The sequence below is a fragment of the Heptranchias perlo genome, unplaced genomic scaffold (assembly GCF_035084215.1).
Source record: "Heptranchias perlo isolate sHepPer1 unplaced genomic scaffold, sHepPer1.hap1 HAP1_SCAFFOLD_332, whole genome shotgun sequence".
Taxonomy (NCBI): domain Eukaryota; kingdom Metazoa; phylum Chordata; class Chondrichthyes; order Hexanchiformes; family Hexanchidae; genus Heptranchias; species Heptranchias perlo.
Window position 1 is genome coordinate 181,825 of NW_027139344.1, and position 52,423 is coordinate 234,247.

General features: G+C 47.6%; 1 protein-coding gene across 1 annotated transcript; it reads left to right on the forward strand.

Moving 5' to 3' along the window:
- Window positions 1-3,036: 3,036 nt before the first annotated feature.
- Window positions 3,037-23,496, forward strand: LOC137311391 (E3 ubiquitin/ISG15 ligase TRIM25-like). The gene is made up of 7 exons (XM_067978632.1): window positions 3,037-3,737; window positions 4,341-4,436; window positions 5,511-5,741; window positions 6,326-6,348; window positions 14,523-14,656; window positions 15,927-16,061; window positions 17,100-23,496. Exons 1-7 carry the CDS (start codon window positions 3,177-3,179, stop codon window positions 17,618-17,620), a joined length of 1,701 nt encoding a protein of 566 aa, XP_067834733.1. The 5' UTR covers window positions 3,037-3,176; the 3' UTR covers window positions 17,621-23,496.
- The last annotated feature ends 28,927 nt before the right edge of the window (window positions 23,497-52,423 follow it).

Sequence of the window (52,423 nt, forward strand, 5' to 3'; positions counted from 1 at the left end):
ACTTTTTAAAGATTCAGTAATATTCACACAGGCTTTTTAAAGAGACAGTAATATTCACACGGGCTTTTTAAAGAGACAGTAATATTCACACAGACACTGTGCTCACGTTCTCCCAGCCCCAATGGAGGGGATTCACCGGCACACAACACATCCCACAGACTCACAGTTCCAGCCCCACAATCTCAGCACCGGCTGTCCTGGGAACACACAGCTCACAGGAGGGAGGATTCAGTGGGGAATTGAGGGGAATCTGATCTCCCTTCTGTCCATTAAACTGTTTCTCCCTGTTCACTCTGAATTCACCAACACTCCCTCCGGACCCGGGTCTGAGACTCGGACCAATTCCGAGCTGTGAGGAGGGAACAGGAGCAGGAACTCGACCCTCGAATCCCTCACACTGAACCCGGACTGAAGAAACAGCACCGGGAAATAAAGGGTCAAATCATCAAATAAAGGGTCAAATCATCAAATAAAGGGTCAAATCATCAAATAAAGGGTCAAATCATCAAATAAAGGGTCAAATCAACAAATAAAGGGTCAAATCATCAAATAAAGGGTCAAATCATCAAATAAAGGGTCAAATCAACAAATAAAGGGTCAAATAGAAATTCCTGATCCCGGTTTAAGATAAAAACAAACCTGGGAATATTCCCGCTCTCCCCCTGATCACAGTCCGCTGCTCGATGGCGGCGCGCGCGGGGAGCGGGAGCGCGCGGGGGGCGGGGGAGCGCGCGGGGGGCGGGAGGGTGAGCGGGGGCGGGAGGGTGAGCGGGAGCGCGCGGGGGCGGGGTGAGCGGGAGCGCGCGGGGGCGGGGTGAGCGGGAGCGCGCGGGGCGGGGAGCGGGAGCGCGCGGGGGTGGGGTGAGCGGGGGCGGGGTGAGCGGGAGCGCGCGGGGAGCGGGAGCGCGCGGGGAGCGGGGGCGGGGGTGAGCGGGAGCGCGCGGGGGTGAGCGGGAGCGCGCGGGGGTGAGCGGGAGGGGGCGGGGGGTGAGCGGGAGCGCGCGGGGGCGGGGTGAGCGGGAGCGCGCGGGGGCGGTGACCGGGAGCGCGCGGGGCGGGGTGAGCGGGAGCGCGCGGGGCGGGCCCGCGCTGCGAGTTGTGAGCTGAGAGTCAATGCCGTTGATTGTGAGTAAATTGTAATCGGCTTCTGATCAGATCCCCCGACATGGAGCGCGGTCAATCCCCCGCTCACTGGGGCAGTGACCCGAATAGACCGCGAATGGCCCAGATTTGATCCCGGGCTTCTGATCAGTTCCCTTGAGGTTTTGGGCTTTTGGTGTGAGGAGGGGAGGGGAGGGGAGCGGGAGAAATGATCCCGGGCCTTGCTCCTGATCACTCTCATTATCCAGGGACTCCTGCCGGAAACCAGGCCTGTCTGGATGTTCCCCGAGGCCGGCAATGATGCCTCGCCCCCCTCCCCCAGACATCCTGCTCAAGTCTCCTGTCTCCACTCCCCGTCGAGGCTCATCCATCAGCGCTCATTTGGATGAGGTGGGGTCGGACTGCCGGGGCCTCGGGAACCAAACCCCAGCCTCTGTCCACCTTGTCTTCAGGGAGAAAGGATTAGGAGAGAAATCCCATTCTCTTTCCTCACATAACAAACCCCAATCCTGGCCCAGTATTATAGTCCAGGGACTGTCATTACACACAGGACTCATGCAGCAAACCAAAGGCACTTTCACCAACACCACCTTTTATTAAACAACCGTCTCACAGGATTTAGAACCACATTTTGTACAAAGGATCATAAATAAAACAGCACAAACTGAATCTGTTGAAGTGTTTCCCTCAGTAATGAATGTGGGTGTGAGCCGGGGCTCAGTGTGAGCACTCTCGCCTCGGGAGTCACAATGTGATGGTTCAAGTCCCACTCCAGGGACTTGAGCACTAAATCTAGGCTGACACTCCAGTGCAGGACTGAATACTATTTATCCCTCAATCAACACCAGCAAAACACATTATCTGCTCATTATCACATTGCTGTTTGTGGGATCTTGCTGTGCACAAATTGGCTGCTGTGTTTCCAGCTCACAACATTGACTGCACTTCAAAACATACCACGGGTTAGATGATGAGGAGAGATTACATAAACTAGGCTTGAATTCCCTGGAATATTGAAGGTTGAGGGGTGATTTGATTTCGGATTTTGAAAGGAATTGATCGGGTAGATAGAGAGAAACTTTTTCCGCTGGTGGGGGAGTCGAGGACAAGGGGACATAACCTGAAAATCAGAGCCAGGCCATTCAGGAGAGAAGTTAGGAAACACTTCTTCACACAAAGGGTGGTGGAAGTGTGGAACTCTCTCCCACTAAAAGCAGGAGATACTCGCTCAATGAATAATTAAGGGATATGGAGCCAAGGTGGGGAAATGGAGTTAGGATACAGATCAGCCATGATCTGATTGAATGGCGGAACAGGCTCGAGGGGCTGAATGGCCTACTCCTGTTCCTATGAGAGACAGAGCACGAGTGAGAGAGAGAAATAAAAAACAGGCTTGGGCTGAGCTGTGATTCTCTCCACGGCCAAATACCCTGTCAGTACTCGATGTCCAAGCTGTCATATGAATGCTGGCCACGTGAGGGTGAGGTACTGGAGGCAAACACTGCCTGTTGGGCTGGAACTGGACTTTGGGTTATTGCCTCCTGAGGAGGAAGAGGGTGGAAATTAATCATTAAAAATTGGGGGGGGGGGAAGAGAGAGAGGAAAGATGATAAACACGTGGACTTCATTATGAGAAGATGGAGTTCATGATCTCTCTTTGCCCCTCTGATGAACCTTTTAACTTTTTCTGTATATTTTTCTATTCCTCCCAGAAATCTCCTTCACCTTCCTCTCTGCAGGATTTGTAAAGGTTATTTTTTCCTCTTTATATCAGTTTTAATTTGCTTCTTAAACCATTTTGGGTCTGGTCTGAGCTGATTAGTTTTTGGTTTGTGTTTACTGAGCCCAGTTTGCTGTATTCTGGATCCATTTTGTAAAATTGTAATCTTGTGTTTCTGATTTTGTTTCTGAACTGCTGCTGCAGGCCTGAAAGGGTTAATCTTCAGACAGAGTCAATCAGGAAATGAAACTCACATTGTCACTCCCCAGACCGAGTGTTTATAAGAATTTCACTTCCTGCTCTGGTTCGTCGCTCTCTCTTGTGCTGTGTGAAAGCTGCTTCAGGTGCTGTCGGAATGGAGCCCGGAGCTTTCGAGGATGAATTAACCTGTGCTGTGTGTCTCCAGGTGTACCAGGACCCGGTGATGTTGTCCTGTCAGCACAGTTTCTGTTTGAAATGTATTGAGGGAGTTTGGGCCCAGACACCAGGCCCAGAAGGGTTTGAGTGTCCTCAGTGTCGCCAGAAATTCAACCCCAGGCCCAGTCTGAAGAGAAGCTTCACGCTGTGTAATATTGTGGAAAAATATAACCAGTCACAGCCTCTTGCTAAATCATCCCGTGTCGCGTGTGAGTACTGCACTGAGAATCCATCCCCAGCTGTCAAGACGTGTCTGAAATGTGAAGCTTCCTTTTGCTCCCTTCATTTAAAACCACATTCACTGAAAGAGGCCTACAAAGATCACACCCTAATCGAACCTGTGGCTGATCTTACAGACAGGCAGTGCGTTGACCATAAGAAGGTTCTTGAATTCTACTGTAAAGATGATGCAGAGTGTGTGTGTGTTTCCTGTATAATAATAGGGAAACATAAATCCCACACACTGCTGAGCCTGGATCAGGCACAAGCTGTAATTAAGGTGAGTGACACAATTCCTGATATTAAATACAGTGAGGGAGAGTTTTCCTGTAGAGCTCAGTAATTCACTGTGTGGGCACCTGTGAGAACTGGCACTCCATGGCATAGGGCTGTGGAGCAGAGCATGTTGTAGCCCTGTGTAACACTGGGGTATTCTGCCATCTGACCAGCAGGGAGAGGACCATCACCAGTGGGGGGAGTGAGGGACACCCACGGGGGGTGACTCAGGGGCTGGGGGGAGAAACTGTTTCTCACAACAAGAGGGAATTGGTGTTTGAGAAATGCTGGTGTGACTGAGTCTGTCTCCCTTTCCCCTCGGCTGATTCCTGGAAATGGAGGAGCTGAGTCCATGTGAAAATGCAGCACACGGTGAGTCAGTGTGAAAAGAAGCCGGTGTGTGTGTGGTTCCTCAGTTTATACAGGGCAGGGAGCGTCTCTTTACTGAGAGCCACAGAAGGGAATATTTCTGCTCAGGGCTCAGACACTGAGAATCCCCCAAACCACTTTCTATCCACACCCAGTGGGGTCACTCCTGGAACGGAATCATTTCCCTTTTACATTCCAGTTTGAATCCCTTTCAAACACTTTCCAATTGCCTTTACAGGAAGAATTGGAGAGAGAAATCGAGAGTCTTCAGGGAGTCCAGCAGAATTGTTCCAGCAAACAGCGAGACTTGGAGAGATCAGAAGCTGAAATAAAGGTGGGTAAAGTGGGACTGGATTTAGAAAGGGTTCCTCTCCCCGCTGAGTCAATGAGCACATCAGAAACAGGCCTTCCAAACCAGGCTGGTTGTGTTGGGGCCGAGTCACTGATTACACTGAGTTCCCCGTGTGTTTGATGTGAGGGGGAGCTGCTTAACTCTCCCTGCACCTCCCAGGGAATATTATTACATCACTTGGGCACTGGATTTCCTGAAACAGACACAGTCAGAGGCTGGGAGTTGGAGACTTGCCCTGAAGCCTGTATCAGATGAACACAGAAAGGAAGAGGAAGAAAAGACCATTAATCCCAGCGAGCCTGCCCCATGCAGACAGGGTTCAATCACACACACCACTGATCCACCCCGAACCATGTACTCACCTGGGAAAGGCAAACAGAAGAGAGAAAAAACACCTGCAGACAATTCAGGACAAACTCTGGGAAATTCCTCCCCAGCTCCCTTTTAAAGGGTGGGAGTGACTCCATACCCCCCACGTGTTCAGGGAGTCTGTTCCAGAGATCGAGGACTCTGGGGTCTAACCTAACTCTGTGCCTATGGATTTTATACACAGGCCCTCTGGTCCTACCATCCCGATCCATCTCAAGTACCTCACCCAACGAGTGAGTCCAATAATCCCTCGATCATTTTAAAAACCTCAATCATGTCCCTCTCGGCCTGCCTTTCTCTAAATCGCCCTCCCTCTTGGAGCCGATCCTCAGAACTAAAATCCAGCAGACTACGTGTCATTCTGGCCACCGTCCTCTCTAGAGTCTCAATCTCCTTCACCAGGTGGGGGCACCAAAACTGGACCCATCACTACAGGTGTGGATGGACCAGGTGGCAGTGCCATACACAGTCTAAATACAGTGCTCTTTCTGTTAAACTCAAGGCTCAAGGCAACACTCGTTAAACTCTGTTTTCTCCCCCAGTAGATCCTCCCCCACTGCTTGTCCATCTTTAACGGTGATCGAGGAGTGATCGAAACAATCTGTCCCGTCCCTGGAAAGTGCCGTGTACTCAGGGTAAGAGCTGTGTGGAAGGGCCGTTTGTAATGAGAGTTGGTTTGGGTTTCAGACACGGATCAATGAGCTGAAAGGAAAGCTATTGAAGAGCTTCTCTGAATGGAGGAGACAGCTGGAAGAAGATGAAGAATACGCACTGAAACTGATCGATGAGGAGGGTCTCCGAGCTCTCTCTCAGATTAGAAGCTGTTCTGAAGCATTAAACAAGAGGATGGAACAGATTACATTAATAGATGGAGAAACCCAGAGTCTGGTACAGAGGGACCATCTCTCCTTTATTCAGGTACATCTTCAATATAAACAGGGCCATGTCTGGGGAATGGGGCGTTTCTGTGAGGCTGGTGAGAGGGCTGAATTGTTTGAAGATTGTTGATGGGGCCCAGAATTGGCGCTGCCCCCTCAGCCCTGCCCTGGGAGTGTTGGCGCTGCCCCCTCAGCCCTGCCCTGGGAGTGTTGGCGCTGCCCCCTCAGCCCTGCCCTGGGAGCGTTGTCGCTGCCCCCTCAGCCCTGCCCTGGGAGCGTTGTCGCTGCCCCCTCAGCCCTGCCCTGGGAGTGTTGGCGCTGCCCCCTCGGCCCTGCCCTGGGAGTGTTGGCGCTGCCCCCTCGGCCCTGCCCTGGGAGTGTTGGCGCTGCCCCCTCAGCCCTGCCCTGGGAGTGTTGGCGCTGCCCCCTCAGCCCTGCCCTCGGAGTGTTGGCGCTGCCCCAGGATGGAGTGCAGTGAAATGTGGGATTATTGCCCATTCCTGTGACTGGCCCCACCTACTGTTATACACTGAACTCTTTACTCTCAATCCCAAATTCACTCTTTGGTTCCATTGGGTGTTGATTTGTTCGTTGACTGATTTGATCTCCTCTCTTTATTCACAGAACTCGAAGCAGCTCCTTTCCAGGTAAGTTCCTCTCAGTCATACAGTACCTGCTGCTGATAGGGAACCTTCCCCTGTATCTGGGAGAAGAGTGAAAGTAGAATCACCGCTTGGAAACCTTCCCAGATAAGGTGCTTTCAAATGGTGGGAATATTGAGTGATGTTTAACTGTGGTTTGAGGGGTTATTGGCTCAGGCAGCCTGTGGGAAATGGGAGATTCCACATGTACACTGACGACCCCCAGCTCTACCTCACCACCACCTCTCTCGACCCCTCCACAGCATCTGATTTGTTATGCTGCTTGTCCGACATCCACGATTAAATGAGGTGAAATTTCCTCCAATTAAATATTGGGAAGTTCGAAGCCATTGTCTTCGGTCCCCACCACAAACTCCGTTCCCTAGTCACCGACTCCATCCCCCTCCCTGGCCACTGTCTGAGTCTGAACCAGACTGTTCACAACCTCGGCGTTCTATTTGACCCTGAGCTGAGCCTCCGACCCCATTTCCTCTCCATCACCAAGACCTCCTACTTCCACCCCATAATATCACCTGTCTCAGCATCTGCTGCTGAAACCCTCATCCGTGCTATTGTTACCTCTGGACTCGACTTTTCCAATTCTCTCCTGTCCGGCCTCCCATCTTACACCCGCCATGACCTTCAGCTGATCCAAAACTCTGCTGCCCGTATCCTAACTCGCACCAAGTCCCGTTCACCCATCACCCTCTGCTCACTGACCGACATTGACTCCTGGTCCAGCAACGCCTCGAATTTCAAATTCTCATCCTTGTTTTAAATCCTTCCATGGCCTCGCCCCTCCCTGTCTCTGTAACCTCCTCCAGCCCGACAACCCCCTGAGAATCATACAATCATAGAATGAGAGAAATTTATGGCACAGAAGGAGGCCATTTGGCCCATCATGTCCGTGCTTGCCAAAAAAGAGCAATCCAGCCTAATCCCACTTTCCATCTCTTGGTCCGTAGCCCTGTAGGTTACGGCACTTCAAGTGCATGTCCAAGTACTTTTTAAATGCAGTGAGGGTTTCTGCCTCTCCCACCCTTTCAGGCAGTGAGTTCCAGACCCCCACCACACTCTGGGTGAAAAATCTTCTCCTCAACTCCCCTCTAATACTTCTACCAATTACTTAAATTCTATGCCCCCTGGTTATTGACCTCTCTGCGAAGGGAAATAGGTCCTTCCTATCTACTCCATCCAGGCCCCTCATAATTTTATACACCTCAATTAAATCTCTCCTCAGCCTCCTCTGTTCCAAAGAAAACAGTCCCAGCCTATCCAATCTTTCCTCATACCTAAAATTCTCCAATCTTGGCAACATCCTCGTAAATCTCCTCTGTACTCTGTCCAGTGCAATCACATCTTTCCTATAATGTGGTGACCAGAACTGTGCACTGTACTCTAGTTGAGGCCCAACTCGTGTTTTATACAGTTCTAGCATAACCTCCCTGCTCTTATATTCTGTGCCTCAGTTAATAAAGGAAAGTTTCCCCTTTGCCTTCTTAACCACCTTATCTAACTGTCCTGCTACCTTCAGTGATCTGTGGACATGCACTCCAAGGTCCCTCTGTTCCTCTACACTTCTCAGTATCCTACCATTTATTGTGTATTCCCTTGCCTTGTTTGCCCTCCCCAAATGCATTGCCTCACACTTCTCCAGATTGAATTCCATTTGTCACTTTTCTGCCGACCTGACCAGTCCACTGACCAGAGAACTCTGCATTCCTCCAATTCTGGCCTTTTGTTCATCCCCAATTTCCTTCGCCCGACCATTGGTGGCCGTGCCTTCAGATGCCTCGGCCCGAAGGTCTGGAATTCCCTCCCTAAATCTCTCCCCCTCTCTACCTCTCCTTCCTAAAGATGCTCCTTCAAACCTACCTCTTTGACCAAGCTTTTCGTCACCTGTCCTAATATCTCCTTATGTGGCTCAGTGTGAAGCCCCCTGGACATTTCACTACTTTAAAGGCGCTATATAAATGCAAGTTGTTGTTGTTATTGAGTGACCTGGGCTGTTCCATCGGTGTGTCGAGCTTCTCAGGAACCTGTTAGACAGGAAATGAGAGAGAGAGAAACCTGCAGTGACCTGTATCGAACCGAGGCTTCCGAAAGGCTCCATGTGTGTCAGTGACAGCTTTATTCCATTGGGTCAGTAAGTGCTGTGTGATTGGCTTGTTCCATCAACCAGCCCATGGAGAAATGAGGAGAGGGGCAGGTCCCAGTGTCAGAGTGACAGTAAAATGTGTTGTGATTGGCTCATTCTATCCACTAACAGAGAAATGAGTCAGTGCTGAGATTTCCCAGTAATGTCACTGTGATTGGACCCTCGGGCCACGATTTTATCTCCGAGGTCCGGGTGGGTTGGGGGCGGGGGGCAAACAAAATCGGGGATTTCCGGAGCGGGAAGGAATCCCGGCTCCAACCCGCTGAAAAACACGTCCGACCCAGAGCCACCTGGGTGCGCGGGGTTCAGGAAGCTGGGACGGGACGATATTTAAACCCACAATTAACGGAGTTAAAGTCCTTGGAATTGTGATTTCCATTTTATTGATGCAGGGAAACGATATCAACGCTGCCTCAACGTGTTTCCTGTGCTGTGTGAAGCACGCCATGGAAACGGAGGTGAGTTGCAGCCGGCAGCCATTTGGCCATTGAAATCCCTGTTTGACAGATGGGGATAAAAGGTGAGTTATTGCAGCCGGGCACTCAGTTCTCTCAGACAAACTATTGGCTGGGAGTTCTTTGTGTTTAGTCTGAGAATTCTTGGTTCACACTCAGAATTGTTCTGTTTACACATATTTACCTACATTTTGGACCCCCTCAAACTGACAACATCAGGATGGGGGGGGCGATGGCTGCATTCACCAGTATATCCGAGGAGGAGGCACATCATCATCCTCGCCAGGCACGGCCTGCAGATCCACCACTTGCAGCTCCACAAGACAGAGGTACGTCACAGGGGCCCGCACAAGAGCAGAGAGGGGAAAAACAGAGGGCCTGACATCGCAGGAGGCACTACCCTCGTGAGAGGGTCTACAGACCGAGGCTGAGCTTCCTGGACCTCTCTGAGGAGCAGTGCATACGGAGGCTGAGAGTGAGTCACCAGGTGGTCGCAGACATCTGCAGCCTCCTTCATGCAGAGCTGCTCCCGGCTGGGCCTGGTGGCATCGCATTGCCCGTCTCAGTTAAAGTCACCACTGCCCTAAACTCCTTCACCTCCGGATCCTTCCAGGGTGTCACCGGTGACATCATCGGGGTCTCCCATTCGTCTGCCCACAAGTGCATAAGACAGGTCTCCGATGGTTTGTTTTGCAGGGTGTCTCACTATGTCAACTTCCCCATGGACGATCTCAGCCAGACGGAGAGGGCAGTGGGTTTCCACTCACTGTGCTGGCTTCCCACGGGTACAGGGTGCAATTGATTGCACACACGTAGAAATCCGAGCACCTCCACACGAGCCAGGACTGTTCACCAACAGAAAGGGATATCACTCCCTCAACACGCAGCTCGTTTGTGATCACCGGAAATGATTTCTTCACGTGTGCACCAGATTCCCTGGCAGCTGCCACGATTCCTTCATTCTGCGGGAATCCAACATCCCGGCCCTCTTCCACGCACCAAACAGACTTAAGGACCGGCTCCTCGGAGACAAGGGAAACCTCCTGCAGACGTGGCTCATGATACCTGTGAGAAACCCAATCAGCGAGGCACAGAGTCAGTACAACGACAGTCACATCACCACCAGGTCTGTCATTGAACATGCGATGTGATGGGCTTCAGGTGCCTGGGTCGATCTGGGGGAGAGCTTCAATACGCACCAGCGAGAGTGGGTAGAATTATAGTCGTCTGTTGTGTCCTGCACAACATCGCACAACAGAGAGGATTACCAGTGGATGAGGCCCCAGCAATCAACATTGAGGAGGAGGGGCAGGAGGACGAGGATCAGGACGAGGAGGGTGGCTGCTCGTGAGGCCAAGGAGTCACTGATATTTGACCGATTCTCAGAAGGACATCTGCAAAGTGAGGATAGTCCAGTCCTCAGACCACCTGGAACGAGCACCACCAACACCAGGACCCCCGGCCCACACAAAACAGTCCAACAACCACACATACACCCACTGTAAACGCACCCACTGGGTGGCATCAAGTCTCACCGTTCATGATGAAGCACATGAAAGGGCCCGATCACAAAAGGGACTCAAGAATGGGCAAGATGTGGCAGTAGTGGTGAGAATGATAACATTTAATGTGAATTTAACAAAAACCAAATATAAATGATAAACCTGACAGTCTGTCAGACACTCTTGTGCAAACCCCCGGTGATCACAAAACCTTCACCTTCCTCTTCCTCCTACTTCTACCTGGTGCATCCCCTGTGGCTGTAACAGAGGTAGTGGCAGGTTGCTCAGATTCATAGCCTGACTGTTAAGATGCTCTCGGCCAACGCTCTCTGGGTTTTGGAGCCTATGAGGGCCCCTCCAAAGACTGCTCCACCTGCACCTGTTCAGGGGCAGACTCGGCCACCTGGAGAGGAGGCAGCATTGTGGGTACTGGTTGAGAGGGGGGCAAAGGGTGAGACATGGGAACGCTTTGAGTGGTGTCCCCACTTCCATGTCCCCTTTTGCCAACATCCCTCTCCTGGGTCAGGGCCACATCACTCCTACCACCCTGCTGACAACAGTTTGGAGGATATGTGTGATGCCTGGTAAGGCCACTTCTAAAGTTTCTGTCTGCCTGTTTAAGGTAGCAGACATGTTGGCATCCATAGTCCGAAAGCCCATTGTCAGGGCCTGAATGGACTCATTTGTGAGCCGTGCTTGAAGCTCAATGGAGGCTCGCCTTCTCTCCATCGCAGACGTTCCCGCACTTACCTGTGACACTATCTCAGATATTCCCTCACGTACCTGTGACACTATCTCAGATATTCCCGCAATTATCTGTGACACTGTCTCAGATATTCCCGCACGTACCTGTGACACTATCTCAGATATTCCCGCAATTACCCGTGCCACTATCTCAGATATTCCCACATGTTTTTTTTTATTCGTTCATGGGATGTGGGCGTCGCTGCAGTCCGTGTGGTGACGGTTCTCCCACAGTGCTATTAGGAAGGGAGTTCCAGGATTTTGACCCAGCGACAATGAAGGAACGGCGATATATTTCCAAGTCGGGATGGTGTGTGACTTGGAGGGGAACGTGCAGGTGGTGTTGTTCCCATGTGCCTGCTGCTCTTGTCCTTCTAGGTGGTAGAGGTTGCGGGTTTGGGAGGTGCTGTCGAAGAAGCCTTGGTGAGTTGCTGCAGTGCATCCTGTGGATGGTACACACTGCAGCCACAGTGCGCCGGTGGTGAATGGAGTGAATGTTTAGGGTGGTGGATGGGGTGCCAATCAAGCGGGCTGCTTTATCTTGGATGGTGTCGAGCTTCTTGAGTGTTGTAGGAGCTGCACTCATCCAAGCAAGTGGAGAGTATTCCATCACACTCCTGACTTGTGCCTTGCAGATGGTGGAAAGGCTTTGGGGAGTCAGGAGGTGAGTCACTCGCCGCAAAATACCCAGCCTCTGACCTGCTCTCGTAGCCACAGTATTTATATGGCTGGTCCAGTTAAGTTTCTGGTCAATGGTGACCCCCAGGATGTTGATGGTGGGGGATTCGGCGATGGTAATGCCGTTGAATGTCAAGGGGAGGTGGTTAGATTCTCTCTTGTTGGAGATGGTCATTGCCTGGCACTTACCTGGCGCGAATGTTACTTGCCACTTATGAGCTCAAGCCTGGATGTTGTCCAGGTCTTGCTGCATGCGGGCTCGGACTGCTTCATTATTTGAGGGGTTGCGAATGGAACTGAACACTGTGCAGTCATCAGCGAACATCCCCATTTCTGACCTTATGATGGAGGGAAGGTCATTGATGAAGCAGCTGAAGATGGTTGGGCCTCGGACACTGCCCTGAGGAACTCCTGCAGCAATGTCCTGGGGCTGAGATGATTGGCCTCCAACAACCACTACCATCTTCCTTTGTGCTCGGTATGACTCCAGCGACTGGAGAGTTTTCCCCCTGATTCCCATTGACTTCAATTTTACTCTGGCTCCTTGGTGCCACACTCGGTCAAATGCTGCCTTGATGTCAAGGGCAGTCACTCTCACCTCACCTCTGAAAATCTCAGATATTCTAGCACGTCCCTGTGACAGTATCTCAGAGATTCCCTCCTGTATCTGTGCCACCATTCCACTCATGCAGGAGTTGGACTCCTCCATCCTCTCCGCTATTCCAGTACCTCGTAAATGTGCTGCTGTCCCTCGATCATTCTCTTTTCAAAGGATGGTCCCCGGAGTTCAGCATCTGCGTCCAGCTGAGCAGAGTCTGGAGAGGAGAGGAGAGGAGAGGAGAGGAGAGTTCCCAACGACACGGACTCTCCACAGCTGCCTCTGCCACCAGTGCCTGCTCGTGCTCACTTGTGTGTGGTGACTCACCAGGTGCCAACCCAACAAACTCACTATTAGGACCATCGAGGTGTGAGTATCTGCACTGGTGGATGGTTCACTAAGATGTGACGGTGCACCCTCAGAGGCCGGGAGCTCCTCTGAGGAATCGCCCTCTGCCGTTACTGCAGTCATTGAAGGGCCTGTGAGAGAACAGAAGGCAATATTAAGCATCATCACAGATGTGTGATGTTGCGATGAGCATACTGAGGTGTTCAACATGCCAATCATTGTTAACATCAATTCATGTTGTGTGTGATGAATGTTAAAGTTGTGTCACCAGATGTTTGTGGGGTGCCAGTCTCGCCGTCCCCGATGGACAGGCACTCGAGGGTGCGTCTGATCTGCAGGGCCTCCTCCTCCACCTCTGTGAGGAACACTATTAGTTGTGGCCCCCCCTCCAGTCCTCACCCTCTCCCGTGTATTTTGAGCTCTCTTCTCCCACGAGGGGAGAAAGTACAGACGTGTGAGTGAGTGAGGGTGAAGTGGTCAGCCAATGAATGCATTGCTTTGGGTGAGACTGACCGTGAAAGAGGTGCATCAGAGGGTGAGTATCAGACAGAGACATCACATTGGATGAGGATTGGGGTGAGTGGTAGTGGTGGGGGGACTAATGGGGAGGTGAGGAAGTGCTGAGGAAGTGAAGGTAAGTTGAGGATGAGCCTTAAGTGGGTGTGAGGAGTGATGTGATGGCAGTGCAGAGTGAGAGGGGGTGAGGGTGGGGGAGTGATGTGCACCACGGATTGCAGGAGAATCAGGAAGTGTGCTCACTTTTGCTGACCTGGTGAGGTCATTGAAACGCTTCCTGAACTGAACCCAAGTGCGGGAGATGTTGCTCCTGCTGGTCACCTCCTCAGCCACCTCGAGCCAGGCCTTCTTGGTGGCAGAGGCAGGCCACTTCCTCCTGTCAGCCGGGTAAAATATTTCCCTCCTCCTCCTCTCCCCGGCCAGCAGCACCTCAAGTGAGGAGTCACTAAATCGTGGAGCTGCCTTGTCCCTCTGCTGCTCCATTCTGCCTGGTTGTTCCTTTGTGCAGCAAAAGTCATTGCATCAATGGCCCTTTAAATACGGACACTCCAACTGACAGCAGGTCATGTGGGTGCGCAGTCCGCCCGCTGCGCAGCTTTCAGACGGCAAACCCGCCACCAATGTTAAGGGCCATCAATTAAGTCGCGATCGTGTGGGGAAAGGTAGGGATTAATTTTTTGGGTTTCCCGCGGGCCCCTTGACCCCCCGCTGCCATCCCACAGGCAGATTAAAATCATGGCCTCAGTGAGGGAATCCCACCGATCCCAGGTCCCTGGGAGGCTGTTCCTTCTCCTCTCCTCACTTCACATGATTGTAGAGAGTGTGATCCTGCAGAGAGGGGGGAGCACAGACTGGAGACCCTCGGGATAATAATAATTATTAATAATGGAAAGATGAGGGCTCCAGTACAGAAAAACTGGACTGAACGCAGGCGGCTTTGAAAATCACAAACTGAGCTGAAGTGGCAGCAAACCAGGATCCCACTGCACGTGTGGAGATCAGTGTGAATGCAGGGAGACTGCAAATCCCAGGATTCTGCCATTTTCACGATGGGTTGCTGCGGGGTCTCAGTACGAGCATTAGAAGGGGTGCAGGTTGTTGCACTGATCATTCGTTCCCCTTTGGGTTTCTGATCTGAAATGTCCCCACTGATAAAAACATTCTCTCCTCTTTCATTCCAGAGTGACTGAGACTCAGAGAGTCACAGACCCAGATGTTCCAGCGCTCACCCTGAACCTGTCCAATATATCTCAACTTATCCAGAAGAGGCTGAATGGATCAGAAAAGTATCACTCAGACATACTGGGAATCATTGGTAAGAACGTGCAGCTTTTCTCCAATATAAGGGACTGAGAACAGGTCGGGTTAGTTGTGTTCAGACAGCTGGGAATATCCAAAATAATTCAGTAACTTACAAAGACACAGACACACACGCCCTGTCACAGAGACTCACACAGACACACACGCCCTGTCAGAGACTCACGCAGACACACACGCCCTGTCACAGATACTCACACAGACACACACGCCCTGTCAGAGACTCACACAGACACACACGCCCTGTCACAGAGACTCACACAGACACACACGCCCTGTCACAGAGACTCACACAGACACACACGCCCTGTCACAGAGACTCACACAGACACACACGCCCTGTCAGGGACTCACAGACACACACGCCCTGTCAGAGACACACACAGACACACACGCCCTGTCAGAGACTCACGCAGACACACACGCCCTGTCACAGAGACTCACACAGACACACACGCCCTGTCACAGAGACTCACACAGACACACACGCCCCGTCACAGAGACTCACACAGACACACACGCCCTGTCACAGAGACTCACACAGACACACACGCCCTGTCACAGAGACTCACACAGACACACACGCCCAGTCACAGAGACTCACGCAGACACACACGCCCTGTCACAGAGCCAAAGACAGACACAGACAGATATAGAGACAATAAATACACAAATATAAACAGACACAGTGAGAGTGAGAGATTGAAATCAATGGAGGTCCTGATACTGACTGATTTAAGGAACAGTGACTGTTCCCACAGTTGGCATCAAAAGGATTTATTTATTGAATTGTTCCCATCCCTGCCCTGTCTGTTTCACTCTCTGTATTACTGTGACTCTCTATTCCATTCCCTTTAATACCCGCCCTATCTGTTCCACTCTCTAATACTTGACTGATCTGTTTCACTCTGTAATTCACACCCCGTTTTCCTGTCGGTTTCACCGACTGTAATACCTGCCCTGTCAGTTTCACTGTGTTCGGGTCTGTCACACCCGTGCTGTCTGGTTCACTCTACACAATGCACAGTCGGTCTGTTTTGTTCTCTGCGGGTGAAAAATAGTAATTAGTATTTATCAAGAAGCAAAACTATACAGAAGCAAGAGCCAATCAGTGGATGAGATGACAAAACAGGACTTAACTTGTTCCCACACATCGATTGGCTTCCTGGGTCCAACAGAACAAGTGTTTGAGTATTTGCTGCCCTTTTCTCAGAGTCTTTATACCTCACTGGGTCACAATTTCCAATCACCGTGTGCTTTGTTTACAGTGCCAGCTTCCACCGAATACGGGGGCCCATCGAACGTAACTCCTCCTCCACACAGCTCCTCTGGGGCAGCCTCTGTCCCAGGGAACGTCCTCCAGCTGTCGACTGGGATCACGGGAAGAGCGGGAATATCCCAAGGTCTGTTTATAATCTGACACAAGGATCACGGGGGCAGTGATTCATTTCTGTTTAACTTTGTTTTTCTCTGGTGTTTCTTCAGTCAGGGTTTAGCTCCGAGGATTCGAGGGTTGAGTTGCTGCACCTCTTTCCTCTCCACAACTCGGAATTGGTCCGAGTCTCAGACTCAGGGCTGGAGGGGGGTCCTGGGGAACTCACAGTGAAAAGGGACTAACCGAAGGGGCATAAGATTCATCCGAATTCTCAGGTCAATCCGCGGTACTGTTTGTAAACTGATGGAGGCTTTAATCAAGCTGTGGGCAGGATGGAACAGTAACAGGAGGGAGAGAGCCCAGGGCACACTCCTGTATTCAAGATGGGACAGTAACAGGAGGGAGAGAGCCCAGGGCACACTCCTGTATTCAGGATGGGACAGTAACAGGAGGGAGAGAGCCCAGGGCACACTCCTGTATTCAGGATGGAACAGTAACAGGAGGGAGAGAGCCCAGGGCACACTCCTGTATTCAGGATGGAACAGTAACAGGAGGGAGAGAGCCCAGGGCACACTCCTGTATTCAGGATGGGACAGTAACAGGAGGGAGAGAGCCCAGGGCACACTCCTGTATTCAGGATGTGACAGAAACAGGAGGGAGAGAGCCCAGGGCACACTCCTGTGAGCTGTGTGTTCCCAGTACAGCCGGTGCTGAGATTGTGGGGCTGGAACTGTGAGTCTGTGGGATGTGTTGTGTGCCGGTGAATCCCCTCCATTGTATCTGGGAGAACGTGAGCACAGTGCCAGGGGCTTGTGTGATTAAACTGACTGCGACTGTGTGTCTCCACTGCAGTGTTTGCACTGAGTGTACAGCACTGGGACCCACACAGTGCTATTTAACAGGGATTCTGATTGAAGGCCATTGATTTAACATGGGATGAATCCAGTCTAAGAGGTAATATGGGGCTGACACTGTCTGGGAAATACTGACACTCCCACCCTGCAGCTGTCAATCATTGATCTGAGTGGAATAATCCTGTCTGACCAATCTCTTCCCTCCTCTCTAGGGCAAAGGTCACCGATGAGCCTGGATCCAAAGACAGTAAACTGGAACTTGGTTCTGTCTGATGATCTGAGATCAGTAACATGGACTGAACGGAAACAGCCCTACCCACCTCACCCAGAGAGGTTTAAACACCGTCCTCAAGTCCTCTGCTCCCAGAGTTTCTCCTCAGGATCCCATTCCTGGGATGTGGAGTCTGATGGGAAGGACTGGGGAATAGGGATTGTGTGTGGGAGTGTCGAGAGGAAGGGGAGAGGCTCTTATCTTGGGAACAGCAGTAAATCATGGTGTTTATTTTTTTCTGATAATTTTCTCTCAGCCTATCACAATTCCGAGTTCACTCACCTCCCACTGACCCCGTCCAACAGCAGGATCCGAGTTCAGTTAGACTACGAGGCCGGGACTCTGTCATTTCACCGGGTCACTGACTCACTGAGACCTTTACACACATTTCAAACCACATTCACTGAACCCGTGTTTCCCGCATTTTATTGTGGGAATAAATCCCTAAAACTGTTAAATTAATCTGAGAATTGGATGACATCACTTCCTGTTTCTGGATCCTGAGGAGACATCACTTCCACGTTTGCCGCTCTGATGATGTCACTTCCAAGTTTGCCCCTCTGATGATGTCACTTCCAGGTTTGCCCCTCTGATGATGTCACTTCCAGGTTTGCCCCTCTGATTATGTCACTTCCAGGATTGCCCCTCTGATTATGTCACTTCCAGGATTGCCCCTCTGATGATGTCACTTCCAGGTCTGCCCCTCTGATGATGTCACTTCCAGGTCTGCCCCTCTGATGATGTCACTTCCAGGTCTGCCCCTCTGATGACATCACTTCCAGGTCTGCCCCCCTCTGATGACATCACTTCCAGGTCTGCCCCCCTCTGATGACATCACTTCCTTGTCTGCCCCTCTGATGATGTCACTTCCAGGTTGGCCCCACTGATGATGTTACTTCCAGGTGTGACACTGCTCTGTTCCAATTGATTGTTTTCTTCAGTTGTTTAATTTTACTTCAGTTCCATAATTGTAGTGGGATTAATCTCAGTAATGAATCGTAGTAACGGCCGGTGTGACTGTATTAATCTCAGTAATGAATCGTAGTAACGGCCGGTGTGACTGTATTAATCTCAGTAATGAATCGTAGTAATGGCCGGTGTGACTGTATTAATCTCAGTAATGAATCGTAGTAACGGCAGGTGTGACTGTATTAATCTCAGTAATGAATCGTAGTAACGGCCGGTGTGACTGTATTAATCTCAGTAATGAATCGTAGTAACGGCCGGTGTGACTGTATTAATCTCAGTAATGAATCGTAGTAACGGCCGGTGTGACTGTATTAATCTCAGTAATGAATCGTAGTAACGGCCGGTGTGACTGTATTAATCTCAGTAATGAATCGTAGTAACGGCAGGTGTGACTGTATTAATCTCAGTAATGAATCGTAGTCACGGCCGGTGTGACTGTATTAATCTCAGTAATGAATCGTAGTAACGGCCGGTGTGACTGTATTAATCTCAGTAATGAATCGTAGTAACGGCAGGTGTGACTGTATTAATCTCAGTAATGAATCGTAGTAACGGCCGGTGTGACTGTATTAATCTCAGTAATGAATCGTAGTAACGGCCGGTGTGACTGTATTAATCTCAGTAATGAATCGTAGTAACGGCAGGTGTGACTGTATTAATCTCAGTAATGAATCGTAGTAACGGCAGGTGTGACTGTATTAATCTCAGTAATGAATCGTAGTAACGTCAGGTGTGACTGTATTAATCTCAGTAATGAATCGTAGTAACGGCCGGTGTGACTGTATTAATCTCAGTAATGAATCGTAGTAACGGCAGGTGTGACTGTATTAATCTCAGTAATGAATCGTAGTAACGGCCGGTGTGACTGTATTAATCTCAGTAATGAATCGTAGTAACGGCAGGTGTGACTGTATTAATCTCAGTCATGAATCGTAGTAACGGCAGGTGTGACTGTATTAATCTCAGTAATGAATCGTAGTAACGGCCGGTGTGACTGTATTAATCTCAGTAATGAATCGTAGTAACGGCAGGTGTGACTGTATTAATCTCAGTCATGAATCGTAGTAACGGCCGGTGTGACTGTATTAATCTCAGTAATGAATCGTAGTAACGGCGGGTGTGACTGTATTAATCTCAGTAATGGATCGTAGTAACGGCCGGTGTGACTGTATTAATCTCAGTAATGAATCGTAGTAACGGCAGGTGTGACTGTATTAATCTCAGTCATGAATCGTAGTAACGGCAGGTGTGACTGTATTAATCTCAGTAATGAATCGTAGTAACGGCCGGTGTGACTGTATTAATCTCAGTAATGAATCGTAGTAACGGCCGGTGTGACTGTATTAATCTCAGTAATGAATCGTAGTAACGGCGGGTGTGACTGTATTAATCTCAGTAATGGATCGTAGTAACGGCCGGTGTGACTGTATTAATCTCAGTAATGAATCGTAGTAACGGCAGGTGTGACTGTATTAATCTCAGTAATGAATCGTAGTAACGGCAGGTGTGACTGTATTAATCTCAGTAATGAATCGTAGTAACGGCCGGTGTGACTGTATTAATCTCAGTAATGAATCGTAGTAACGTCAGGTGTGACTGTATTAATCTCAGTAATGAATCGTAGTAACGGCCGGTGTGACTGTATTAATCTCAGTAATGAATCGTAGTAACGGCAGGTGTGACTGTATTAATCTCAGTCATGAATCGTAGTAACGGCCGGTGTGACTGTATTAATCTCAGTAATGAATCGTAGTAACGGCCGGTGTGACTGTATTAATCTCAGTAATGAATCGCAGTAACGGCCGGTGTGACTGTGTTAATCTCAGCAGTGAATGATAGTAGTGACAGGTGTGACTGTATTAATCTTAGTAGTGAATGATAGTAGTGACAGGTGTGACTATTATACTCAGTGGTGAATCGTAGTAACGGCAGGTGTGACTGTATTAATTTTAGTAGTGAATGATAGTAGTCACAGCTGTGACTGTATTAATCTCAGTGGTGAATGATAGTCGTGACAGGTGTGACTGTATTAACCTCATTAGTGAATGATAGTAGTGACAGGTGTGACTGTTAACATCAGTCGTGAATGATCGTAGTCACAGTTGTGACTGTATTAATCTCAGCAGCGAACGATGGTAGTGGCAGGTGTGACTGTATTAACCTCAGTAGTGAATGATAGTAGTGACAGGTGTGACTGTATTAATCTCAGTAGCGAATGATAGTCGTGACAGGTGTGACTGTATTAACCTCAGTAGTGAATGATAGTAGTGACAGGTGTGACTGTATTAATCTCAGTCGTGAATGATGGTAGTGACAGGTCACGGTCCCTTTAAAGAGCTGCTCTGAAAATCTGAGGCTGGGGTTGAAATTGTTCTTTGGCCGTAGCTCAAAACAGCGATGGTGAATCGACAGCCCGAGTTACACTGACTTCAGTGGAAAGGAAAATCGTGCCGGGTGTAAAATGGGCTGTCCATTCACTATCGCCCGTGTTGCACTAACACCAGAGACTAATTCCACCCCCGTGGTCTCCTGGGCATCGCTGAGAGCTTCTGGGACTGCCCAGGGGGGTAACACATCTGTCCTAAACTGAGTCAATGTATTGATAGATTGGACCAGACTGGGAACTTTTAATCTATGGTTTATGGGGTAATGATTTTTAGTTTATTGGACAGTAAGGTTCCTCCAGGGCTCACGACCAACATGAAATGGTAATATTATGGGATGTTTAACTTCATTAGACACGAGGAAGTGACTGAGTGTGTGAGGTGTAAACAGGAAAATTGCCCCACCAATTGGGGTCTACAATCAGTGTCCCAGGTGACCATGGGTGATAATGGGACATTTTGTGATGACCAAAACCAGCGGGTCGGGAAAAAGATGTGTGAGTGACCGGTGAGAAACAAAGATCACCTGGGAACAACCCCCAAAGGACATCAATCAGGGATCAGTGCACAATCCAGTGAAAGTCAGGGAAGGGGAGTTCAGAATAGTTCATTGACAGCTTTCTCTTGGAGATGGTTGTGTCCTTGCTTATACTGAACAGTGAGAGGAATATTTCATAACCTGGCCACTACCCGAGACATCGGGACCGTGCAGGGGGAGAGAAGCAAAGACCTCCAGACACCCCCCGATCTGTTGATAAGACAGACTGAAAGTGCAGGAATGGTTTGTATTTGATGTCACGTTTGGGATGATTTTGGGAAACCGCTGTGTGTAAATGTGATATGTTGCGTGTGAGGCAACTCGTATGTGGAATGCATGATGAAGATGCACTGAAGAACGGGTCTCAGACACGCTCAGTCACGTTGACAACATCACTCCATGAAATGGTTAATGTGCTCAGGAGAGTGAGGACATTTCCTGGGTCACTACTGATCTGAACTTTTTTTAATCAAGGCACTGACACAAACTCCATAAACCGACCAATTAATGAAACAATCAGGATCGAGTTGTGTCCAGTTCTGGTCACCCTATTATAGAAAGGATATTATTAAACTAGGAAGAGTGCAGAAAAGATTTACGAGGATGCTACCGGGACTTGATGGTTTGACTTAGAGGGAGAGGTTAGATAGACTGGGACTTTTTCCCCTGGAGAGTAGGAGGTTCAGGGGTGATCTTATAGAAGTCTATAAAATAATGAGGGGCATCGATAAGGTAGATAGTCAAAATCTTTTCCCAAAGGTAGGGGAGTCTATAACGAGGGGACATAGATTTAAGGTGAGAGGGGAGAGATCCAAAAGGGTCCAGAGGGGCAATTTTTTCACTCAAAGGGTGGTGAGTGTCTGGAACGAGCTGCCAGAGGCAGTAGTAGAGGCGGGTACAATTTTGTCTTTTAAAAAGCATTTGGACAGTTACATGGGTAAGATGGGTATAGAGGGATATGGGCCAAGTGCAGGCAATTGGGACGAGCTTAGTGGTATAAACTGGGCGACATGGACATGTTGGGCCGAAGGGCCTGTTTCCATGTTGTAACTTCTATGATTCTATGATTCCATGAGTTAAACACACTGGTACCTGTCAGAGGGATTGACATTAAAGTAAAGAGGGACAGAGAATTTGGATTTCCAGAATTCAGGGTTGGGTTTCTTTGAGTTAACAATGAAATTGGGACAACTGAGGGCCGGGGAGAAATAATACTTAGCCTGAATTATCCACAAGATGGATAATGGGAAAAGGGGGAGCTGGAGGATCTTTGAAGTCCAAGATTTCTTGATAATATGGTAGTATTTGGGGGAGCCGAGTTTCTGTAGTCTTCTGTACAATGTATTATGATTTTCTTTGTCTCTATCATGATGTGTAATATTAACCAAATGAAACTTAGATTAGAAGAGCAAATGGCTGGAGATCGGTCTGTGATGCTAACAAGATGAGGACCTTGGATAAGGCCCCCAGGATCCCACAAAGGAGGGGGAGGGAGGGGCTGTTGAAGATTGAGACTGAGAAGTAAGAAGGGAAACCACTTTCTTAGATTACTTCTGTCGTTTAAAACCCCTAATATTGATAGACTGACAGTGCACATGAAACAACGTAATGCTGAGATTGAAAAGGGGACCTCTCCCCTTGGGAATCATGAATGGTGGGAGCTCGTCTCTAATGTGGGACAGCATCCTTGGGTGAAAATCATGTCTATACTTTTTGTTATTATACAGCTTGTTATGATTGGAACACTTTTCTTTCATTTGTCGTATTTGAAAGAACTTTTGTGTCGATGTCACGGTGATTAAACTTCTTGTAACAACAATTCTTAACCTTATCTGTGGTGAGTGCAATTCAGATTCATTGAATGATTTAAAGTCAGTTGTTCGATCGCTCACACTCACTGAGGGATTTTGGACTTTTCAATCCCAGTTATTAATGACCTGCTAAAGGAGCTGAGTTTGGTTAAAAGTATTAATTCAACAAAGGAACTGTTAAACTGACTGTTCAAGGCAGCATGCTGGGAAGGTTGGTCACATTGGAAAAGTCTTATTCAGCAGACTGTCTAGACGGTTAAAGATAAGACAGCGGTGAGGCCTTGAAAGTCTGTGAGAAGCTGTTGTAAACATCAGATGCTGTCGTATCAACTGGTTTAAACCATGGGAAAGAGAGAGAGTGGGAAAAGGAACAACAATGTGTTTTGAGCAGCAAGAAGGGTCTCAGACCAGCCATTTTAGTGAGATGGAAGGAGACAGTCCACGAGAGAGACCAGAGACAGACCAGAAGATCACAGCACAGGATGGTGATGGAGAATTAACCTCTCAGTCTCCCGAAGCAGATGAATTGGCCATTCTGAGTTTCGAGTTGTGCTTCCAAGTAAGCTTGTATCAATCTCTATCTTGTAAAACTGGTATTTTAATATTAATAAAACCAATTGGTTAGAAAAGTTTAAAGCCTTGTTTGATCTTACCTCTGATTACCCTAAAGAGTAAATTAAAAACCCCACAGTCACTCTGTCCCTAATAACAGATGTTGATGCTCAGTCGTTGAGTGTATTCAAGACTGGGATCGACAGATTTTTGGATACTGAGGGAATCAAAGGATCTGGGGAAAGGTGAGAAAGTGGAGTTGAGTTTGACGATCAGCCATGATCTTATTGAATGGCGGAGCAGGCTCGAGGGGCTGTGTGGCCCACTCCTGCTCCTATTTCTTATGTTCTTATTCGAGAAACTTCCCCACAACAGGTGTTGCACTAATTGGCCTAATGGGCCTGCAAGAAAGGGAAGTGTGTCAGTGAGAGTCAAAAGGAAAGAAAGATTTGCATTTATATAGCGCCTTCCACTACCTCGGGACGTCCCAAAGTACTTTACAGACAATGAAGTGTTTTTGAAGTGTGGTCACTGTTGTAATGTCGAAAAAGCAGCAGCCAATTTGTACACAGCAAGATCCCATAAACAGCAATGTGATAATGACCAGATAATCTGCTTTAGTGATGTTGGTTGAGGATAAACATTGACCAGGAGACTGCTCTTCTTTGAAATGGTGCTGTGGGATCTTTTACATCCACCTGAGAGGGCAGATAGGGCCTTGGTTTAACATCAGATCCGAAAGACGGCACCTCCAACAGTGCAGCACTCCCTCAGTACTGTACTGGAGTGTAAGTCTAGGCTCAAGTTGCTGGAGTGGGGCTTGAACCCACAACCTTCTGATTCAGAGGTGAGAGTGCGATCACTGAGACATGTGAAACAGTCTTGTGAGGTGTTTGGAGAATGTGGCTGTCATGGTGGAATAGCTGAGTGTGTGTATGTGAGTTGTGGGTGAGTGAAGTTTGTTACAGTGCTGAGTGTGTGAGGATGGGGAGAAGGATGTTTCGTGAAGTGTGGTGCCGTGATTATATAGAATTACACAGAGTCTCCAGCACAGGAACAGGCCATTCGGCCCAACTGGTCTATGCCGGTGTTCATGCTCCACACGAGCCTCCTCCCACTCCTCTTCATCTCACCCTATCAGCATTTCCTTCTATTCCTTTCTCCCTCATGTGTTTATTTGGTTTCCCTTTAAATGTATCCGTGCTATTCGCCTCAACTACTCCTTGTGGTCGCACGTTCCACATTCTAACCACTCTCTGGGTGAAGAAGTTTCTCCTGAATTCCCTATTGGATGGATTAGTGATGATCTTATATTGATGACCCCGAGTTTTAGACCCTCCCACAAGTGGGAACATTTTCTCTCCGTCTCCCCTATGAAACCCGTTCATAATCTTAAAATCCTCCATCAGCCGACAAACTGAGGAGGAGGAGGAGGAGGAGAGGCAGCGATCTCCACAGCCCCTTTCTGCCAGGGCTCCAAGAGATCAGCTCATTGAGGAGCGATTCCACGAACCTCAACTCCACCTCCCCATTCACCAGCAGTCCCACAATCCTTCCCTTTCCTCTGTCAATCACCATCACATCCTCCTCCTTCTCCCAACACTTATTGTTCCCACCCTCACTTGACCACAGACAGAAAAACCAACACCAAATGCAAATTCAAATCTCAATTTATCAAACCAATCATTGCATTCTGCAAACAAAATGAAACAAATGACCTTGTGCATTCCCTTAGCGCCTGTCTTTCATGTATCTTTCCCTATCCTGGTGCTCCTACGAGGAGCTGCCCCAGTGGCTGGAGCTTGGGAGGTGGACGGCTGCTGAGCTTCCATTGAGGAGACTGCAGATGACCTTGGAGGACGACCTCGAGCAGCTCTGGGCCTATAGGGCCTGGCTGCAGACTGCACCATCTCGGCCTGGGCTGCAGCAGTCTGGGCCGGCTGGCTGAGTGGCACCAGTAAGGGCACTGGCGGAGTGTCTGGCGGGGGAGCAGGCATGCTGTCATCCTGAGAGAGGACAGCAAGTGCCTCTCCCATGGAGCCAAGGCCGCTCTCCTGGGACGGAGCCTCAGCAATCCGAGGGCTCTGTTGGAGAATAGATTACTGGACTGATGTGACGCCCTGGAAGCCCCTTTCAACAGTGGTTCCCAGAGCCAAGATGGCATCTGTCTGAGCTTCCATGGCAGCAGTTTGATTTGTGATGGAAGCTCTCAGATTGGTCATCAGACACTGCATCATGGTGAGTTCCACAGCTGTGCTGATGGAGGTGACCACCCATCCCACGTTGGAAAGGATGGGCTCCAAGCTCTGCTCAAAGCCCTGCGCTAAGTTGGAGCTGGACCCCTCCATACTCCGTGACATTGTGTGCAAGTTCACCGGCAGGTGTCCCAGTGCACCAGGCATTTCTTGCTGTAAGCCCATGAGCCGCCTTCTGTAGCCTGGCCCATCGACGTCATCATCTGAGTCCCCTGCAGCACAACGAGTGTGTGACCTCATGAACTTGTGAACTAGTGTGTGACCTCATGAACTTATGAACTAGTGTGTGACCTCATGAACTAGTGCACTAGTGTGTGACCTCATGAACTTGTGTGTGACCTCATGAACTTGTGAACTAGTGTGTGACCTCATGAACTTGTGAACTGGTGTGTTAGTGAGCATCCTGCGATGTGCTGGGTGATGAGTCTGTCATAGTATCACAGTACCATAGTATGATACAGCACAGATCGTGGCATTCGGCCCATCGTGCCTGTGCTGGCTCTTTGAAAGAACTATCCAATTAGTCCCACTCCCCTGCTCTTTCCCCATAGCCTTGTAAAATTTTCCCTTTAAGTATTTATTCAATTCCGTCTGAAAGTTACTATGAATCTGCATCCACCGCTCTTTCAGGCAGTGCATTCCAGATCAGAACAAATCGCTGTGTAAAAAATGCTTCCTAATGTCGCCTCTGGTTCTTTTGCCGATCACCTTCAATCTGTATCCTCTGGTCACCAACCCTCCTGCCACTGGAAACAGTTTCTCCTTATTTACTCTATCAAAACCCCCCATGATATTGAACATCTCCATTAATCTCCTCTTAATTTTCTCTGCTCTGAGGAGAACAACCCCAGCTTCTCCAGTCTCTCCACATAACTGAAGTCCCTCATCCCTGGGACCATTCCAGTAAATCCCTTCTGCACCCTCTCTAAGGCCTTGACATCCTTCCTAAAGTGTGGTGCCCAGAATTGAACACAATACTCCAGCTGAGGCCTAACCAGAGTTTTATGACGGTTTAGCATAACTTTCCTGCTTTTGTACTCTCTGCCTCGATTAATAAAGCCCAGGTTCCCATATACTTTAACAGCCTTCTCAACTTGTCCTGCCACCTTCTAAGATTTGTGTACAGACACCCCCAGGTCTCTCTCCTCCTGCACCCCCTTTAAAATTGTACCATTTAGTTTATTTTGCCTCTCCTCATTCTTCCTGCCAAAATGTATCACTTCACCACTTCTCTGCATTAAATTTCATCTCCCATGTGTCTGCCCATTTCACCAGTCTGTCTGTGTCCTCCTGAAGCCTGTTACTATCCCCCACATTGTTTAGCACATTTCTGAGTTTCATGTCATCTGAAAACTTTGAAATTATACCCTGTATCCCCGAGTCCAGGTCATTAATTTAATGGTTGAATAGCTGGCAGTGTGTGTGTGAGATGTGAGTTGTAGGTGTGAAGTTTTCGATAGTTCTGAGTGTGTGAGGGTGAGGTTAAGCTCATCGATGGAAGTGTTGAGTCGTCATTGATAAAGATTGTAGGCAGGTGGGGGATGGGGTGGTGTGAATTCAGCAGTTGATGAGGTTCGTGGTGAAGCTGTTATGAGACGCCATTTGATGCCTTGACAGCTCTTGTCAGATCATTGAACTTCTTTTGATACTGCATCCAGGAACGAGGAGCCGTGCTCCTGGCATTCACCTCCTCTGCGACCTCTTCCCACTGCCTCCTCATCAAGTGCCTGGAAAGCATCCTCCCCCCCGGGGATAGAGGATGTCCCTCCTCCTCTCCACCTCCTCCGCCCCCCGGGAATAGAGGATGTCCCTCCTCCTCTCCACCTCCCCCCGGGGCTAGAGGATGTCCCTCCTCCTCTCCACCTCCCCCCGGGGCTAGAGGATGTCCCTCCTCCTCTCCACCTCCTCCCCCCGCCCTGGAGATAGAGGATGTCCCTCCTCCTCTCCACCTCCCCCCCCCACCCCGGGAATAGAGGATGTCCCTCCTCCTCTCCACCTCCCCCCCCCCCCACCCCGAGGATAGAGGATGTCCCTCCTCCTCTCCACCTCCTCCGCCCCCCGGGGATAGAGGATGTCCCTCCTCCTCTCCACCTCCCCCCCGGGGATAGAGGATGTCCCTCCTCCTCTCCACCTCCTGCCCCAAGGCCTCCAGTGCAGTGTGGGAGAACCTTGCTCCACACTCTCTCCCACCTTCTGCCATTCTTCACTGGATATCCACAGATTCCCGCCTTCAGACCAACTTGCAGCCACAATCCACCTCCCCTTTAAGAGGCGCTGGCTGCCTTTAAATCGCCCTGTCCATTCCCCATATCGGGCCCCCTCCTGATGCTCATCGCAGAAATGAAAACCAACACCAAATGCAAATTCAAATCCAAATTTATCAATTGATTATGCAATCAATGATGCAATAAAGCAAACAAATGAGACTATTGATCCTTGTGCATTCCCTTAGTGCCTGTTGTCCGTGTGCCTTTACCAATCCTGGTGCTCCTACGAGGTGCTGCCCCAGTGGCTGGAGCATGGGTGGTGGGAGGCTGCTGACCTTCAATGGAGGAGCATGCAGATGGCCTTGGAGGATGACCTCGAGCAGCTCTGGGCCTATAGGGCCCGGCTGCAGACTGCACCATCTCGGCCTGGGCTGCAGCAGTCTGGCCTGGTTGGCTGATAGGCACTGGTGGAATGGCAGGGGTGGGAGCAGGAATGTTGTCATCCTGAGGGTGGACAGCAGGTTTGTCTTCAATGGCGCCACTGCCACTCTCCCAGGACGGTGCCTCAGCAACCCTGGTGATCAGCCTGGAAGCCCCGTTCCACAGTGGTAACCAGAGCCACGATAGCAGCACTCTGAGCTTCCAAAGCAGCGTCTGAGCTCCAGGTGAAGCTTGAAGACCTCAGATGGCAGCCGTTTGTGCTGCAATGGAAGCTGTGACATCAGTCATCAGACACTGCATCATGGTGGGTTCCACAAGTGTGGTCATGGAGGTGACCACCTGTTCCATGTGGGAAAGGATGGGCTCCAATCTCTGCGTAAAGCCCTGTGCCAAGTTGGAGCTGGACTCCTCCATGCCCCTTGACATTGTGCACAGGCTTTCTGGCAGGCTTTCCAGTGCCCCAAGCATTTGGTGGTGTCTGCCCATCAGCCGCTTCTGTAGCCTGGCCCATCGCAGTCATCATATGATTCCTCGGCAGCAGAACGAGTGAGCGACCTCACCCTCTGGAGAGCTGGTGTTAATTGTATGGTTTATATTGATTAGTGTTAATTGTATGGTTTATATTGATTAATGTTAATTGTATGGTTTATATTGATTAGTGTTAATTGTATGGTTTATATTGATTTGTGTTAATTGTATTGTTTATATTGATTAGTGTTAATTGTATGGTTTATATTGATTAGTGTTAATTGTATGGTTTATATTGATTAGTGTTAATTGTATGGTTTATATTGATTTGTGTTAATTGTATGGTTTATATTGATTAGGGTTAATTGTATGGTTTATATTGATTAGTGTTAATTGTATGGTTTATATTGATTAGTGTTAATTGTATGGTTTATATTGATTAGTGTTAATTGTATGGTTTATATTGATTTGTGTTAATTGTATGGTTTATATTGATTTGTGTTAATTGTATGGTTTATATTGATTAGTGTTAATTGTATGGTTTATATTGATTTGTGTTAATTGTATTGTTTATATTGATTAGTGTTAATTGTATGGTTTATATTGATTAGTGTTAATTGTATGGTTTATATTGATTAGTGTTAATTGTATGGTTTATATTGATTAGTGTTAATTGTATGGTTTATATTGATTAGTGTTAATTGTATGGTTTATATTGATTAATGTTAATTGTATGGTTTATATTGATGAGTGTTAATTGTATGGTTTATATTGATTAGTGTTAATTGTATGATTTATATTGATTAGTGTTAATTGTATGGTTTATATTGATTAATGTTAATTGTATGGTTTATATTGATGAGTGTTAATTGTATGGTTTATATTGATTAGTGTTAATTGTATGATTTATATTGATTAGGGTTAATTGTATGGTTTATATTGATGTTAATTGTATGGTTTATATTGATTAGTGTTAATTGTATGATTTATATTGATTAATGTTAATTGTATGGTTTATATTGATGAGTGTTAATTGTATGGTTTATATTGATTAGTGTTAATTGTATGATTTATATTGATTAGGGTTAATTGTATGGTTTATATTGATTAGTTTTAATTGTATGTTTTATATTGATTGGTGTTAATTGTATTCAGGTGGTGGGTATCAATTGGGGACTCTCTTGTATCCTTTTTATAGAAGAGCTTATCGAGGGTGTGGGGTGTGTGTGAGGGGAATCCCTGTGAATAAAGGCTTGGAAGCAACTGAAGACCAGGCTCTAGTATTCTCCCCTTCACCACATGGCGATCCAATTTTAACAGCTGCCACCTGTGGTATCCATGTCCCCTTCCCCCGCTCCTGTGCACTTGAGCCTCACCACTTGCCGATCACTCCGAGAACCTCGCCTCTAAAATAAGCGCAGTGTCAGTCCCTGAGCTGGTGTCTGCGAGTGTACGATCGAGTGACGGTTTGCCTGCATCATCACTGTCTTCATCCTCTGCCTCCTCTGACGGTGCCAGTTTGTAAGTGGTTTTCTCGGGCGTACCGAAAACACACCTCTTACTATAAGTTCTGGAACGATAGGGATTATAAGGACAGATCAGACTGGGACACACGTTTTCAGGTTCAACCGTGTTGTGTTTAATAAGATTAACAATAACACTAGTAAACAGTACAAACAGTACAACCCTGGCCTGTCCTATCAGCCCGACTGTGCTAAATTACCACGGCCCAATAAGAGAACCCTCCGGTGAAATAAACTAACACAGGACCCTACCCCCCCCAGCACTAAAACCCTCTGAGGTTTGGTTGGGACTTACAATCACCCCCTCACACAGCTCAGTGGTCTTGTGGGTGTGTGGGTGGAGGCAATACGCTCACCCCGATTGCCCATTGTTGTTTGCAGTTTCTTCCTGCACGTCTCGCTCCTGGTTCCGTACCGCCGACGCAGTATCCAAGTTCCAGTTTGAGTCGAGGTCCGTTGATGAGGGATGAAGAGCAGCGCTCAGCTTCTGGCGATGTTCCATTGAATCGAGCCGAGCCTCCCTCGGAGACTCGCTGTAGATTGATGCCGAGGAGAAGAGAGAAGTGAGCAGAGCGCAGAGCAGAGAGCAGAGCCAAGCAGGACCAACCAGAGCCGATACTGATCGATATATTGACTCAGGTGATCTGTCTGGACCCCCCGTGGCCTGAGTGACTCATAATCTTTGAAATCTTTGTGAAAAATGCTATTTCGTTTTCCCGCTCCCTGGCCTTGCACCTGGAGAGACAATGGGTGCTGATTACTGGGTGTCTGTCGTTTCTTGAGTTGGTGGCCCCCATTATCAGGTAAAGGGGTTTCGATCTCAAACTGATCTTGCTTAACTGGCTTCCCTCCTGGAAGACAATGGCCCGGCCATCTCCTGCCTTCTTTCCACCAGTCTCGGTTGGGACTGAGTGTCTCTGAGTTCCCTCTCGGGGTATTGTTCCCAGTAATTATGTTAAATGGTGATGACATCAATTGGCCTGGGTTCCCTTCCACCCAGTCTGTCAGTGCAAAATGTCTGTTTCCATGTGAATGGCATTTTAAAGGCATCAAGGGGTACGGGGAGAGAGCGGGAATGTGGTATTGAGATAGAGGATCAGCCATGATCATATTGAATGGCGGAGCAGGCTCGAAGGGCCGAATGGCCTACTCCTGCTCCTATTTTCTATATTTGTATGAATGCACCTTAGCCAGGTTAGTCTGACTTGAAACTCCTGCCAGTCAATCCTATTCCCGAAGCCACTCCCACAAGCTTGCCAAACAGTACAGTTCTTTCTTGGGGGTAATGTATTTAAAAGATGATTCATAAAAATGGCCAGAACGCTGGTGCTACATTCTACTGCTCCCACATTCCACACACCACACCCCAACCAAGGTGATGGTCAGGCAACTTGCTCATAGACTTCTCCCTATGTGACCTTGGGCTGGATGCTGGGATTTGCACAGTATTGGTTTGGGTTGACTCGTCCATTTGAGCTTCCCTTCCTCACAGCAAGTGAGCACTTTGCCTCTGCCTTTAAGGTCGTACAAATGGTCACTCTCAGACTGTAAGCTCATTGTTTGAGGAAGTCCACCATTACATGGCACAGCCCTTTTCTACACCAGCTGGGCAATCAAGTATGAAGAATAAACAAGGCTAAGTGAGTCTCTGAGTCACACAGACTGACCTCAACCGAGGCTGCAGTCGGGAGACTTCAATATGTTTCACCACAGCTGGGCTATGGTGGGAAATTTGGCCAACGTTCTCATTCGTGTTTAATGTTCAGGAACCTTTGTTCGAAATGTGTTTTGTGGATGTCGGGTGTTGACAGGAAAGGACCGCCCCCATGGTCAGTAACCTGTCAGTGCTTATTAAAAAGGTTCAGACAGGAAAAATGGCTCATCACTAATCTTTCGCCTACACACCTTTCCTTTCCCAAAGATGTCAGGAATAAAACAAGTTCGGTATAACAGGCAGATTCTACATGAATGAAGTCATTCCTCTTTGCTTTAACCTTATCTTTATCCTTCCATAGGTTTCCCACCATTTCTCAGCTGAAAATAGGGTCATGCAGCTAGTTATGTTCTGAAACCCAGCGATTGGAAGATGCAAATCAATGCCTCAGAGTGACTCACTCCTTGAATCTCTCTTTCTTTCTCTCTCTGGCATCCTCCTCTGGATAATACCGTAGTTTATGCTTTGTGACGAATTGGTACAAACCCAAGTCTCACCATTTCATGGCACTGGGCAGCCAATGGAATTATATGTTTTGTGACCTAAAGAGTCATAAATATAGAGACTATTTTTTTCTATTTTTTGGCAATGAGTGGCCCAGGAGCATGATATGTTGGTGCATCAATCAGCTTTGCAATGGAATATTGAGATATGCGTCCATGGCCACACTCGCTATATGTTCTTTGAGGAGGAGTGATATGAAGGCACGGTACTTTCCTTCAGTGAAGGGGTTAAAATTGGACGTTGAGTCAATTCAACCTCGTCTCAAAGACAGCCTAGTGCCAAGCTTAGGATCCGCAAGGCCTGAGGCCTATGAGCAGCAGGCTGTCCACCAGCTTGTATGGAATATGGGAGAACCAATAAAAAGGGGTGATAGTAACTTCAAAATAAAAGAAAAACGATAAACAGCGTATTTTTTAATAGAAGATTTACACAATTTTCTTCTCTCTTCTGGTACTGATAATATTGACTCATGCTGGCGTACAGTTCCATGGTGCGAAATATCTACAGTACCTTTCTCAAGTGGCCATTTGTTATATATCAATCCAGACAGAGTGTGTTGAGAGGCTATTTAACTTCTGGGGACACCATAGCTGAGCTCAGTCCTGTCCTCACCTAACATCCATACACACATACTTCCCAGCAGGGGTCAGTTGATAGTAATCGGGAGGCGAGAATGCTTTTTGATTTTCCCCTCATCACCAAACAGGCGGTGAACCTATTTGTAGCAACTCCGCTTTTACCATGGCTGAGATTAACTAACACCACAGACTGGGGATCAGATCTTTGTACGGAATTTGAGGTAACCTTGTGACATTGGTTGGTAGGTGGGATACAGAGAGCAGGGATAAAGGGAACGTTCTCTGAATGGCAATATATGACAAGTGGTGTCCCCCAGGGATCTACTGGGCCCTCAACTTTTCATCATATACGTTAATGACTTGGATGAAGGAATAGAGAGTTGCATATTCAAGTTTGCAGATGACAGTAAGTTGTATAGATGGAAGAAGGAAGGTACAAAAGGACATAGACAGACTAATTGAGTGCACAAAACTATGGCAGGTGAAGTTCAATGTGGGGGCGTTCATCTACTTTGGAACCGAGAAAGACAAATCGGAATATTTTCTTAATGGTGACAGTTGAGGAAGTCTGCAGGAACAATGGAACTTGGATGTCCAAGTACACAAATTACTAAAAGCTAGTGCACAGGTACAAAAAATAATCAAAAGGACTAATGGAATGGTGGTCTTTATCTCAATGGGGTCTGAATATAAAAGTGAGGAAGTGATGCTTCAGTTGTACAGAGCCTTGGTCAGACCCCATATTGAGAACTGCATTCAGTTTTAGCACCAAACCTCAGGAGATACATATTGGCCTTGGAGGGGCGACAGCGCAGATTCACCAGATTGATAACAGAGCTTAAATGGTTAAATTATGAGGACAGGTTGCATAAACTTGGTTTGTATTTCCTTGACTTTAGAAGGTTGAGGGGTGATCTAATTGAGGTCTTTAAAATGATAAAAGGATTCGATGGGGTAGATACAGAGAAGCTATTTCCTCTGGTGGGGGAATCCAGAACAAGGGACACAATGTTCAAATTCGAACTAAGCCATTTAGGAGTGAAATCAGGAAGCACTTTTTCACACAAAGGGTAGTGGAAATCTGGAACTCTGTCCCCGATGTGGATGTGGTCATTTAAAATTCTCAAGACTGAGATCGATAGATTTTTGTTGGGTCAGGGTATCAAACGATATGGGGCAAAGGCAGGTAAATGGAGTTGAGGTACAGATCAGCCATGATCTAATTAAATGATGGAACAGGCTCGAAGGGCTGAATGGCCCACTCCTGTTCCTATGTTCTTTTTCTGTATGGTTCAGCTCCACGTGAGGTGATGGATTTATCAACTGATCCATTGGGCAGGCAAATGATTATTTTCAGGTTGTCAGCACTGTCACATATTGTACATCGAATAATTGAATTGTATGATTTCAAAATAGCCCAATTTGTGATTTTATCATTTGAGTTACAATTTGGTGCATTCTTTTGCACTCCATCAATTATTGGTGTTACATATATCATCATTGTAGATAGATTTCAGAAGAACAATGAAAAAGAAACTGTGCTGATGAGTAATTCAGTGATGGAACAGTTTCCCAATTTTCAACTCCAATTTCAAAGGTGCATTCTACATGAGTAATGTAACCAACAGAATAATGCACGATTGTCATATTCAGTGTGGGTGATGATATATAGATTAGCAAGCACATTGCAGATGCTGTCTTGTAATTTAAAGTCAAAATGAACTTGCATTCATTTACATCCTCAGGACATCCCAAAGCATTATGTTATTATTTACGGTTGCTTTTTGAAGTGTAGGTAAGTGTACCAGCCAATTTACACATAGTAAAGTCCCACAAACAGCAATGTAATAAATGATCAAATAATCTGGTTTCCTGATATTGGCTGAGGAATAACCAGGGCACTGGGAGAACGACCCTCCTGTTCTTCAAACAGTGCGGTGGGATCATTTACATCCACTTGAACAGGCAGAGAGGGCATTGGTTTAATGTCTCAACGGGAAGATTGTACCTCCGACAATGCAGCACTTCCTCAGTAATACATAGAAGTTACAACATAACAACAGGCCGTGTGCCTCAACCAATTTGTGCAATCCGTGTTGCATCGACCCTCCACGTGGGCAAATAGTTCGAATCACACTTACCCAGCCTGTTCCCATAATCCCTTCAACCACTGCACTGAAGTGTCAGCCTAGATTATGTGCTCAAGTCCTGCAATGGGGTTTGAACAACAACAACAACTTGCATTTATATAGCGCCTTTAATGTAGTGAAACATCCCAAGGCGCTTTACAGGAGCGATTATCAAACAAAATTTGACACCGAGCCACATAAGGACATATTAGGCAAAAAGAGGTAGGTTTTAAGGAGCGATTTAAAGGAGGAGAGAGAGGAAGAGAGGTGGTGAGGTTTGGGGATAGAATTCCAGAGCTTAGGGCCTAGGCAGCCGAAGGCACGGCCTCCAATGGTGGAGTGATTAAAATCGGGGATGTGCAAAAGGCAAGAATTGGAGAAGCGCAGGGATCTCGGAGGGTTGTAGGGCTGGAGGAGGTTACAGAGATAGGGAGGGGGCAAGGCCATGGAGGGATTTGAAAACAAGGATGAGAATTTTAAAATCAAGGCGTCCCACCACCTTCCATGTCAAGAGGTGACAGGGCTCCCACTGAGCCATGCTGTCTTAGGGTGGAAACAATAAATGAAAGTTGTTGTTGCAAATATTTCCATTTACAGGGCTTCACTGTGGAGCTCACTGGGAACTGAAGCCGGTGAGACAGTCCATGATTGGTCAAACAGAAACATCACTATTGTCAGCAATGTCAAGGTGTTTCTCCACTGTCTAATTTTACTGTTCTTTTCTATGGAAAGTGGCCTCTGTACGTCACTCGGTCCCATTTTCCTTTTAGGTTAGTTGATTGTTCTGGGCTCTGTTGAGTATTGGGTGAGTCACTTGCCTATATTACATCATTGCACTTCAAATTTTCTTATTGGATGTAAAATCATTTGAGGCATTGCTCAGAGATGTGATGAGGGACTAGAATATATGCAAGTTTTTTTTTTCCTGAGCAAATAACTGGCTGATGTTATGGGTCCAAATTGTGAGGTCGGACTGATGCTTTGTAGCTTTGCTTGATTGCCCTGAGATAACATTGAAGAAGTTTCCCAAAGTTTTATCTTCTTGGAGATTTGCCTGTTGTTGTTTGTCTTCCTTAGAGAAATGGATGGGGTCAATGATGGATCAAATCAATTCTGGTCTCTATGAACACAGTTTTATCCAACAGTTAACAGCACGGATTCCAATCACCTCCATGAGCCACTCTCCCCAACTTACATTGTCATTTACAACCATTCCTAAACGAGTGCAATTCATATGTCTGTAGATCCAACCACTGCACAGATGTGAGATCATTTTAACTGGCAAGTGTTATGTCATGATGCACAGAAAGGCTCACTTGTATTTAAAAAAAGGACTTAGATTTCATTGTAGATTAAATGAATTAAAGCTCCCAACACGGAGCTTGTCGTGACAGGAGCACGTACTTGGAATTTGGGCCTGCCTTGCATAGCTTCATTGGAAAGAAAGTCGTACGATGACTTTGACTTCTGTTCCAAAATTCCTAATATGTGCTCCCATCGTGCGAAGCTCTGTGCTCAAAGCACTAAATCAGAAAATTTAGCCTTAAGTTTTTTTAATATATAAAATAAAGTGGGTCAATCACCCAGAAAGATATTGCTGCTTAAAATTCTGTCTGCGGGGAATTCACACAATCAGCTCCTTCAGTTTAGTGGGACAGCCAAGGAAGTAGATAATCCAATGGCAGCTTGAAAGAAAGACTTGCATTTATATAGCGCCTTTCACGACCTTAGGACATCCCAAAGGGCTTTACAGCCAATGAAATACAGCGTGGAGGAATCACGAGGAAATGACGGTTGCGCTCTTTACGTTTGAGAGTTCTGTTGACAGTGACAGAAACCCACTTCTACCATTGTTGGCACTTCCTGGGGTAAAACCACCTTGATTCAACCAAATGGGTTTTAAAAATGCACCACTCTGACATTTCTATTTCCCATCCCAGCTCCCCTAGTGGCCCTTGATTGAGAGTACAGGTGGAGTGCAGGTTTTGTGCTGAAACGGTGGGCACTTTGAACGAGTGGCTCAGCTCCCTTTTGCCAATGTAAAAACAATGCAATTGGTTAAGAAAAAGCCAACTTGGACAAAATCCACTTTTTTTTGACAAAATACAGCTTTTGACTTTGTTTTCCTGCTTTATAAATGCAAAAATAATGGCTGCCATCAACATTTCTGATATATACTAATGACGTGGACTTGGGTATATAGGGTATAATTTCAAAGTTTGCAGATGATGTATTAATGACTTAGATGAAGGGACCGAGTGTAATGTATCCAAGTTTGCTGACGATACAAATCTAGGTGGGAAAGTAAGCTGTGAGGAGGACAGAAAGAGTCTGCAAAGGGATATAGACGGGTTAAGTGAGTGGGCAAGAAGGTGGTAGATGGATTGTAATGTGGGGAAATGTGAGGTTATTCACTTTGGTAGGAAGAATAGAAAAACAGAATATTTTTAAAATGGTGAGCAACTATTAAACGTTGGTGTTCAGAGAGATTTGGGTGTCCTCGTACAAGAAACACAAAAAGTTAACATGCAAGTACAGCAAGCAATTAGGAAGGCATATGGCATATTGGCCTTTATTGCAAGGCAGTTGGAGTAAAAGAGTAAGGAAGTCCTTACCTGGACCACACCTAGAGTACTGTGCACAGTTTTGGTCGCTTTATCTAAGGAAGGATATACTTGCCTTAAAGGCGGTGCAACAAAGGTTCACTAGATTATTTCCTGGGATGAGAGGGTTGTCTATGAGGAGAGATTGAGTAGAATGGGCCTATACTCTCTGGAGTTTAGAAAAATGAGAGGTGATCTCATTGAAACATGTAAGATTCTGAGGGGGCTTGACAGGATAAATGCTGAGAGGTTGTTAAAAATGGTATGTCAACACTCCTGGATGTCCGAGCTGGTGGGTTCGTGGCGGGGGGGCTCCGAAAATCGGGGATTCCCGGGGCAGGTCCGGAGCCCGGCTCCAACCCGCCCACTTCTGGGTTCCCCAATGACGTGCTTAGATGCGCGAACAGCCCCCACATGCAGGACTCCCACCGGCAATTAAAGCCGGCAGGATCCCAATTAAACCAATTAGGAGACCTGATTGGGAGGATATTTTAGGAGGGGTGGGATTTTCATCCAATCTGAGCGTGTTTCCCGTACTGTGGGAAACACACCCAGTTGAAATGGACGTGTTGCAGCTGTCAGCCTGTGGCAGCTGCAAAGGTCCATTTGACAGGTGGTGGGGGGAGACCCTCACTCATTGCAGGAGGCCACTCTGTCACATTGGACAAAGTTTGGCCTCCACCACCCTCCTCCTAACAATAAAATTCACAAACTTGCAACCTCAACCCCGGTGAGCAGACACATTTACCTATCTTGCGGACCCCCTCAGATGTACATTTTCCGGATGGGGGCTGCCATCCTCGGAGGGCGAACAGCATCACCAGCCTCGCCGGCCATGCCGTCCACATCTGACACGTGGAGCTCCACAACACAGTGCTGTGACACATCCACCTGCACAGCAGGAGGGAGGGCAACCACAGAGAGAGATGCGTCGCAGAAGGCACTACCCTCGCCACAGGGTCCACAGACCGAGGCTCAGCTTCCTGGACCTCTCTGAGCAGCAGTGCACACGGAGGCTCAGAGTCACTCGACTTGTAGTTGCGAACATCTGCAGCCTCCTTCATGCCGAGCTGCTCCCGGCTGGCCCGAGCACCATCTTCTTACCTGTCGCTGTCAAAGTCACCACTGCCCTCAACAACCTCTCCTCCGCATCCTTCCAGGGTGCCACCGGGGACATCGCCAACATCCCTCAGTCGTCTGCACAAAAGAGCCCTGCAAATACACCTACACCAACTCTGCAGTGACACAATGGGTGGCATCAGTTGTGGGTCTTCATAGTGATCCTCAGGAAAGGGCATTATTGCACAAACCAGACAAGATTCGCAAAGACATGGCAGTAGTGGTGTCAATATAATATGTAATGTGAGTTGATCAGAAATCAAATATAAGTAAAAACCATGACAAACCCTCAAACACCCTTGTGCATCCCCTTAATGCTCACAACACGTTTGCCTTACGCTTCCTTCTGCACATATGTGATGCATGCCCCGTGGCTGCAGCACAGGTAGTGGCAGGTTGAGTGAGGCTGACCGTGAAAGAGATGCATGAGAGGGTGAGTATGAAACTGTCGAAAACTTAATTACCTATTATAATCAATGCATTAACTCCAAACACTTATTTTCAGACAAGTAAGAATTTATTAAAAGAAGCTTGTATATAAGGGAAGTGTACCTCAAACAATGGTTGAGGCTACGTCTTCCTCGAACAAAGAAAGGAGTTACCTTTTATACAGTTAATTCAGTAATGTCTGTCTATCATTTAATATGGGCGTACATGTACACTCTCATTGGTTCAAGTGGTTAGTCAATCAAAATAGGGAACCCACCCTCTATTCTCTCATGTCTGTCTCGTGGCCCCTCAACAGGGTCTGGGAGAATACGTTGCCTTAGCAACACTGCTCCTTATCAGTAGAAACTGTTCCTAGTCTCAAGGCTTTATGGTCATTAATTTCTGTTAGTTAGACAGTTATCTCATAAGCAGACAATAGGTCTTCTGTGTGTCTTTGGTGAGAACTTAAAACATAAGCTTCCCAATATATTCAGCTGGCCAGCTAACATGGTCAACTTATCCATCATGCTTTGCTTCTTTTATGGTCAAGCAACTGTTCAGTATTTCTACATTAATATGGTCAGCTTTATGGTTTAGATGTATTAGAAAGTTAATTTAGTCAGGCATTTCTTTATGGTTTTCCACAAGACAGAGCCATGAGATTGTATGAGGATTGGGTTGAGTGGTAGTGGCGGGATGAGTACTGGCGAGGTGAGTAATTGCAGGTAAGATGAGGATGAGGTTTGAGTGGGTGTGAGGGGTGATGTGATAGATTAGTGTTGGCTGTGCAGAAGGAGATGTAGGGTGGGGGCGGTGATGTGGCAGATGGAGTGTCGGGGAATGAGTAAGTGTACTCACTTTGGCTGACCTACTGAGGTCATTGGAGCGCCTCCTGCACTGTATGCAGGTGGACGATATGTTGGTGGTGCTGGTGACCTCCTCTGTCACCTCAAGCCAGGCCTTCCTGGTGGCAGAGACAGGCCGCTTCCTCCCGCCCGCCGGGGGGCAGATCTCTGTCCTCCCCCTCCTCCTCACCCCATCCAGTAGGACCTGGAGTGAGGCATCATTAAACCTGGGAGCAGCCTACCCCTGGGCTGCTCCATGCTGTAATTTTAGCTCCTTTCTGCAGCATCAGTCAGTGGAGGACTGCCCCTTTAAATAGGGCTCCTCCAGCAGACTGCCCTCTGCGCAGCTTTCCAGCGCAAAACCCGGAAGCCAAGGTAAGTACCTTCAACCAGGCTGCGATCGCATGCGGAGCACCCCGAATTCACTGGGCACGTTACCCACGCGCCCAGTCAACCCCCCGCTGCCAACACGCCTCCCTCCTAATATCGAGCCCGATGACCCATCCCACCTGTATGCACTGACACATTTGTAACACTAGGGCTCCTTTATTGATATTTCCAAAGTTTCTCGGAGAAAGCCACTGAGGTTTCTTGTTACAATCACCATGGAAACACTTGGTTACCATTGTTATATCAAGTATGATCATTGTTCTGTAATGTTTTCAACACCAATGAAGGTCCTGTGGGCATTACAGCAAATTAGTTTTTTTTTAAAGCCTTCCCATCCTAGAAAAGTCATGACAAACCCGATCAAACATTGATTTGTAGTGGAATGGAAGAGCCCGTCTGGTTTCCACTGCATTTCAGCAACAAATGTGCCCTTGCATGGTCTTTTACCAAGGCTACATGCACAGCAAAGGCACATGGAGTGTGCAGATATCCACGATATCCCTCCCGATATCCCCACCATCACAGAAGCCAGTCTTCAGCCAATTCAATTCACTCCTCGTGATATCAAGAAACGGCTGAGTGCACTGGATACAGCAAAGGCTTTGGGCCCCGACAACATCCCGGCTGTAGTGTTGAAGACTTGTGCTCCAGAACTAGCTGCGCCTCTAGCCAAGCTGTTCCAGTACAGCTACAACACTGGCATCTACCTGACAATGTGGAAAATTGCCCAGGTATGTCCTGTCCACAAAAAGCAGGACAAATCCAATCCGGCCAATTACCGCCCCATCAGTCTACTCTCAATCATCAGCAAAGCAATGGATGGTGTCGTCGACAGTGCTATCAAGCGGCACTTACTCACCAATAACCTGCTCACCGATGCTCAGTTTGGGTTCCGCCAGGGCCACTCGGCTCCAGACCTCATTACAGCCTTGGTCCAAACATGGATAAAAGAGCTGAATTCCAGAGATGAGGTGAGAGTGACTGCCCTTGACATCAAGGCAGCATTTGACCAAGTGTGGTATCAAGGAGCCCGAGTAAAATTGAAGTCAATGGGAATCAGGAGGAAAACTCTCCAGTCACTGGAGTCATACCTAGCACAAAGGAAGATGGTAGTGGTTGTTGGAGGCCAATCATCTCAGCCCCAGGACATTGCTGCAGGAGTTCCTCAAGGCAGTGTCCTCGGCCCAACCATCTTCAGCTGCTCCATCAATGACCTTCTCTCCATCATAAGGTCAGAAATGGGGATGTTCGCTGATAATTGCACAGTGTTCAGTTCCATTCGCAACCCCTCAGATAATGAAGCAGTCCGTGCCTGCATGCAGCAAGACCTGGACAACATCCAGGCTTGAGCTGATAAGTGGCAAGGAACATTTGCGCCAGACAAGTGCCAGGCAATGACCATCTCCAACAGGAGAGAGTCTAACCACATCCCCTTGACATTCAACGGGCATTACCATCACCGAATCCCCCACCATCAAAATCCTGGGGGTCACCATTGACCAGAAACTTAACTGGACCAGCCATATAAATACTGTGGCTACAAGAGCAGGTCAGAGGCTGGGTATTCTGTGGCGAGTGACTCACCTCCTGACTCCCCAAAGCATTTTCACCATCTACAAGGCACAAGTCAGGAGTGTGATGGAATACTCTCCAGTTGCCTGGATGAGTGCAGCTCCAACAACACTCAAGAAGCTCGACACCATCCAGGACAAAGCAGCCCACTTGATTGGCACCCCATCCACCACCCTAAACATTCACTCCCTTCACCACCGGCGCACTGTGGCTGCAGTGTGTACCATCCACAGGATGCACTGCAGCAACTCACCAAGGCTTCTTCAACAGCACCTCCCAAACCCGCGACTTCTACCACCTAGAAGGACAAGGGCAGAAGGCACATGGGAACAACACACCTGCACGTTCCCTTCCAAGTCACACACCATCCCGACTTGGAAATATATCGCCGTTCCTTCATCGTCACTGGGTCAAAATCCTGGAACTCCCTTCCTAACAGCACTGTGGGAGAACCGTCACCACACGGACTGCAGCGGTTCAAGAAGGCGGCTCACCACCACCTTCTCAAGGGCAATTTGGGATGGGCAATAAATGCTGGCCTTGCCAGCGACGCCCACATTCCATGAATGAATTTTAAAAAATCGTTAGCTCCCTCCAAGACGGGCTGAACAAAGATATTTATTTTTACATCTGTCACTATTTGCACTTCACAAAGAGTTTCACCTCTTGGATCTGTACTCGTAAACTGTTTGAACAGCAGAGGTGCTCCAGTTTCTGTCAGCGCTCTTGGGCTGGGGAAATGAAAACTGAGCCAGGGCTCCTGCTCCTAATGGAAAATGTCTGCAGGGGGTGGGGACAGGGCTGGCCTCCATGGGGAATATAGTCTGCCGTACTCGGTGACAGCTGAGGGTCCTTATCCCAACCTGAGTCAGCACCCTTCAGAGAGGAGGGGAGAGAGTTTGTGAAGAAAGAAACATTTGAACAGCATAAATCTCTTAGCTGGTGTCTGGCGAATACAGTGTTGCTTCCTTTAATATCTGGCCCTTCTTTGGAGATCGGTAATCCAATCCTGATTGTGACTGTGATTCTGTGTAGTTTTTTCAGTGAATTAAAGTGGATGGAGGTGTGGGTGATGATTTAACTCTGGGCCTCAAACGTGCAAAGCAAACACTCGATCACTGAGCTCCATCCCCTGAAATTCAAAATCTAGACTTTAACTTTGATTATGTGCTGATTGGATTTTATCCTCATGAGCACAATTCATAGCTTTAAGCAAAAGAATTCAAAAACCATCACACCCCATCTGTTTGCAACACTGTGTAATTATTTACTGAACTGAAAATGTTTCCACTAAACTGTAAATAACTGACAGCTGAAGGAGTGGACTTTACAGTTCCTTTTTAACTGGTTAAATGCTCCATTGTGCCAGTGAGAAGCTCCATTGCCCTCTTGGTTTAATCATCATGTATGTCGCTAGGTAGACACTGTAGATCACATAATTCGAGCAACTGGTGAACTCTTGTGTACTTTGAATGTGGGTTGGGTAACTTTTTCAGGCTCCCTGATTCCAGCAGAAGAGGCAGATAGGAACTCAGTTTAATGTCTCATCTGAAGGAATTCCTTCTTCAATGTCCAAATGCAGATGGGGGTGTTGTGGGGGGTGATGGCCAAGACCTGGTCTCCAGGTCGAATGCGACTTGTGAGTTCCTTTAGTTCGGCCCATGAAGCCCCTGCTGGATTCATGTGTGACGCCGGCTTCAGGAGCTTTGGACTTCAGCTCATTAAAGCTCCCGGATCCTGGAGGACTGGAAAAGACTGATTCCTGATCGGTGGATTTTGACCAGCCAAGGAACAGCCTCTAGCAGTCCTCCAGACCCAGGAATATTAATGACCTGAAGCTCCCAAGGTATCAGGCTTTGGGGGAGAGGGTGACAGGGGGAAAGGAGAGAGGGGATAAAAGGCGAGGAAAGGGGAGGGAGGATGAAAGAGCCTTGCTATTTTTGTGTATGAGATTGCACTTTTTTTTGAACATGGAGGTCTTGCTTTCTGTGTGTACGGAGGTCACGGTTTTCCATAGAAAGAATTTGGAAAAAAAGAGTCACTTTTAACTGTTGGGATTTTAAAGCAAATTGCACAGAAATTTTTTTTAAAAGTCACTGGTATTTAAAATGCTAATGAGCTCTGTGTTGATGTTGTTTCTCCAGAGACTGTGAACTATAAATAATTCATTAGCCTGTCTCGATAAGGAGGAGGTCGTAGCGATATTGGATTGGATAAAAATAGATAAAGAGGAGCTGCTTAAAAGGTTGGCAGGACTCAAAGTAGAAAAGTCACCGGGTCCAGAGGGGATTCATTCTCGGTTACTGAGGGAAGTAAGGATAGAAATTGCAGAGTCTCTGGCCACAATCTTCCAACCTCCTTAGATGTGGGTGCAATGCCAGAGGACTGGAGGATTGCAAATGTTACATCCCTGTTCAAAAAAGGGAAGAGAGATAAACCCGGCAATTACAGGCCAGTCAGCCTAACATCAGTGGTGGGGAAGCTTTTAAAGACAATAATCTGGGACAAAACTAATAGACACTTGTAAAAGTATAGGCCAATAAATGATAGTTCGCACGGATTTATTAAAGGAAAATCGTGTTTGACTAACTTGATAGAGTTCTGATGAAGTAATGGAGAGGGTTGATGAGGGTAGTGGGGTTGATGTTGTGTATATGGACTTTCAAAAGGCGTTTGATAAAGTACCACATAATAGACTTGTCAGCAAAATTAAAGCCCATGGGATTAAAGGGACAGTGGCAGCGTGGATTCAACATTCACTAAGGGACAGAAAGCAGAGAGTAGTGGTGAAAGGTTCAGATTGGAGGGAAGTATACAGTGGTGATCCCCAGGGCTCAGTATTAGGATCTTTTTGATAGATATTAATGACCTGGACTTGGGATTACGGGGTATAATTTCAAAGTTTGGAGATGACATGAAACTTGGAAATGTAGTAAACAGTGAGGAGGATAGTAACAGACTTCAGGAGGACATAGACAGACTGGTGAAATGGGCAGACACATAGCAGATGAAATTTAACACAGAGAAGTGTGAAGTAATTCATTTTGGTAGGAAGAATGAGGAGAGGCAATATAAACTAAATGGTACAATTTTAAAGGGGATGCAGGAACAGAGAGACCTGGGGGTGTATGTACACAAATCTTTGAAGGTGGCAGGACAAGTTGAGAAGGCTGTTAAAAAAGCACGTGGGATTCTGGGCTTTATTAATAGAGGCAGAGAGTACAAAAGCAAGGAAGTTTTACTAAACCTTCATAAAACACTGGTTAGGCCTCAGCTGGAATATTGTGTTCAATTCTGGGCACCACACTTTAGGAAGGATGTCAAGGCCTTAGAGAGGGTGCAGAAGAGATTTACGAGAATGGTACCAGAAATGAAAGACTTCAGTTATGTGGAGAGATTGGAGAAACTGGGGTTGTTCTCCTTAGAGCAGAGAAGGTGAAGGGGAGATTTGATCGAGGTGTTCAAAATGAACAGTTTTTTTTTATTCGTTCACGGGATGTGGGCGTCGCTGGCGAGGCCGGCATTTATTGCCCATCCCTAATTGCCCTTGAGAAGGTGGTGGTGAGCCGCCTTCTTGAACCGCTGCAGTCCATGTGGTGACGGTTCTCCCACAGTGCTGTTAGGAAGGGAGTTCTTATTATGACTTTTCGTAGCAAGATTTTTTTTACAACTGAGTGGCTTGCTCGGCCATTTCAGAGGGCAATTAAGAATCAACCACATTGCTGTGGGTCTGGAGTCACATTTCGGCCAGACCAGGTAAGGACGGCAGGTTTCCTTCCCTAAAGGACATCAGTGAACCAGATGGGTTTTTACAACAATCCGGTAGTTTCATGGCCATCATTACTGATACTAGTATTTGAATTCCAGATTTTTATTTAATTAATTGAATTTAATTAATTAATTGAATTTAAATTCGCCAGCTGCCATGGCAGGATTTGAACTCATGACTCTGGATTTTAGTCCAGATCTCTGGATTACTAGTCCAGTAACATAACCACTATGCTACCGTACCTAGAGTAAATAAGGAGAAACTGTTTCCAGTGGCAGAAGGGTCGGTGACCAGAGGACACAGATTTAAGATGATCGGCAAAAGAGCCAATGTGACATGAGGAAACATTTTTTTACGCAGCGAGTTGTTATGATCTGGAATTCACTGCCTGAAAGGGTGGTGGAAGCAGATTCAATAACTACTTTCAAAAGGGAATTGGATAAATACTTGAAGGGAAAACATTTACAGGGCTATGGGGAAAGAGCAGGGGAGTGGGACTAATTGGATAGCTCTTCCAAAGAGCCGGCACATGCACGATGGGCCGAATGGCCTCCTTCTGTGCTGTAACATACTATGATACTATGATAATCGGTAAACACCTTGCACCTAATATGGTGGGAAGTCTCTGGCCCTGGGTGCTTGGCTGGTCTTCCCTTCAGGTGATAAAAACAGAGACAGAGAGGGTAATTTTAACCCCCAAGAACGGGTGGGTTGGGGATGGGTGGGCAGTGAAAATAGTTGATTCCAGTTCCAACGCGCCCATTTCCGGGTTTAACCCAGGCGCATTAGAATGCGCGAATGCACCCGAAACCTGGAAGTCCCATCCCCACTTAAAGCCGGCGGGACGATAGGTAAAGGGGTAATTTAGGTACTTTCAACTCTTGAGGTACTTAACTTTTTGTGGATTCTGCAACAGAAATGGATTTAACTTCAACTGAACAAGTCTCCCATGGCTTCTGAAACTCGCCATTGAAACAGAGGCAAGATGCAGCCGAAGCTCATTTGGCCCTTTAAACCAGTGATTGACACATCTTAATAAAAAGTGAGGGATTGCAGGTTGGCACTCAGTTCTCTCAGGCAAATGTTTGGTTGGGAGTTCTCTTGTGTTTAAACTGAGAGTTCTTTGTCGAGATTGAGAATTCTTGTGTTCATACAAATTTACCAACATTTTGGAGCCCTGCAAACTGACAACATCAGGATGGGGGCACAATGGATCTATTCACAGTCCATCTGAGGGGGAGGACCATCACCATCCACGGCACGCACGTCGTGCAGTTCTGGGATCTGCAATTGCACAAGACAGAGGCGCACAACAAGGACCTGGAGAAGAGCAGAGAGGGGATCAATGGAGGGGCCGATGTCGCAGGAGGCACCACTCACGTGAGAGGGTCTACAGGCAGAGGCTGAGCTCCCTGGTCCTCTCTGAGGAGCAGTGTCTTCACAGGCTCAGATTGAGTCGCCAGGTGGTCGCAGACATTTGCAGCCTCCTCCAGGAAGAGCTGCTCCCGGCTGGGACTGGTGGCCACGCATTGTCCGTCGCAGTTAAAGTCACAACTGCCCTCAATTTCTTCACCTCCGGATCCTTCCAGGGCACCACTGGTGACATCTCCAGGGTCTCTCAGTCGTCTGCACATAAGTGTATAAGATAGATGACAGATGGCTTGTTTGCCAGGTCATCTGACTACGTGAACTTCCTCTGCAACGGCATTAGTCAGACTGAGAGGGCAGTGGGTTTCCACTCTCTGGCTGGCTTCCCACGGGTGCAAGGTGCAATCGATTGCACACATGTAGCAATCTGAGGACCTCCACATGAGTCAGGAGTATTCATAAAACGAAAGGGCTATCACTCCATCAATACACAGCTGGTGTGTGACCACTGGAAGAGATTGCTGCAGGTGTGTGCCAAATTCCCTGACAGCTGTCATGATTCATTCATTTTGCTTGAGTCCAACATTCTGGACCTCTTCCAGACAGGAGGCAGACTTAAGGGCTGGCTCCTTGGAGACAAGGGATACCTCCTGCAGACATAGCTCATGACACCCATGAGAAACCCCACCAACAAGGCACAGCAGCGGTACAACCAGAACTACAGCACCACCAGGAGTGTCACTGAGCGAGCCATAGGTATGTTGAAGATGTGCTTCAGGTGTCTGGATAGATCTGGGGGAGCCCTTCAGTACTCGCCAGTGAGGGTGTCCAGAATAATCGTCGTGTGCTGCGTCCTGCACCAGAGCAGCCACGCACGTTGCTGCCCGTGATGCCAGGGATGCCCTCACCTCGAACAAGTTCTCACAATGGGATGTGCAATGTGAAGAATCTGACCTACTCAGACCACCTGGAACAACCACCACCCTCACCCCTCCCTCCACTTCCACCCCCCATCTTCCTTTGCACTAAACAGTCCTTCAACCATGCATACACCTATTGCAGTCCCGCTCAATGGGAGTCATCATGTCTAGGCTTCACGATGAAGCCAATGAAAGGGTCTCTTCACAGATGGGATGCAATAATGGCCAAGACTTGGAAGTGGTGAGAATGATTAAATTTAAGGTGGCGTAACAAAAAAATATATAAATGACATTTCATCAAACAGCCTTGTGCAGACCTTCAGTGAATTGCAATTGCTTAACCTGTCACTTTCTGTCGCTTCTACATGTGGCTTCAGCAGAGGTAGTGGCAGGTTGCTCAGATACCTGCCCTGACTGCTGAGATGCTCTCGGCCTAAACCCTCTCGGTTTTAGAGCCCTTGAGGGCCCCGCCAAAGACTGCTCCACCTGCATCTGTGCAGGGGCAGACTCAGCCACCCGGAGAGGAGGCAGCATTGCGGGTACTGGTTGAAGGGGGCAGTGAGATGTGGGAGCGCTTTGAATGGAGTCCCCACTTCCATGTCCCCTTTCACCATCATCCCTCTCCCGGGCCAGCGCAACATCACTCCCACCACTCTGTTGGACAGCAGGTTGGTGAACAGATGTGCCGTGTTGTAAGGCCATGGATAAGGTATCTGTCATCCTGTTTAAGGCGGCAGACATGTTGCCATCCAGAGTCTGCACGGCCGTTGTCATGGCCTGCACAGACTCATTTGAGAGCCATGCTTGAAGCTCAGTGGAGATTGCCACTTTCTACTGCAGACATTCTCGTACTTATCTACGACAACAATCCACTAGTGATGGAGTTGGACTCCTCCATCCTCTCCGCTATTGTGGAGAGTGTGCATGGCACATTTTCCAGTACCTCACAAAGGTGCAGCTGTAACTCAATCATTGTCCTTCTCAACGATGGCCCCCAGGGTTCAGCATCTGTGTCCAGCTGAGCAGAGCTCGGAGAGGAGTACGCCCCCCCCGACAATGCGGACTCTCCACCAGTGTCTGCTCGTACACACTTGTGAGTAGTGAATCACCAGGTGACAACCCAACTATCTGTCTAACAGGACCCACTGAAGTGTGAGTATCTGCACTGATGTATTGCTCTATGTCCTGTGATGTTGCACCTTCAGAAGGAATGAGCTCCTCTGAGGAATCGATGTCTTCTATTTTCCCAATTGTTCTTGAAGTCGTGAAGGCCGTGAAAGACAACGGAAAGCAATATGAATTATTCAACGGGAAAGTGACAATCTTTCAAAAGACCATAGAGGCCTGGCACAGTTCATTCATTGATAAAATCAATTCATCATGTGTGTGAAAGATATTGAAGTTCTGTCACCAGACATCTGCGGGTTCCCAATCTCCATCTCCGATGGATAGGGATGCAACTGTCCCACTTATTTCCATGGCCTCCTCCTCCACATCTGTTAGCTCCACTATATGGGTTGGACCACCGCCAGTTCTGGTCCCCTCAATTGCGTTTTACGTTCTCTTCTCCGACGAGACCTGTGAGTGCCTGAAGATGACGTGTTAACCCGATGGATGGATTGCTTTGGTTGAGGCTGACAATGGAACAGGTGCATCAGAGGGTGAATATCAGACAAATTCATCACATTGCATCAGGATTGGGGTGAGTGGCAGTGGTGGGTGCATAAATGGGGAGTTGAGGAAGTACATAGAAAGTGAAGGATGGGTGATGCTGAAACTTAACTGGATGTGAGGAGTTTAATGATGGAGTTGGCGAGCCAACACAGAGTGAGGTGGGGGGATGTTGCACAACACAGGATGTGGGTGGATCAGCAAAGGTACTCACTTTTCCTGACCTGGTTAGGTCATTAAAATGCTTCTTGCACTGCAGCCAAGACCTGGGCACCATGCTCCTGCTGCTGACTCTTCTGCCACCTCCAGCCGTGCCTTCCTGGTGGCAGAAGCAGGTTTCTTCCTCCTATCACCTGGGTGTAACACATTCCTCCTGCTTCTCACAGCAGCCAGTAGTACCTCAAGGAAGGCCTCTGAGAACCTGGGTGCTGCCTTTCCTCAGTATCCTCCATTTCACTTTATACTCCTTTCTCCTTCAAAATCCATTTTTGCTTTGGCCCTTTAAATAGTGGGCTTTAAATCATGTTGTGTGAGTGTGCAGTATGTTCGCTGCTCAGCTTGGAGACGCGAAACCCAGAACTAACATTAAGTGCCTTCAATTGAGTTGCGATCGGACAATCCGATGCACACAAGTTACTTCCGGGATTCCCACGGAATTATTTACCTACCTGCTGAGTTCCCACCTCTAAAATCAAGCCCAGAAAGAGATACAATCAGTCAAGTTTTTAAACAGAAAGCTGCGAGGCCAACCTTTGGCCAGGCTCAGAAGTTAGATGAATGCAAGAGGTTCGATAGAAGTTATTTTGTTTAAGTTGAGTAAGAAACCTACTGATATGGGGAAGCACAATGTGTTTATTATTTTGTATTATTACGCAAAGACAAATTGTACTGATTGAATTAAGTCAGGATGATCATAACTAATCCTATATATGTTCGCTTGCTATGAAATAAAGCAGCTTAACGATTTGTATCTGGCTTTGTCTTACCAGGTGTTCTCTCAGTCCACCTTTGAGAAGATTGGAGAGGCACATGGGAGCACAGGTGGAAGACATGGATATGGGTAAGAGGGTACTATTGTTACACGCCTGGGTTCCACTATTGTATCGTTAGATATTGGGCATTATGTGCACAATCCTAAATGTACGACACTCAGACCACTTGTGGGAGTGACCAGCACCCGAGAGAATATCGAAGGTAAGGCCCTAAACTTAGAACAAGGCTTTTTTTGTATATGAGCATCTTGTGTTTTTGTGTACAGTGGTCTCACTTTATGGGTACATGGTGGTCTTGATTTTTGTGTCCATGGAGGTTGTGCATTTTTTGTGTACGGGAGTTCACATTATTGTATAATTGTATGCAGCCCACTGGCTGGTTTCGACATGTGTATCCAGCTCCCAGTTCCAAAACATAGGACATCCTTGGCCTAGGGGGTAAAGGACAGACCCATACAGACCAGATGCTCCAGTGTTTGCTTCCTGCTCTGTTCTGAGATAGCTGATCTCTGCCTGGGGAGCAATTGAGTTGGTCCGATTGGCCCAGCACTCATGGGCTACGGAGAGGAGAATCAGCCAGGGTTCCTCCTCCCGATCGTTATCCAGTGACTGAGGGGGGACATGATTGAGGTGTACAAAATTATGAGGGGCACAGATAGGATGGATACTAAGGAGCTTTTTCCCTTCGTTGAGGGTTCTATAACAAGGGGGCATAGATTCAAGGTAAATGATGGGAGGTTTAGAGGGGATTTGAGAAAGAACTTTTTCACCCAGAGGGTGGTTGGAGTCTGGAACTCACTGCCTGAAAGGGTTGTGGAGGCAGGAACCCTCACAACATTCAAGAAGCATTTGGATGAGCACTTGAAATGCCATAGCATACAAGGCTACGGACCAAATGCTGGAATATGGGATTAGATTAGACAGGGCTTGATGGCCGGCGCGGACACGATGGGCCGAAGGGCCTCTATCTGTGCCGTATAACTCTATGACTCTCTATGACTCTATGACTCAGGTTGGAGAGTGAGATTGTGGAAATGTTGGGTCAGGGCTAGATTGGGCTCAGCTGTGATGTTGCCAACAGTATAGGTTGACGCATGAAGAATTGCCACATTTGCAGTACTGGCGATATGCTCGTGCTCCAGCAGCAGTCAATGCCTTTAGGAGAGAAAATTGGGCCAAAAAACACTCTCAAAGATGGGATTCCATATTTATTGGATGGTCAATGTGTGAATTCTGTTTGTTTGTGTTAATTTTTTTCTGGCCTCTATGGGAGTCTCCAAAGCCTCATGATTTTCCATTAACCCCACAGTCAAACTTCTTTAACCTGTCTCCTGCTCCACTTTGACAAGAGCACAGTTTTATATTTTGCAGTTTCTGCTTGCAGATTTGCTTCTTTCAAGTTTCACTTCTTTGATCTGATCCTGAGATACATTACACACATCCTCAATTCTTTTCAACTATGTGGTTGTTTACTGCAGATGTTTTCAACTTAGGAGTTTGGCAAGAGGCAGAAC

Coding starts and splice junctions, on each gene's coding strand:
- LOC137311391 (XM_067978632.1), top strand. CDS start 3,177: ATGGAGCCCGGAGCTTTCGAGGATGAATTAACCTGTGCTGTGTGTCTC. Junction 4,437..5,510: donor GATCAGAAGCTGAAATAAAG/GTGGGTAAAGTG, acceptor TTTGGGTTTCAG/ACACGGATCAATGAGCTGAA. Junction 5,742..6,325: donor ACCATCTCTCCTTTATTCAG/GTACATCTTCAA, acceptor CTTTATTCACAG/AACTCGAAGCAGCTCCTTTC.